The sequence below is a fragment of the Nuphar pumila genome, chromosome 8, assembly GCF_984573655.1.
Source record: "Nuphar pumila chromosome 8, dmNupPumi1.hap1.1, whole genome shotgun sequence".
Taxonomy (NCBI): Eukaryota; Viridiplantae; Streptophyta; class Magnoliopsida; order Nymphaeales; family Nymphaeaceae; genus Nuphar; species Nuphar pumila.
In genome coordinates, this window is record NC_143256.1 from 128,124,551 (window position 1) to 128,196,639 (window position 72,089).

The 72,089-nt window shown below is 37.3% G+C and overlaps 3 protein-coding genes and 1 pseudogene across 4 annotated transcripts; 1 reads left to right on the plus strand and 3 right to left on the minus strand.

The window, feature by feature from the left end:
- The first annotated feature begins 11,508 nt into the window (after positions 1-11,508).
- LOC149830740 (uncharacterized) lies at positions 11,509-23,176 on the plus strand. Its single transcript, XM_090015919.1, has 3 exons — positions 11,509-11,786; positions 22,056-22,203; positions 22,307-23,176. The coding sequence occupies exons 1-3, from the start codon at positions 11,667-11,669 to the stop codon at positions 22,852-22,854; spliced, it is 816 nt and encodes a 271-aa protein (XP_089872045.1). The 5' UTR covers positions 11,509-11,666; the 3' UTR covers positions 22,855-23,176.
- Positions 23,177-24,476: 1,300 nt separating this feature from the next.
- On the minus strand, positions 24,477-25,559 carry LOC149830741 (uncharacterized protein At3g28850-like). The gene has a single exon (XM_090015522.1). It carries the CDS (start codon positions 25,557-25,559, stop codon positions 24,477-24,479), a length of 1,083 nt encoding a protein of 360 aa, XP_089871648.1.
- A 9,592-nt stretch (positions 25,560-35,151) lies between these two features.
- On the minus strand, positions 35,152-36,302 carry LOC149830742 (putative RING-H2 finger protein ATL71). Its single transcript, XM_090015920.1, has one exon. The coding sequence runs from the start codon at positions 36,300-36,302 to the stop codon at positions 35,796-35,798; it is 507 nt and encodes a 168-aa protein (XP_089872046.1). The 3' UTR covers positions 35,152-35,795.
- Positions 36,303-47,660: 11,358 nt separating this feature from the next.
- On the minus strand, positions 47,661-48,288 carry LOC149830743 (uncharacterized; annotated as a pseudogene). Its single transcript, XR_016433700.1, has 2 exons — positions 48,196-48,288; positions 47,661-48,113 (listed from the first exon to the last, which is right to left on the minus strand). The product of XR_016433700.1 is annotated as an uncharacterized LOC149830743 (transcript).
- Between the last annotated feature and the right edge of the window lie 23,801 nt (positions 48,289-72,089).

Here is a 72,089-nt window from a genome sequence, read left to right on the forward strand (position 1 = left end):
CCACTTAATCTATTGCAGCGAAAAGTGATTGTTATTGAAAAAGAAATAACAACTTTTAAGTGACTGCTATTAACATTTTTTAGCAACCACAATGTAATGTTGTTGCTATTTACCTTTTCAATAGCAACCACAATGTAATGTCATTGCTATTAACATTATCAATAAATGTGATTTTTATTTTTGCATAATTAATAAAATTATGAGTCGTTGATTTTCAAGACTTAAAAGAGCATTTGTATACATCCTAATCGGATGATCTAAGAGCCTGCTTCTATAAAATCATGTATCTAGATCACATTTGTATGGTAAAATTTTAGAAAAAAAATATAAAAAATTATAAAAATCTTGATGCATACTAGTTTATATATTTTAGTTATTGTGGATCAAGAAAAATTGGAATATATAAACTAACAAAATATGTAAACTGGTATGAACTAAGACTTTCATAGCTTTTTTTGTAAATCTAACCCTGCAGATGCATTCGGCATGGTCTATTTGCTTGGAATTGACTATTGGATCACCGTAATCAGATCAAGAAATGTGATCTTTTATGCTTGCATATTTATGAAAATTATGAGTCATTGATTTTCAAGCCTTAAAAGATCCTTCTTAAATATTTTAATCGGATGATCAAAGAGTCTGTTTCTATAAAACCATGCATCTAGATAGCATCCGTATGATAAAATTTTAGAAAAAAAAAACTATGCACATCTCGGTGAATACAGATTACATATTTGATTGGTTTATACATTTTAGTTACCCTGAATCAAGGAACACTATGACATGTAAACTAACAAAATATGTAAACTAGTATGAACCAAGATTTTCATAGTTTTTTTTTCGCAAATCTAACCCTACAGATGCATTTGGCATGGTCCATTTGCTTGGAATCGACTATTGGATCATCGCAATCAGATCAAGAAATGTGTTTTTATGCATGCATATTTGCGAAAGTTCTAAGACATTGATTTTCAAGCCTTAAAAGATCATTCTTATCCATCATAATCGGATGATCCAAGAGTCTATTTTTATTAAACCATGCATCTAGATCGCATTCGTATGGTAAAATTTTAGAAAAAAAATAAAAAAACACTATAAAAATATCAGTTTACTTATTTGGTCGGTTTACATATTTTAGTTACCCAATATCAAGGAAAATTATAACTTGTAAACTCAAAATATGTAAACTGGTATGAACCAAGATTTTCATAGATTTTTTCGCAAATCCAACCCTGTAGATGCATTCAACGTGGTCCATTTGTTTGGAATCGACTATTGGGTCATCGTAATTGAATCGAGAAATGTATTTTTTATGCTTGTATATTTATGAAAATTCTTAGCCATTGATTTTCAAGCCTTAAAAGATCCTTATTATACATCGTAATCATATGATCCAAGAGTCTATTTCTATAAAATCATGCATCTAGATCGCATTTGTATGGTAAAATTTTAGAAAAAAAAACTATGCAAATCTCAGTGCATACCATTTTACATATTTGATTGGTTTACATATTTAGTTACCCAAAATCAAGAAAATTTTTAACATGTAAACTAGTATGAAGTAATATTTTTATAGTTTTTTTTTTCAAATCTAACCCTGCAGATGCATTCGGTGTGGTCCATTTGCTTGGAATTGACTATTGGATCATCATAATCTAATCAAGAAATGTATTTTTTATGCTTGCATATTTACAAAAATTTTGAGTCGTTAGATTTTTAAGCCTTAAAATATCCTTCTTATACATCATAATTGGATAATCCAAGAGTCTGTTTCTATCAAACCATGCATCTAGATCGTATCCATACTGTGAAATTTTAGAAAAAATAAAAAAATGTATAAAAATCTTGGTGTATACCAGTTTACATATTTGACTAGTTTACATATTTTAGTTATAGTAGATTAAGAAAAACTATAACATGTAAACTAACAAAATATATAAACTAGTATGATTCAAGATTTCCATAGGTTTTTTTTTTCAAATCTAACCCTGCATATACATTTGGCGTGGTCCATTTGCTTGGAATCGACTATTGGATCGTCATAATCAGATAAAACAAATGTGATTTTTTATGCTTGCATATTTATAAAATTTCTAAGCCATTAATTTTCAAGCCTTAAAATATCCTTCTTATATATTATAATTAGATAATCCAAGAGTGTGTTTCTATAAGATCATGCATCCAGATTGCATCCATAGGGTAAAATTTTAGAAAAAAATTAAAAAAAAACTATGAAAATCTCTGTGCATACCAGTTTACATATTTGACTAGTTTATATTTTTTTTACTAGTTTACTAGTATATATATATATATATATATATATATATATATATATATATATATATATATGTGTGTGTGTGTGTGTGTGTGTGTGTGTGTGTGTGTGTGTGTGTGTGTGTGTTGAGGAATAAGTAAATAAATAAATATATATATACAACTGTATTTATATATTTAGCTATATATAGCAAATATATTTAATTATATATTTAGCAAAACAATAAGAGGGTCACACTGATTGAGCGATGAGGGTCATGCGATCGGAGAAGCAAAACCCTCGACTCACTTTTTAAGCCAGTATGCCCGGTCAATACCATTTTGAAATCGCGCTATAAGTTCGCGCTATAAAAGCCAAAATCCTCTATGAGCGAGGGAGGGAACTAAGGACGAAATCATGAGAGGGAGCAGTCTAGTTGTGCTTCTCTTCTCAAAAAAATTAGGTTAAAGGATTTAAGGGGGCTAAAGGCATGGTGCAATAGTTGAACCTTGTGAGTATTGTGGCTTAGAGGAGGACATCAGCCAATGATCCAGCCACCTACCAGACGTGTCAGAGACTCATTTGTTATAAAGGTAAGGGCATTATATCTTTATGCAGGTGTTGGTTTCATGAAGCACACGTATAGTGCACACCCTCTGAATATATGTATGGAAATACATATATCCAGCCATGTGATTTTGCCATGGCGGATGTGGCATCTAATTGGTCCTTGGTATGTGAATAATGGGCCTGCATACATGACAGTTGGAACTCATGTCATGGGGTGTCAATCTGCCCTAAATGGGGAGATCGTAGGCAAAACTCAGATAGCCAGATCAAGCTAATAGACATGTATTATATCTGAAAAATAAATAAATAAGTACATATGCTCATGATGATATACCTGCATTTTTGTTGTTATTAATTGGATTGCCAAAGACTGATGAGGAATGTATGGATTTAAATTAACGACAACATAAAAATAAAAATAAATAGAAATGCAGGATCATGATGGGATGAATGTCAATATGCAGATTGGTCCCGTGTAACGGCGAGACCGATAGTATCTTGTACATAAACCAGATCACACCCATATGTGTGAAGACTGGACAAGTAGAAAACAAATAATAAACTGGTTTGTTAAGTAAGGAGCCGGTTTTTGTTTGATTTCATGAAATTCAAACATATTCGAGTATGCATTATTTTTTTTCTTATTTATTCTAAGAAAATCATGTCATGCATGAGATCTAGTATTATCTATTCCTTCATTTTTAGATGCAAACCATAACGGAATACGTGATTGTATATTTATAAAGTTCATTGTGATTCTTTTTATGTATTAGATTTTTGAAACAAAAGCCTTGCATGCTTACAACATAGCCAGCATTATTTAGTAAGACTATTCCTTGTGTTAGCCTTCCAAAATATATATATATATATATATATAAAGCATATAGGTCTGCACACCTCCAAGTGGTCCCTGGAAAATCACATATCAAGTTAAAATTTATGCTTATGCATCCAATGTGTTGTGGATTCACTTACAATCCCACCATAACGTTCAGCCCGGTTATATTTTTCCCCATTTGATAATGTGTTAAGATTAGTTAGCTATAGTCAAATTATGTGTAGGATTCCTTAGTAAAAGAAATGGTAGTGCCATGTAGGGTATTAATGTCATCAACAAAAGGGAAAAGAACGCTAGAGACACATGGTGCAGCATAAGCTTTAATTCATATCTTTGAATTCTTTCTTTTGTACCTGTAGTTATGCATGTATAAAGATACTTACCAAAGTTTTTAATCTTTGCATATCTAAGAAACAAGATATCTATGCCAACAAAACCTTAGGAGACATAACCAGATGAAGCTAAATCCAACTTTCCACAAATATCCAACATGCTAGAAACGTGATTTTCAAAATGGTTTAGAGTCTATGTCATCGTCCTCTTACCATGGTGAAAAGCTAGTAAAATTTTCTGTAATCAACTGCCAGGTATGCCACCGTGTGGTGGGACACGTTGTAGGTTAAAAACCAAGTGGTACTGATTGGTAGGCGTCTGCTTAAAGCCTTGCTTGTCCTGTACCAAGGTGACCAGCAAAGTACAAAATTTCGTCGATACTCAAATCTCATGGCTACAGCGGCCGCAAGGTCGCCACTGACTTGGAGCATCCCAACTTTCTGTCACAACAGGCTGGGATCAAACGATCCCAACCCCTCACTAACAGCCAGTAACCAAAAGGGGTATGTCACCCTGTCAACATTCTCAGTTGTGGCTGCCATGGATTATCGGCTCGTCTATGGCTCAGAGCAGCCCAAATACAATCTAAAGAGTATATACATACATAAAGATATACATATATGAGAAAACAAAAAAGTTTGTTACGATCTTATAAATGATAAAAGCTTGAAGTTGAGAAATCTCAATTGTATACATATTCTTGTCTATTTGTTAGTCTTAAAGAAGTATAGAAATTTGAATGGTTGGCCAACATGGTGTACGCAGACACACTTTTGCAAAAGTTGCATTTTTGTACTGTTTGTTCTTGAAATGAATGTTTATCTCATTCTCGAGTTGTGCAATGCCAAGTGTACTTGTTATTTTCCCTACAATAAAATGTGTGTTACATTTGAATTTCACCATTATGCACATATTCAAAGTAGGTCTGAAACACACAGATACACACATACATTGGTAATGGCAAAAAGCTCACTTTAGTGCACATGTTTAAATAGCACGATTATTTATCATATGCTTATGAAAAGAAAGTTATGTGTCGATAAATGTAGCGAATAAATGAGATAACCACGATATATTCTTGTTGTACATGGTTTTTGTAAGTGATTGACATACGAAGGTTGCGACCAATGTTTCAATGCATAAACCGCCTATTGCTAAATGCATATTTTTGTTATAATTGCACAAATAAGAAAAAAACTTCAAAGACATGATAGTACAAATTGAAACTGGGCATGCCAAATCCTTGTGGTGCCATATGGGCACATATGATGCTAAGTGAATTGCATATAATTGAATCATGATTGCATGTAAATGTTATGACATGTTGTTGTGCTAGTTGATATATGCTTGTTTTGCAAAAGTTTGCATAATAAAGGATAATTTTTATGCCATAATCATGTGAAAGCTCAAAACTGAGCTTGCGGTCTTGCGGGACCAATGTTGTGTCATACAAGCACTTATGAAAAGTTATACTTGAGGCATGCCATATGAGTGCATGTCAGTGGGGTACGAAACATACACCCTAACTCAGAAATAAAGTTTTAAAATACTGCAAGTATAAGTACTCGACTTAGAGTTGAGCCAAAATTTTTGAGAAAATATTGTTAGTGCCTATTGGGCATTCGATAGGTAATGTGCATAGACTGAGATCACCCCGAGTGTGGGTTGGGATTTTGGAAATCCCTTGTGGTACAATGACTTGCACACAAAAAAACAAATAAGAATGAAAACTATGCACACATAATATAACTGTGGGATTCTGGGTATACCTGAAAGACGGTGTATGTTACTGGTTTCTCGGGATATTGGGTATACCTGAAAACGATATATGTTACTGGTTTTTCAGGGCTCTGGGTACACCTGAAAGATGGTGTATGTTATTGGACCCAAGGTCTACCTTGGAGATGGTAGATGGTACAAACTCCATGGGACATTCTAGTTTTGTGAGAGCGAGGCATCTCACTCGGTCCCCAATCCTCGAAGTTAGGGGGCAGGACTACCAATGTGTCCTAGGTAGTAGATCCAAGTCTTCTACAGAATTTACAGGGTGCGTCCTAATTCTAGTTTTAGCCATTGGGGAGTACTCTCTCTGTCGTGAACCGTCCCTTTTGGACCTCCGTATGGCTAGTCATACGAGGTATTAATTAAAAAAGCACAACAAACCCCCGTATGGTCTCAGTCCGCTACGATGTCGAATGTCTGTGCGTACCCACAGAGTAATTAACAAGATAAAACATAAAGTTGGTGTATTTCTGAAAATCTTCAAGTAGTTGCATAATGTTTGATGTTACAATTGTTATAATATATTTGTGATTCATTCATGTGGTGCTTAGCTCATATATGTTTTCCTTTACATAAAAAGAATGTGATAGCTTAGATCTGAGCCATAAATATGATGTGTTGTACATTGATGTTTATATTTTATGTCAAATATCATGAAATACTTTAATTAAGTGAATTGTAAACCGACACTTGTTTAAAAGTTTGTTACTGCTTATATAAATGTGTAGCATGTATACTTGTACACATGACACTGAGAACATTCATATAAATATTATGCTTCTTACTCAGACGAGGTAGTCTCGACCCTTTTGAATTAATATTTTTAGGAAACAGATAAAGGCGAGCAATTGCGGTCGTCGCTGCGGATAGTGCCATGTGACCACATCTTCTTCGAATGTTCTGAGGAACTCTGACTTGTAATAATTTATTTAAATGTAATTTCTGACTTATAATATTTCAATGTAAGAGGTTACTATTATTGCTTCTGTATTATTATTTGTAACCCGCCCAAATAAATTGACTAAGGATTTAATAAAAACATCTCTGCTGTTGTTAGAAAAAAAATCCAAAATTTTTAGGTTAATTATTTGAGGTGTTACACCTATCATATATATATATATATATATATATATATATATATATATATATATATATATATTCAAATGGGTTTGTGCTAAACTCATTTGATGCTAAACTTAAGCTAAAGCACATTGACTATCCATCGTCGGCGTTGATGGACGGTCAATGATGGACGGTCAGCGTACAAAAAAATTTGTGTCCCAATAAAGGTTTGAGACCTTACTGTCGCTTTTAATGCGCTAGTAAAGGTCGTTTTGCCCAAAAATTGCATTTTTGATGTAATTTTTGTGTGTTGGCTGTCCATCAATGCGCGCGATGGACGGTAAACACACTTTATCTCCAATTTAACACCAATGTGGTTTAACACATATACCCATATATATATATATATATATATATATATATATATATATATATATATATATATATATATATATATATATATATATATATAGGAGAATGAAAACCTCCCTAATGGAAAACCACCCCAATAGAATTTTTTTTTTGAATTCTGACCGTACATATGTGTTCAGCAAGATTGATTTACTATAAATAGACACTTGGATCATGAATTTTGGATAGAAAATGTAAGACCTGCAAATTTTGCAAATTATTAATTGAGGAATTATTCAAATTTTGAATTATCATCTTTTTTAAAATCATTAGCTCACGTGAAACTAATGATTTCAAGGAATTTAAAACTTAAAATTGAATTCCACAATTAAAAATCTATTTAGATTTGGAGTTTTGATCTGTACCTTGGGTAGATCCGGAATGAAATATTGAAGGTGGTTGGATCTAGTATTTTGATCTGGATCTCAGGTAGATCTGAAATCCGTTAGTGAAAGTGGCTAGATTTGGTATTTGGGCCTAGACCTTGGAAGGATCTGAAATCTACTTTAAAATTGGATATGGTTTGGGTTTTTTCCAAGTAGAATTGGATCCAATCTAGATCCATAATCAAATAGGAAACTTAGATCAAGGTTTTAATTAATCATTTAAAATTTAATATTAAATAGTATATCTATTTAATACATTACTTGACAAAAAAACTAAATGTTTTCCTAAAATTTAGTCTAAGGCATTAAATAGATAATTAAACTAAATAATATATATAAAGGGATAATCGGGGTTGCCCCTCTCTAGAGGGCCTCTCCTACATTAAATGAGAGAACACCTTTGGTTGTCTCGTTTCTTGGCTTTTGTAATAAAGAGGGGAAGTGGAAAGGGTGAACCCCTCTCCCTTAAGAAATTAATAATAATAATAAGTAACTATTAAATCCACTTAATGCTTTGGAAGGGGAAGAGACACAACCAAGGATGGTGTGTATCTCCCTCTCCTTTTCATATTAATGAGATCCTTATAAATAGAGAGTCTTACAGCATCTCTCTCCGTCAGTCACACGGTTTAAGGAACTGTCATTGGAGAGAGGGGTGTTGTTGAACCTACCTTGATGCAGCCTTGATTGTGAAGGAGGGAGCTTCGATTCCATCCACTACAAGAAAAACACTAATTAGCGACGGACATATGTGATGTACAAAATCTGTCGCAAATTGACGACGGATTAGCGAGAGAAAGATATTTGTCGCTAAAATAGCGTTTATTTATGATTTTAGCGACGACAAATATTATGTCGATAATCTGTCACTACTTTGCGATGGATTAGCGATGGATTTTATTCTGTCTTCATATTCGTCACAACTTAGTGACGGATCAGCGGCAAAACTATTATGTCGCTAAGTCGTCGTCAAATAGCGACTTCTTCATCCCACGTATTAGAGACTTCTTCATCCAACCAGTTTCTAAGGTAAGGATTTTTTTTTACTTGGTGTATATGCATGGCGCTAGGGTGCACATACCTACATCTAGGTACCCATATCAGTCCTGCATATGATAAGACTGATATGGTGTGGGTGGTGGGTGTTCAAAACCCCACCAAAATGGGTTTCGGAGAATATATATATTAGTTGACCTTGGACCATTTGATCTAAATGTATTTCAACAAATCATATCACATAGCACATACATAAATCATAAAAATCATCTCTTGCTCTCATTGATGTTTCAGCAAATCTACATCACGACACTTTGTTCAGAGTGTATTGAGTCAGGCATCTAACATGACATGAAACTTGATGGTCAAGAGTTAAACCTGCGTCACACAAGCAACATGTCTATGACACACACACTCAGAGGTATGGGTGGCAAAACCTGACATGACCCGCCAACCCGCCTCTTAGGCGGGTTCGGGTTGGGCAAAAATGAACCTGTTTAATAAACGGGTCGACCCACCTAACCCGTTTATTAAACGGGTTGGGTTCGTGTTAGGGGTATGCCAACCCGGCTGACCCGTTTAATAAACGGGTTAGGTGGGCGGGCCAACCCGTCCGCCAACCCGCCGACCCACCAACCCGACCCGTCAACCCGACCCGCTAACCTGCCAACCCATTTACCCGACCCAACCAGTTTATTAAGCGGGTTGGCGGGTCGTGTCGGGTTACCCGTTTAATAAATGGGTCGGGTTCGTGTTTGCCACAGCTGAACCGTTTAATAAACGGGTCGGGTTCGAGTTGAGGTATGCTGACCCACCAACCCGCCAACCCGACCCGATTGCCACCCCTACTCAGTGGCATGTTGATGACTTTGTGAAGTATATAACTTCATGTTTTTTTTATTTGATACTCAAGAAAATAATTCTGGAACCTGATACTACCATTCTATTGATTTTTAATCTTATAGAATGCATTACTAGTTTCACTCCTCTCTTTTCAGTCTGATGTTCAAACATGCTCTATCCTATCATAAAAGTTTGAAGTTGAAACCTGTCATACTCATGCATGTGTGTCTCCGTCTGTATGTACATATTTATTTATATAGTTCTCATATCTTGTTTTTCAAGCCTCAACATGTCCAATACAAATGCCCAACACCAATCTGTCTCTAGATAACATAGTTGTGATGCAAATTAGTCAAACTTTAGTATGAAGTATGAAATAAAACACCCTCAAATTTTAAACATCTGAACTTGTTCGTACCAATATCTGGTGTGCATAGATGATTCAATAGAAGACAAAAATCCTGTGGGAATTTACCACCCATGTATGTATCCACTTATACATTTAAAAATAAATAAATAAGTGAAGAGAAGATTTGCCATTTCCTATTTATGCAAGAACGGCGGGAATCATGAAACAATACATCATTGCATTGTAGCATGCCAGTTATACGGCCTTATCCAACTGTCTATCTCAATAGAAGGGAAGAAGCATTTTCTCGTGACCCCGTGCCACCCTGCTGGTACGTTGCAGGCTAGACCCCGAGGCATGTTGTACAACTGATGGGGGTAGGCCTCAGCCCAGATTGCTTTAAAAAAAAGGTTAAAGGAGGCACACCTGGTAATTGAACACCACTGATCGGGCCTCGGCATAGCCTTTTTCGTTAGTGCGTAGGATCATAAGGATCTATATGGGCCTTAGTGTTTTAGTCATGGTTTTCACATTTTAATATAATTCTTTGTTCACGTAGTTTTACTATTTATTTCTAAAACCAGAAAAATGAACAAATTTGGTTGCCACACAAATCTGAAGTTTGGACCAAATGAGAACAGTCGTGGGTCATTCAAATCATATTCTTTAGAGAAAAACTCTCATAAGAAAAGAAAGTTTTGCCGTGAAAAAAATTGAAAAAAACGAAAGAGAGGAGGAGGTGGGTGGTGAGGAGTGTAAAAATAAATTTTCTCCACCTCTGCCATATAAGTATTTTTTTTTTTAAACTCTCACTGAAAAAGTCTCTCGTTTGGAAAGGTCGGATTGCATCACTTTTCATGCATCTTTCTCGCTTCCAAATGTGCCCTTAAAGATGTACAAAAGAGAAAAAAAAAAAAAACACATCTTTGAGATCATCATCCAGTTTATCTTGAACTGATGGTTAGGGCTCAAATTTCTTTCTTGCTTGATCGTCCAATTTTTAAGGTAGGTGTTATAGGTTGTCAAGTGCCACTATTATTGCTTGCTTAGGTATGTTATTGAATATACTATCTAAACTTTCATGAGAATGTATGATCATGTCAAGGGTAGGGACCGCCGAATGGTAAGTGCATATTTTTGGTAGATTGCATGCTAATAAAAGAAAAGTGTCATAATTACGTGAAAGCTTGAAAACGGGCCTGCGGCTCCCAAGAGCCCTTAAATAACTGAGCAGAAGCGGTTTCGGATGCTTCTATTGGTGCTACGAATTGGGGGCATTGTTTTATTATTTTTAAATTATTTTTAGTTTCAATTTGATAAAACTCCGTTAATATTTATTTTAAATGTACTTTGAATGACATTTAATTTAATGATTATTTTGGACGCTAATACCTACAACTCAGTCAAGATTTTCACCAATCTAATTTAATTATCTCTGTATAACTTATTTCAGAAAAAAATCTTGGAATTTTTGAGTAAAATTTTAGGCTGTTAGAGCCTCAAAAATTTTACGAAAATTATATGCCCTTTATTTTTTTAAAACTTATAAAAACTTATTCATGCGTTAGAATCAAATATTTCAAGAAGTCACATTTGTACGGTCGAAATATATAGAGAGAAAGAGAGGGGGGACCCGCATGCGAGGCCACGGGTACATACCGTGCTGCGTGTCCGTCTTTCACCCAATCTCTCTCTGGCCCAGAGAGACTTGAGTGTGGGCGGAGGGAGGGAGTGTGGGAAACGCTCAAAAGTAAAGCCAGAAGAAGGAGGAAGAAGAAAGAAATTATAAGGGGGACAAAATAACAGTAAAAAGAAGGAACGCACGAGCGGGTTCTTCTGAAAATGACGAGCTCACCGGATAAGGGGGAACCTGTCGACCCTGTGAAGCAAATTCCGTTGGTAAAGGACGCCGATGTCGTCGTCTCCGTGGTGCTGCCCGCTCCCCCTGGATGGCTCAAAAAGGTCGTCGAACCTTTTCTTCTTCTTCTTCTATACTCCTCCTTGCATTTCTTTCATTTTCTCACTTCTTCCCTCTTTCTCCCAATTCGTTTATGCTTTTGTTTCTTCGACCCTTTTTTTTTTTGTTTAAATCTTCCTTGCTCATTTTACAATTCGTTGAGCTAGGGTTTCTTCACCCCCCCCCCCCCTTCTGTGTTGGTGGAATCGCGTGCCCGGTGGAATCTGTGATTGCTCCTTTGTGTTTTCTTTTCTTTTTTTCCTTTTGGGGCTGCTAAGTATCTGAGTGCTATCCATATTGAATTTGTGATTGCGTGTAGGTTCGTTAAGATTTTTGCTTTCCTTTCTTGAGCTTCACTTGCCGCCTGGTGACCCTGTCACTACTCACTACACTCATTGCGTAGACAGTTGGCTGCTGCAGCAACAGTTCTGATGTTGGATGATCCCTTGTTTGAAGTCCGTTTCAACACGATCGGACGTCCCTTTAAGTTTGACCCAATGAAATGGCTTGTATTCACACGAATCCGCTTTCTTTACCTTCTCCACATACTGATAAAGTTTCATGCTTCTTGTTTCCTCGCATCTGACCTCAGTTGTTGCATATGCATCTGAACCAGTTTCCTTTTTTCCTTTTATTTTCCTTTTCTTTTTATTTTTCTTATCCATGTCTGATGCATAGGTGCTGGTAAACATTCTTAAGCTACAATGCATAGAATATGCCATAGCTATCTGTTACCTATCAAACCTAGGCGTTTCTTTTCAAGTCCAAGCGTATAACTCTCTTGTATTTTCAGCTCCAATGAGTCATCGTGCACGCTAAATTTTTGTATTAGTTGTTAGCAAGAGCCCTTGTATAATTTAGACGTTTCCAATGCCCAAAGCACAGTTATGGTCATCTAATCTTCTTCTTTTTGTTGTTGGTGTTTTTCTTTTTATTAATTTTTATCCATGTTAGAAATCTTAAGTGTGTCGTCATAATGGATAAGTTCTATGTCTGGTAATTGCTCAAATAAAAAAAGAAAATTGAATACAAAATACATAAGGTGCTTTGTTTATATGGGACAATTGTGCATTAATGTACGGCGACCTCTGAGGTTACATAATGAAACATAGAGATCCTGGAGACGTTATTTAAAAACAAAAGTTTTTTGTTTTGAAGTGTGAAAAATATGTAAGAAGATACCAAAAATATCCAAGGGGAAGCATGTACATTTTTGTTAAAAAAACTCATCTCAAGTGTGTGATATCTTTTGGATAGACATCAGAAGTTTTAATGCAAAATTTAATAGCTCTTTCATTTGGAAAGCGTACATAAGTTTTGGGATTACAGTGAAAATTGCAATGTTAGGGGTGGAAAGAAACAATAATATGATAATATATAGCATTCTAGAAAATCTCAAAAATTATGTGATATTGATGATGATAATACTAATTCATTTGGTAATTAAATATTGGAACTTGTGTCAATTACGTTTGTCATGCTCCTCATGGTAGAGGTGTCATAGAAATTGTGTTGCAGGCTTACAGCCTAGATGTTGAACTGTGGCTCCTACTTGTTTGCTCACCAAGCTAAATGATGACGATGTATGGGTAATAGCATATTCATATCACTATGCTATATCAAGGCGATATACCCATAATAGGATAGTATAGCTTGAAGAGTTAAATTTTGGTTACCATAAGTAGGATGAAAAAATCTGGGGGCAGAATCAAAGTTAAGAATAAAATACTAAATTTTTTGTCATAAAACATTTTGAAAGTAAGATTGGAAGGTTAGATATTCTTGGTGGTAGATGCTTGAAGTTGCAACAGATTAAAACAACTTATCTGTTCCAAAATCACATTTGGAGAGAAAAAAGAAGGAAATAGATGTGTGTTTTCTAAAATTCCATTTTTCATATATATAGAATGATGCAAACAAGCTAAATGAAATATGCTAAATGGGGTTTTTTATTTTCAGTTTCTGACTGTACAGATGTGATTTACCCTATTTGATTTTATAGGGATCAGCTCTTTGAGCTTTCAGTTACGACACATGGGTGGGTTTTTATAAGGTTCAAAAAATCAATGGTCCAAAATCTTTCAAAAATCAACGATCCACAATGTACCGAAATTTCATGATTAAAAATTATTATTTTATGTCAAAAAACATGATCCAAAGCATGATTCCTATCAAATAAACTATATTGAACACATCTATGAAACCTGATTGAGACATGGAACATACATCTATGATTTCTACTAGTTAGGAGCAGGTACTCCTAGAGCACCCTAGTATTACTCATACATGTATACATATATATATATATATCCTAGTCACCTGTATCGTTAAAGGTAATTTCTTGGAGAGGGTATTTCTTGGAGAGATTTTCAAAAGTTGATAAATCTCAGGAGTTTATAAAATTGAAAAAATATAAATAACAACAAAAAACCTAAGAAAATAATAATTTTTGTATTATTTTTCTTTCAAAAATATAAAAAAACATGTTTTAAAGTTTTAAAATATAAAAGAAACAAAAAAATAGCTGCAATCTTTTATATGTAATGTTGTTAGGATCTGACGATGCAAGTTGTTTTTACTCAAATATGATGTCACAGATGTGTCGAGTATGCTTGATTTAGTGGGAATTGACCCTTTTTTTATATTTACACGGAGAAACCACCCCCAGGATCAGTGACCTAGCCTCGCTAGCTTTGCCTGCCATACTTACGGTTGTTGTCCTAACAGTGTAAAACTCTAGGGGCTTAACCCTTGCCCCCAGGGACTCGCCATGCTTCGGCTTGCGCAAGGGGTGACACCCATAGGATTTGAACCTAGACCATCTGCCTAGCAGCCTAGGTCCCATCCCACTATGCCAAACCCCTTTGGGAATTGATGCTTTGGATTGTGTTTTTTCGATGCAAAACCATGTTTTTCTGATTTGGAAAATTTTGATGCATCTAACGCTACTGATTTTTCTTAACTGTAAAATTTGCTCTGGAATCCCATTACCATCATTTTATAGGTGGTAAGAATGTTTCTCACTTTAGGAGGGAACTCGGAGCCCTTAAAGTTCAATGCATTATGAGTATTCCAAGTTTTAGATATCCTCATTAATGAAAATACCTACTTACATTCTCTTCTTGAGAATGCCTACTTAAATTCTCAATTTGCAAATGAAGTTTTTTGGTTTGAGCTGTTACCATAATGAAGTTTTTTGTTTTGAGCTGTTACCATAATCGCCTTAGTTTTTATTTGAAAATCTTTGTAAAACATTTTGTTCTTTTATTATTAAAACATTTTTTTCTCTTTCTTTAGTGTTTTACAAATGATTTCAGATTTTTTTTTTCTGGTTTTTAGGAGACACAGGACAGTTTTTCTTCCATTCCCCATATCATTGAAAACCATATTTTTTTCCCTTAGATCCTTATCATAGGATTGTATCTTGACATCTATGCCAAGATGTCAAAAGAAACAGGATAAATATGTAATTAGGTCAATGTTCCACTTTCCTATATGATGCTCAACATGTGATAATTTATTGTGGATGCTAGTATACTGCCTGACTTGGGCGAGTTAATTGGTTGTTGTAATTAATGATCCATGTCAATAGAGAAGTATTTTGAGGTCAAGTATCAGGAAGGACAGGCCATCAGTGCATGGCTTTCAGAAAGAAAACTCTTGACCTCATTCATATGCATACCCATTTATCTATGTGCTTGCCCAGTTATTGTTATGTTAAGGTGTAAAAATGTGGCCATCAAGTGATCTTTTGCATAGAATCTTTTGTATTTCATTCAGATAGTTGAAGTCATTTGATCACCTGTTCAGACCTCGATTCAAACACAAGGCAGGGGCATTTAATGTACCAATTTAGCAAAGTGCATGAACATCTGGAACATCATGTAAATGCTGCCATCCAAGTGTATTTTTCTGCAATGATAAAGTTCGTGCTTTATTTTCTGTCACATGCATATTCACAGATACATTTTATGCATATCCTTTCAAGCTAAGAATAGGTGAATCTGTTTCCTTGTTTTTGAATCCATGAGATAAGCCAAGCCTGACATTGAGGAGAAAGCGAATGATAGGAAAAAAGGATAGTTGAGAGGAATTGAAGAAATAAAAAAGGGTGCCTGGTTAATGAGAAAGGCAAGAGATGCATGCCACATCTTATAGAATCTTGCTAAAATAACATTTTACTTACCATGACTGGTCATAACTAAAGATATTATTGAAGTGAGAAATACACAAATTAGGCAAGTTGGCAAGAGAAGGAGAAATAAATTTCAGATACATGTGGTGCCTCAGCTGAAAGAAGGGGGTACCTCACTAAGAAGACATTATGTTGAAAACGGCAAATGTGAGCACTGCAACATCTATGTCCTTTTTGATGCACTAGATAACTTGAAAAGACACATTACTTTACTTTTCTGCAAAACCCAAGTGCTACAACCACCTTATGGTGAAGATGCTCATGAAGCTTAGATCATAACTTGTGGAAAATTTGACCCGAACTGGCAGAAAATTGAAATAATTGATTATGACATCATTTATGGAACCTGTTTGATGTATGAAACAAGACATAGATTATGTTCCTTGTATGATGCTTTCTTTTAGCTACTCTATATTTCTAACATTGTATGGATGTGAATTTTGATGATCTTGTGTTTCTGGAAGTGAGAAATTCCCCAAAAAGAACAAAAAATTGTAACTTTTCACTCATATCTGATTGTGGAATGTCAATTCTAAGTGGTAGTTGAGTTAAAAACATAATAATAGAAAACAATAATATTAATGTAGGGCTGCTTATTAAAATATCTCATAGTGAAGTTGTAAAGTTTTTGGCAAATATGACACTATAAGAGAATTTCCAGTATGTAGAAACTGTGGTTCTCGCTTACTGTACATGAAGAGTGTCTCTTTGAAGTAGTTGCATCAAATTGGGATGTGTTTGTTTGTGGATGGAGCTAATGGATGTGTGGGGAAAAGAGAAAAAGAATTCAGTCCAATTCTCTCTCATCATTCATCAGTTAATCTTCTTTCTCTATACCAAGTTGCACTATTCGTTCCTCCAATCATAATCCTTCTCTGCCTGTCCCTATTTTTGCCTTGTGAACTTGTAATACACCCATGTAATTGGTTTTGCAGTACCAGTGATAATACTCATCTCCTGCTTGTGCATATAGTTGAACAGCCTCATCCACCTGAATTTCAAGTTAGGCAATGATAGTGATGCCTGCCTTTTGGTACTTCTTTATACTTGCCTGATCATCTTCAATGAACCTCTATCCCATATCATCTATATTAAACCGTTGAATCTTCCTCCTTTCTCCTTGCAGTTGGTTCAAAGAAAGGTTGTAAATATTGTATCGTTATCTGTATCGGTCGTGCCATATTAAGACTGTATCATAAATTTTTAATAAAAAATTCTCAAAAATCCAAAAAAATAAGAAAAATCTGAAAAAAATAGAAAATTTTCTTAAAAAATTATATCACATGAAACAATGATGAATTTTACAAAATATAACTATAAAACCATATATGAAGCATTTAGGTCTCTATGAGTTGCATAAGACATCATCAAACATCAACTAATATAGAATTATGGATAATATTGCATGCATATCTCACAAAAACAATGCAAAATGTTAATTATATTGCAATTAAGAACATGCCACAATACTCATACTTTCAAATTACGTAAACAAAAATATTGTGGCAATAGTTGCACTCGATTTTTAATCGGTTTTCACTCATTACTTGAGTGTCTTATTGCCATGCCGGATCATCAGATGTCATCTTTATTGGAGTGCGGAGCCTAATTTCTACCTTGATATAAATCTCTAGTTTTCACGAATCCAACTTGGTGGGGGGTTGTATGGGCAACGCCCTTGAAGCAATTTTTTTTTAGAGGGTAGCTTTGTAATTTTACTGAGAATAAAGATTTTTTTTATCTTAAGCCACTTGAGAGGAAAAATGATGGAAATGCACTTTACTTTAGCAAACTGCAAAATCCCTCTCCCTTGTGCATGGATCGACCCCCAACGGTATGTATTGTATTGTATCGTACAATACATATAACATTGGTTCAAAGCATTTGTACTCTGACCGGAACCAATTCTAGTTGCGGTGATTCAAAGATTCTTTTAAACATTGTAATGGATATCATTATTTTGTTGTGATATTCATTTATTACTTCAATAATTAGTTCATTTTTTTTTTTGTTATTTTAGTTTTTACTTGTGGAAGAGGGAATGCAAATCAATTGTTTTTCATGATTGAAGCCTCTGCTTAGAAACAAAAAAAAAAGCACTTTTTCTTTTAATTTTTTGGCTTAGAATTTAAATTTGTAATGGCCATAAAAGAGTCCTTATTTGGCAAGTAGAGCAGTGCAGGTTGAATTCAATAAATTGGTGCTTCTCTTGACTCAGTTGATTGGATGAATGGACCCATTCTTATCAACCTAGAAACTCCATGTTTGGCCTGGTGTCATCATGACCACCAAATTTAGTTGTGCTAATGAATCCTTGTTTTCCATGTTGGAGCCCTACATTACTTCTTAGTTCTTACATCTAGAACATTCAATGTTTTCTTGTTATTGTTTATGTCATATTTTTCTTCAAAAAACCTTGCATTCAGTTCAGTGAAGGCCTGTATTACCTAATGTCTTAGGGTGTGAGAGGGGAACTTGGTAAAGTTCATTAAAAGTAGTGCAGACTAACATCAGTTTATATATATATATATATATATATATATATATATATATATATATATATATAGAGAGAGAGAGAGAGAGAGAGAGAGAGAGAGAGAGAGTGGTAGCTACCTACCCATTTTCTGGTTAGATGCTAATGGATGCACGCCGAGCATCCATTGCGCGTGTGATGGGTGCTCAGCACACCTCCTGTGTATAAAGGGCTTTTAACAGTGCTTCAAAAGCACCGCTAAAGGCCTTTTGCCTTTAAGCGTGTGGGGGACGCACACACATCATCCATCGTGTGTGCAATGGACGATGTGTGTGGGTCCACTAGCATCTAGCCAAGTGAGTGGTACGCGTGTGGGTCCACTGTCATCGTCCCAATATGTGGGAAGAAGCACACTTCAAATTTACCAAAGTTTGAGGGGGGGTGTTAAATTATGTAATCAACCATGTAATCTAATATATATATATATATATATATATATATATATATTTGATATATATAAGGTAATACATATACATATATTAATATGTATGTATATGTATCTACTTATTATATATATCAAATATATATTTTTTCGTATTGTCTAGCCGTAGGGGTAGTTTAGTCTTTTTACACATTCTTTTTGGAATATGTTTTGTTATTTTTTCTTTTTCTTTTTAATTTTTTTATTATTTCTTTTTGTAAAAGGTAGGATGTACCTTGGAGGGGCCCACCATCTAGTCATTGGGCCCCTTCCAACAGTCACATTTGTGACCGTTGGACGGGCTCCAACGACTAGAAGTGGAGCCCCTCCAAGGCCTCCACCTCCTCTATTTAAAGGGGCTCTCCCCTTGTGTATTCTCAAGGCTTTGGGAATATTGTCCAAGCTTATTTTCTTAATGCTTATGATTCTTGTGTATGCATTTGCGCATTTGTGAGTTTGTATTGTGCTTGTGTGCACAAGTGTCTCAAGTGTTTTTGTTGTGCTTTTGTGCACGTATTTATTTCCAAGAATATTGTAATCTTGATCCTCGTATCTTGTTGGAGATACTTTTACAGTATATAGATCACATCTGTATGGTCAGAATTTTGAAAAAACACCAAAAATCCAATAAAACATCCATTGGTGAGGTTTGGGAGGGTTTTTCGTTGGGAAAACATTTTCTCAGGGCGATATGAGGTACAAACACTTCTTTTTTATCCACTTTTTTAGTATTTTTCAAGAAACTAACCTTACATATGTGACCTACATGCTTTTCTTAGTCGGAATCAGCTTTTGAAACTCCTGATTATGACAGGTAAGCGTGTTTTTATAAGGCTCAAAAATCAATGGCTTATAATGTGCAATACTTTCTCAGGTTATAAAATTGTGTTTTCTCATTGAAAAAATATGATTCAAAAGCCGGTTCCTACTATTTAGGGTATGCTCAACACATCTATGAAGTCTAATTTTATCAAAACAACCTGCCCTATGACTTTATGAAGCGACATTACCAAATATATATATATATATATATATAAAGTCGCCGCTAAAGGTTCGGCGGAACCACGCGTGCAATGGACGCTCCACGCGAGTTCGTTTTGGCCATGTTCGAAAGTGATCATGCACCTATGAGTTTCTCTCTCTCTCTCTCTCTCTCTCTCTCTCTCTATATATATATATATATATATATATATATATATATATATAATGTATTTGGAAGCCCCCTCCCCTTAGCTCTACCAAACATTGGACATGGGTGTGTAGTGTGGCCTAGTAGGGACTTCTAGGCCCCTTCCCATATATATATATATATCGGTAACATTAAATTAGTTGTGTTTAATATTAGATGGATTCAACTTTATTAAAATAACTATAATACCCTAAAAATGGTATTTTTGAAAATGCATTGTTACTTTTTGAGGTCAAGAAGGTAACTTTGATACATTCATAAAGTTTATCTTTTGAAAAAGTTGTATGACTTCAATTCCCTCCAAGCTCAAAAGACCGGTAATGCCCAAAAAAGTAACCATTATTTTAAACAATGGCATTCTTTTCAGGGTATTATAATCATTTTAATATGTTTGAATCCATCTAATATACACAACTAGTTTAATGTTAGATTAACCCTATATATACATGAGAGAGAGAGAGGGTGCTCCATGTACATCTATTTCCACCCAGTAGAAACCGTTCTGTTTTATAATTTTTTATTCTTTTTGTCATCAATCTAAACCTTCAAAGATAAACGACGTAGTGTACCAATTGTATTTTTGTCCAAAAAACTCAAAAGTATGATTTTTATCATTGAACTATATTGAATACATCTGAGGTCTGATTGAGAAGATGCAGCATAATAAACGTGGTTTTTACCATGGTTACCAGTTGAGGAAGCGGGAAGCGAGGCACTTTCAAATTTTTAGGAAGCTTGGGATAACTTAGGAGCGAATCAAGAATCGTCTCGGAAGCGACGGGGAAGCGAAAAAAGAGAAAAATATACATAAAAACAAATACAAAAAAAATTGAAAAAAATGAGGGAAGCGAGGAGGGAAGTGCTGGGAAGCGTGATGGGAAAGAGAAGCGTGCTTCCCATTAAACCATGGCACTTCCCCGTGCGTTTAGGAAGCGCGACGTTTCATGCTTCCCCACTTACCTACGTTCACCCAGAGCACTCCATCACTTGTATGTGTAGTGATTGATATCATTGTGCTACTATTTTGTCAATGCTTTTGAAGGCTTTTCTCTGGAAGTCATCTATTAATATTATCAACCAGCTTTCAATATATAGTCTGGCAAAATGTGATTTAGGTATGTTATATTTCTGCTCAATGGCCCTGCATTCAGTTCAATGAAGGTCCGTAATACTTGGGAGTCGGACTGGGGATGGACTGTGATTGAGAAAACAGTGAAAAAGACCTTTATAATGTTTTGGTCTTTCTAAAGTTTTAGCGTGAATTTCAATATTTACCTCATGGAGCATGTATTTAACTTGAAGCCACAAGCATTAGCAACTATAATTGAATCAGAGTTTCCTTTTTTCTTAAATTCTTTTTAGATAGCCAAGCTAGGGAATAGCCCTGGTTTCCTCAACTTCAAAGTTTGGATTCAGGTTGATACTTATGTTGGAAAGGCCACATAAAGCCATATTGCACCCTTCTCTAATCGGCACTCGGTAGTCCTGTAGGTGCTGCTTGTAATCTTTCTCCCTTTCTCTCAAACCATTGAGTCGTCTAGCATTGTTTTACTAGATTTCAGGATTTTGAACCCTTGAAAATAATAAAAATAAACTGTCACGCACTCCATTTTTGCTTCCATTCCTTATCCCTCTTATATGTATTTTTTAATTAAATACTTCACCAATCTCCTTATTTACAGCCATATCGTTGAGATAGGAAATAAAAAAACAGGAAACCTCCCACATGTAACATATTATCTCCTCATCTATGGCCATATCAATGTGACATAGGAAGGAAAAGAGCTGGAAAACTCACATATGCTACATATCCCTGCGCATCAACCGATTCATTTTTCTTTTCTTTTTTTTTTCTTGAATTCTGTTCACTGTTCAATTTTCTTTTATTTGCCTTTTCTCAAGTTATGTTTATTTTAATTTCTGCTGTTATTCACAGTTCACTCCTAAGAAGGGAGGAACGCCAAGGAGGAATGAGATTGTTTTTGTTTCACCAACTGGTCAGGAGATCAGGAACAAGACGCAACTGGACAAGTACCTCAAAGCGCATCCTGGGGGTCCTTCCTCGCAATTTGATTGGGGAACTGGTCTCTCTCTCTCTCTCTCTCTCTCTCTCTCTCTCTCTCTCTGTATGGGGGGGGGGGAGGTTGCTGACGCTTTACAGTAACCTGTCATCTGTTTGACAAACAGGTGATACACCTAGGCGGTCTGCAAGAATAAGTGAGAAAGCAAAGGCGGCTGAAACACCAGAACATGAGCCTCCTAAAAAGCGTGGGAGAAATTCATCAAGCTCAAAGAAGGGTACTGAGAAAAAGGAGGGTGATGGAGAAATAGAAACTCCTGACGAAGACACTGCAGTTGCTGAAGCAGACAATGAAGCTAGGAACGAAGTTGAAATGCCAGATGCAGCAGAAGGTGAGTGTGAGACTGAGAAACATGCTGATCAAGAAACTGCAACAGACAGAAATCGCATCAAGAAGGTTGATGAGGAGGAGCCAGTTGAAGGCAGTAAGGTTGATGTTGAAGAGAAGGAAGACGAGGAGAACAAGCTGCCCTCCCAGCAGGAGGAAAAAACTGATGAAAAGGTAGAGGAGTCGACAGCTAAAAAGGAAGCCAATAACAAAGTTCGACCTTCATTAACTGACCTGAATGCGGAACAGTCATCTGTGGAGAATAAGAGTGTTGTTTGTCCTGCGGCGCCTGGAGGCCACAAAGGTCATTTCACACAAAAAAGATGAAAAGACAGTCGAGAATCTGCAGGAGGACCGAGAAGTTCGTTCCTTCAGCCACGAGGACGGCCAACATACCCCAGAGGCTTTAACAGTTAGCTGCTGAAATAAATAGACCTTTTTCTTTCCAGTCTACATGTGTATTTTCTCCTTGTAATTCCCGTAGAACTTTAGTTGGTTGCATGGTTCAGGCACGCACAACCTTTGCTAGTCCTGAACCGTGCGACTGGAAGCATCTAGGTTGTAGATTTATGAAAGCATGTACTGTTATTTGGAAGCCTGGCATTTCTCATCTCTAACCTTAAAAAAATTGTGTTAACTCTTTTCCACATTTAGTTCTTCTGGGGCTTTTGAGTTGGATCTTAAGCCTCTTGGCTGCTTCAGTAAGTGATTGATCATAAGGCCGATTTGTAAAACTTTGGTAATTTGGCATACCATTGTAACTTTGTGCTATTACTCGTTTGCGTCCGTATTGCTTTAAACATCGAACTTGAAAGATGTACATCACGAACGCTGCTTGTACGGTACACCATTCGTTGCCATCGAGAAGATCAATTTGGGTTGTGTTATTCTGCACCAGAAAACGGTTGCTTAACATCCAGATTGTGTTTTTTGACTAGGCAGAACATTGTACAGAATTCTCTCTCTCTCTCCTTCAGAGATCAAATTGGGGATGCAGGTAATTATGATCAGTGGTTACATTGGGCTATTGCACCAAATGGTGCGTTTCACACTCACAAAGTGTATAGATCGTTGCTCCCCCCAGGGGCAGATTGGTTCTCTGAGTGTGCGTTATGGAGTAAGGGCTCTACCCCAAGATCTCGGGTCTTGGCTTGGTTAATTTTGTATGATAGGATTCAGACTCACAGTTATTTAAAGAAGTTGGGCTTTCAGTTTTCAAGTTGGTGTATGTTGTGTCAAGATGCTGAAAAAACTACTTTTCATTTATTCTGGTCCTGCCCAATCTTCGTGGCCCTATTTAATAGCACGTGGAGATCTCCGAACGTAATTGTCAAAGAGGAGTCTTTTGCGCTTGATCTGCTTCTAGGTCCTATTGAAATTAGATGTTGCAAGCGGTGGACACTGATTTGGAAGACATGGTTGCTTACTACTTGGTGATTTGTTTGGATGGCACGCAATGATGCTACTTTCCGTCAAATTTCGGTCGTCCTTAATAATCTTGTCCATAAAATCTTGGTTGATGTATACGCGATTCTACGAATGCATCTTAGAGACCTCTCCTTCCGTCTGAACAAGTTCACTCATCAGTGGTTCCTTCTTATCCACAGGATCCTTGTTTGTTGCTAGCTGGCTGTAGTTTCTTTTTCTTTTCTTTTGCTTTTGTTTTTCTATATTTTAGTTTTGTTTTTCTATTTTGTTCGTTCATGGGTTCAACATTTTGTTGATCTTCACGAGTGATAATGTTGATCCTCTCTCTCTCTCGCACACACGCACACATCCTTATTTTGACAGGGTACATTCTGGAAAATGACTTTCACAAACTGCCCAGCATTGTTTACGGTATTTTACACACTCAATGCCAACAGCTTAATAATAAACCGGGATAAACTCGATTATGAAAACCCCAAAAACAAATGAAAAAAAGAATGAAACCAGCAGACAGAAACAGTTCAAAGACAAATTGGACACCGAATCAGTCCATTCTCGTTACAATGTGGGCACCTCATCATCGTCATGCCCGTCTTCTCAGAGCTTGCGAGCTTGCGACTGCCGCTGCAATCTAAGCACAGGACGAAGCGGATACCACCACATCCATCGCACGCTCTATAGATGTCGGGAACACCTTGCAACAGGGCTACCAGTTTCCCCTGTTCGTGGAGTCCCAGCACCTCTTGTGCCCCACCGATGAGCCTCCCCTTGATGAACAGCCTCGGGGGCACAACCGCAGCGGCCATGCCCATCAGGCCTTTCAGTTCCTCTTTGAATTGCATGTGCATGGAAACATCCCTCTCGTCAAACGCTACTCGCAGGCTGCCGAGAACATGCCTCACTGTGTAACACTCCTCGAACGTCTTCCTGATGGCCCTTATTGTGGTTGTGTAGAGCACCACCGATTCCCTTCCCCCCGGCGGACATCTCTCTTCGAATTCCACTAGGGAGGGGTTCGCGGCGGCATGGTCTTCTTGTTCTGCTCTCCCTGTCTCGGCCGCCTCTCCTTTCTTTTCCGACTCATGACTAAGGATATGGTCCATCACCGCCCTCTCAAAGGCTTCAAGGAGCTCAGGATCAAACAGGTTACCTGAACCAGGACGCGTTCGTCGCACTGGTACGACATTCAACTCCGAAAGAGGGACGTTGCCATTTTGGGTAGCAGCATACATCATCGTTTTTGAACCATTGAATTCTTTCTCAGGGAACAACCATTGCTTAGTGAATCTCGGTGTGATGTTTTCTTTGTTATCAGACGCATGGGAACACGTCAATTTTTCTTCTTCTTCGAGGTCCCTCATAAGCTCGGAAATGTCTATGATCTCCGGTTCTGCTTCGGCTTCTGAGAGAGGCGTGCAGCAGCGGGCGGCATCCTGGATTCTTTCTTCCTCTTCTTCTTCTTTGCCGGCCGAGAAATTCTGCGTGGCATCCGCGGAGAGGTCGAACCCGTATTCAGCTTTCACATGTAACACGCGATCTTGCTTGAGAGAAAGGGGTCGCATGGTTTTGAGCCTCTTGAGAAACCTTCCCTTCACTCCCCTCATCTTTTAGTAGCGTGTGCTTGTCTCGGACGGCAGGAGAGTGGTCGGATTCCGGTCCAAGAAACCGGCACCGAGAGAGATTCCTTTTATTCTTCAGTCAGTGAGATAACGTCCACCAGGCCGCCGCTCTATCCTCGCTGTGCTGCACAGTGAGATTATCATAACGGCTATATAGTGAAAGGGGGTTTCGAATTTTAAAGTCGCTAGGGACCAAAATTTTCTGCACAGACCACAGGGGCAGGGCCTCCTGGGGGGACCCATTGGGCCGAAAGAACAACGGTCATAATTCTTATTTTGGGTGGTAGCAATGATGCAACAAGTGTAATATGGCCCTTTGTGTTATCCCCATCCCACATCCGTCCCAATTAGAAAACGACCTTGCTCCAAAGGATGAAAAAAATCAGATGGTAAATAATGTGGTTTTCCCGATTTACCGAATCTAATCTTATCACATCCGACCAAGGACTAGAAGTGGAACCAACCAACCATTTTTTTTTTTGAAAGGCAACATGGGGTTAGGCAGACCTCCACCAGTTATTCAACGTACCACTGGGCTTTGAACCTGCAACGTCCCACCACAAGGAGACGTTCACTGACAGCTCCTACCAACCATGCGAAGCCCTCCCCCTCCCCCTCCCGTTGGTTGAACCAACCAATCTTACACTGCTTGTTCATGCTACGCTATAGAAGTTCGTTAAAAAACGAGAAAATGGGATGCCTTGGATTTTCGACCGGGACATTGCCCATCCGCGTTTATAGAGTGCAAACTGGATGAGCTTCCACTGGGGTAGTTGGTACCTATGCAACTCGCACATCTAACTGGGTTTCCTAATTTATATTGAGGTTTTTTTTATGCAGCATCCCCGCAGGCATAAAATGCATGTTCGCTGACCATCATCACCCAACCCATCTCAAAAACTAATTAGATGAATGTGTCACGGGCTAAAATTCCAAGGCCAACTTTCGTGCCTTTTAAGTTAAGGAACGCTCGTGCAGCACTAACCCTTGCAGCCTAGTCAGCCTCACCGCACATGTTTTCCACACGTAATCGAAACTTCAACTTAGCGAACTTTTTTTTCTTTTAAGAGATCCTTCCGACATGATTGTCGTGCATCCAATAGTCACTTACGTGCATAACCATCACATACCGGCTAGCACCTTCAACCCAAATAACCAAATACATCTCGTCGCTCACACATGCAAGTGTATATTGTCAACAGCCAAAATGTACCTATACGGCACTACCGACTTAAACAATATTCAACACGGGTCATGAGGAGCATGGCGCATCCCCAAAGCCTTTACCGATGCATGTCAAGCCCTCAAGTGTCATTGCGAGTCACATTTCCTTAATTCCAGTCACCCAAGCCAACAACGCACGAATGCCTTAGCCTCGCGTGCCATGAAGCATATTGCGACTCCATGCACACAACACCGCAAAACCTCATGTAAAACCCGAAAATTTTTAGAAAATTTAGAAATAAATAAAAGAAAAATTTTCTTCAAAATGAAGGATAATATTATATTATATTAAATATCTTGGATCCGAATATGAGCATATCGAATCCAATATGAGGATTTAGATATAGCAAGTGGGTTTGGATTCTGGACGGATCTGAAACCCAGTTGGGGTTGGATTGAACTTTTAATAGATCCAATATGGTGTAACCTCAATCAAGATTTGGAGTCCAGTTGGAAAGTCTCGGAGGATCCAAAATTTTAGGAAGATCTAACCTGGATCCAAGATCCATTAGAAAACCCGTTTATATATAAATAAATTAATGTAGACAAAAATACAACAAGATATGAAGTGGTATTATGGTGAGGTTTGTTGCTTTCTTGTGAGGCAACCTTAGTTCAAATCCCCCCCCCCCCACACACACACACACATACAATTTTAGTAAGATGATACTACCTTTCTTTTTTACAAAAACACCTAACGTCTATATGTGTTTAAGTAAATTAAAGAAGACTTAATTTGCAACAAAACAAAGCATGGTACACTGGAGATGTTGGTTGCCTCTTTGGGGAATGAATTGAGTTTGAATCCCCCCACGTACATGCTTCTTTTTGACATACGTTTCTAATTAGGCAAGAGATGGATCCACCTAAAATCTCAAAATAGGAAACTTAATTAGGGTTTGAAATTGAAATCTTGAATTTTTAAGACATGAAAGACCTTTCCTATATAACACGTTTTTCTTTCCTATAGGTTTAATATAACATTTTTTAAGAATGAAAGGTTGAAAAAACTCAATTGGGGAAAGTCATCAATTTTTCTTCCATTACCACAAATTTCATTGGTGGATTCATGATGGTGGCCATATATATGTAACTAAAAATTGGGAAGAATAAATATGGGATGGTATAGCCCATGTTTTATACAACCTCACCTTTCCTCTAGGCAATGTTAATTGCTCTTAATACCCACATGTTCTTTTTGAAGATGACACAAAATAAGAAATGGGGTGAGGGGCAAAATGGTGATTATCATTTTTTATAACTTTATCAAAAACGATAATCTCAAGTTATTGTTATCATCATTATCCTCATCAAGAGGGAGGACGGTTTCTAGAATCCAAAATCTTGGCATTTAACCAAGAAAGATAAAAAAGGGAAGTGCAGAGTTGCCAAAAAAAAAAAAGGTACACGATATTTTTTTTGTGTTGCTCTCTATCTTTGTCTTTCTCTCTCATCTCACATGTCTCTCTCTCACCTTTCATTTTCCCCATTCTTCTCTCCCACATTGGGAGAGGCTCCATTGGTGACCATATTGGAGGAGGAAGGTTAGATAGTGCTAAAAACTACCAACCGGTGTTGAAGGGGAGCACCGGGACTGACGATGCCTCAAGACCAGCCTATCGGTTTTATGAAATTTTTTATTTATTGAGATGTAAGAGCATTTTATCTTTATTTGTATGCTTAGTGACATGGAGTACATGTATCCATCATATTGTTTGAAAGTATATATGAAAATATATATTTACTCAGCCATGGTATTTAACCATGACGGATCGAACATCCAACCAATCCCTTCTATTAAAAAAATATGTGCAGCATATGGAACTTGTGTTGGAACATGGCTCGGTATGTGTATCGGACTACCCTAGATTGTAGGATCGATATCATAAGTCCAATAGCTGTTTCACTTACATATGCATGAAATACAATTAAAAAATTTTATTGGGTGAGTATACATCTTAGCCTGGCATACACCCTCGTTATTGGTATCCTAGAATGATGCTGGGATGGTCTATTAGATTAAGTTTCCCCTAAAGAAAATAAAGTATATATATACTGGTTTATCAAACAAGGTGCATACATTCATATTGATGAATGCGGCATGCATGATACCGTAGGGTGATTATTGAAATTAAGTTCTAAGAATATATGTTGTGCATACCATGCATTGTTTAGAAAGTCTTTTCCTTATGTTAGTTTTCAAAAAAAAAAGAGTATATAGTCATGATTCTAGATTCATGCTTAAATTAGATTTAAATCATTTGTACCCATGTTGTATGTAAGTATGATATGGTGTCATGACATGCATGATTGTGTTTTGATTCCTCCCATACAAGTTATGAAATTATATGAATACGGTTTTGTTTATGTGGTGTGCTTGTGGTTCAATCACATAAACATAGACTCACGGCTGGCACTATCATCTCTCTTGATATCTCCCATTTGAGTTATATATATATATATATATATATATATATATATATATATATATATATATATATATATATATATACACGATGTACAACTTTGTCTATGTGGTATGCTGGTTGGTTAATCATTTAACATATTTCGACTTGCAATCACGTGTTTTGATTCCTTTCATTTAGGTTAACAAAATGTATATATATTAACAATAAGTACAATCGGGGTAGGTGTTAAATATGTATGAACAGAAAATAAATTTGTGGTATTAAATCATATAGTGATTATCAAGTGCCGATGTGATTTTTGGTTTAGATCTGTATAAAAGAAAATTTATAAACATGCATTTCATACTGTAGTGTGATAAGCGTTTCATTCTCTAGGTTATTTTGAGTCTGGACACATTTTGAAATAAATTTGTAATTTCTGATCATATGGGATTTGTCATATTATCAAGAAATTCATTCTAGATCTATATACAAACAGAAAGTAAATATGTATGACCAAAGCATATGGTGATTCGACATGTGGTTCATCATGTATTTTATGATATAGTTCATATATGGAAAGGATAGAATAAATTTTTTTATATATCATGCTATCGGTAAATTCCTTTAGATCTGTATAAAAATTGTATATACAACTATACATAATCGGATAGCATTGGGATCGAGCACATACACTATGGTGTTAACGTTTGGTTTTAGTTTGAGCCAGTGCAAATAGGCATGATTGAATTATATCAAAGTTGCCATGTAATTGATGCCCAGGCAGTGTTGAGCGAACTATTGGGTGTTGCAGACCTGAACCTTGTTCCAATGGGTCTTGTCGTAGGCCCAGTTCACCTTTCAAAAAAAAAAGACACTGGGTTATGTTGGGTGTAGCAGAACTAAATGACTAGGATCGGATGCAGTCCGACTGGAGTTTGCAAACCCCCAATCAGTTGTCTCTCCCTTATTGCTAAGCAGGTGTGACACCCTGCTGAGCACAACCATTATGGTAGGTTGGTACGCGTCCGCATAAACTCGGCCTGACCCTAACGCACCATCCTATTGGTGCGCCTATTTTGTGGGTGCAGCAAGTCTACCACTGGCTATCGCAACTCAGCTTGTTTTTCAAAAAATATATATAAATAATAAACTATTAACATTTATTATTGGTTGTCAACATAATACGCATATCCATGACGAGCATGCGATAGGACTAATGGTGGTTCGCTACAGCCTAGTCGATATATATATGTATATGAGAAGTACATACATATATATTTCACCTATTTGAATAACAAGGTTTTGGAAGAAAAAATAGAATAATATATTTGAAATAAAATATTCATTTCTTGTATGGACTGGTTGTTTGTTTAAATCCTCAAAAGTATTGTCGTGTACTCAACTGGATGGTTGTTCCATTTGAAAACCCGATAAAATGATACAAGAATGTTATGTTATTATTCTGGCCATTTTGTTATTGAAATGAGTGTGCTGGTGTATGCTTTTACAAATACAATTTTTATCACATGCACATAAAAAAAATATTATGCTATAACTGAGCTTTGGGAAAGAATAAGATATCAATAATACTATTTGTTTCACTTATAAATTTGGATGTCATGATCATGCTCAAGGTATAAACTGCCTATTGTTAAATGCATGTATTTGATATTTGCATAGTATAAAAATTTCAGGGTCATGAGTATACTAAAGTTCAAAACTAAGCATGTGGTTCCACCAAACCTTTATAGTGTCACACAAACACTTATGAGATTTATATGTGGCCATAGCTCTATATTCTGCTTCAGCACTGAATCTAGATACAGTATTTTGCTTCTTGCTTTTCCATGAAACCAAGTTACCTCCAACAAACACACAGTAGCCAGTAGTTGATTTTTTGTCTTCACTTTCAGCCCAATCTGCATCAGAATATCCTTCAACACTAATATGTTCATTCCTAGTATAAACCAATCCCTGACCTGGATTTTTCTTTATATATCTAAGAATACGTTCAACAACTTTTACATGGCATGATTTTGGAGAATGCATATGTTGGCTTGTGGAACTGACTGTATATGAGATATCTGACCTGGTGGCAGTGAGGTATATAAGGTGTCCCACTAACCTTTGGAATTTTTCAATCTCTTTAGGAGGAAGAACTTCTTTCATTAAAATCCAATTTGTTATATGCTTCTATGGGGGTGTCAATAGGTTTAGCTCCAAGTTTGCCTGAATCTTTAAGGCGGTCTAAGGCATACTTTCTTTGACTTAGAAAAAATCCCTTTTGTGAGTGAGCAACTTCAATTCTCAAAAAATATCAAAGCTGCCCGAGATCCTTGATATCGAAAGTTTTATATAGATGTGCTTTGATCTTAGAGATTTCAAGATCATCATTGCTAGTAATGATAATATCATCTACATAAATAAGGACGATAGTAATTTTTCCATGGGAATGAAGCACAAATAAGGAATTATCAACTATGTATTTCTTAAAACTTTTTCCTTTTAAGGCATGACTTAGCTTTAAGTACCATGCTCTGGGCGATTGTTTTAGGCCATAAAGGGATTTTCGGAGACGGCAAACTAAATTAGGATTACCTTCTTGAGGATGGTCAAGTGCATGTAAACTTCTTCTTTGAGGTCTCCTTGAAGAAATGCATTTTTGGCATCCACATGATATAATTTCCAATTGAAATTGCTAGCAAGAGAAAGAATAATTCTGACTATAATTATCTTTGCCACAGGGCAAATATTTCTTCATAATCTATCCCATATGTTTGTGTGAAACCTTTGGCAACAAGGCAAGCTTTAAATCTATCAAGAGTCTCATCACTCTGAGATTTTACCTTATAGATCCAACAACATCCAACTGTCTTTTTTCCTTTTGGGAGTAAACATATCTCTCACATTTTATTCTTGTGAAGGGCATCTAATTCTTCATTCATAGCTAGAACCCAAGTGGACTCCTTTTTTGCTTCTTGATATGATGTAGGTTCCTTGTATTTGTCAATGGCACTGAGACAGGCTAAATATCCTTTGGACAAGCAGTTGTATCCAATGTAATTTTCTATAGGATGATTCGTGGAGATGTAGGTGACAAAATCATTGAGTTGGCTAGGGGGTCAAGTGAGTCTCCTCGACTTTCTGACATGTGGTGGAGAGGAACTTTCTTCTTCATCTTGCCTCATGATTTCTTCTCTCGTATTTCTCCCATTGGGACCAGTTTGATGTTGTTCAGACAAAATGATATCACTTAACCAGTCAATGCTAGGAAGAACAGGTTGATTCTCCCTCTGAAAATCATTATCAATCAGCTTAGAAGTAAAGTAAAGTATATCTTCATCAAAATGCACATCACGAGAAACATATAAGCGTTTATTATGAACATCGTAGCACTTATATCCTTTTTTAGAACTAGAGTATCCAAGAAATAAACATTTAATGGCATGAGGACTGAGCTTATCCTTCTTGCTAGAGACAAAAATGGTACAACCGAAGGTTCTTAAGTGAGAAATCTCAATTTTCCTTCCTTTCAAAATTTTCAGGGGAGATTTATTTTTCAAACCTTTGCTAGGAAGTCTATTAATAAGATAACATGAAACAAGAACTGCATCACTCTAAAATCTTTTTGGTATATTCATTTGGAAGAGTAAAGCTCTGATCATTTCCAAAAGATGTATGTTTTTTTGTTCCGCGATACCATTTTGTTGAGGTGCACCAACACACATGAACTGATGGTCAATACAAGTCCATTTTTTAAATTCTTTAAAAATTTGATTATTAAATTATGATCCATTGTCGGTTCTAAGAGCTTTGATTTTGGATTCATATTGAGTTTCAACCATAGTGTGAAACTCGATAAAAATTTTGGAACTTCATCTTTGGTTCTAAGAAGATATATCCAACAATATTTGGAGTAATCATCAATGAAAGAAATATAATATCTGTACCCAGAATAAGCATCTACAGGAGCATGTCCCTACACATCATAATGAATTAATTCAAACATATGAGTCGTCATGCTTTCAGACTGAGAAAAAGGAGCAAAAGGAGCACGAGCTAACTTAGAAAATTTGCAAGTATCACAACTACTACAATCAAACTGAATATCTGGAAACAAAATTTTAAGAGCATGATCTGAAGGATGTCCTAATATGTAGTGCCATGAACGACTGTGTTCTTTATTTTCTGCTACTGATGCATAACTGCTGAGATCAATTTTGTAAAGCCTTTCTGATTTTTGGCCTTCACCAATCGTCTTTCCTGTTTTTTCGATTCTGAAAAATAACATTAGTGGGAGAAAAGATAACATTGCAGTCAATGTTTTATGTGATCTGACTTACAGATAGGAGATTCGACACAAGATTTGGAATATACAAAGCTTTAGAAATATGATCTTTAAAAAAGAATTCACCAATTCCTTGGACCCGAATCATATGTTCATTGGCAATGACCACCGGCCCTTTGTTATGAGTCGAGCTCAACTTATTGAGGGTAGTTTGAGAACATGACATGTGATCTGAAGCTCCATTATCCACTATCCAAATTGAGTTAGAATGGGAGATAGATTTACCTGAGTCGGTGATGTTTGGAACTGTGTGAGTATTTGTAGCAAATGTCATTCCCGCCTTACTGTATGTATCAAAAAATTTGGCAAGCTTTTCCATGGTAACTGGAGTGCCTGTAAAATCTGGATGGTTAACGATGTTGGCCGACTCTTTAGAGACATGAGTCAACTCTTTTGATTTGTATTTATCGATTCTGTTTGGTTTGCCATGGAGAATCCAACATTTTTCCCTAATATGACCTTCTTTACGACAGTAAGTACAATACGATCGTCTACTTTTATTTTTTTCAATAGGATCGCCCCCCTCGTTCTTGGTGTTAACATGAAGAACCACTCGATCAGGAGTCTCGATGTTTGTGATGGATGGATCAGCAGGATTCATAACATGTTTCCTGGCTTCCCCCTTTAGGATAGTGGAGCAAACAATGTTTATAGGAGGCAGGTCTTGGGTCATCAAGATTTGGTTTCGAAGACTCTTAAAATCTGGTCCAAGATCAGCGAGGAATTGAAAAAAAAAATCTTGCTCTTTAAGCTTTTGAAGAGTTACTGGATCAGTCACCGTGGGTTTATATGAATCAAGTTCATCCCACATGCTGCGCATAGTACCCAAATACTCACTGACGAACTGATTTTGTTTTCTGAGATTGTTGATTTCTTGAGAAAGCTGATACATGCGGGCAACATTATATTGTTGTCCATACAGTTCCTTTGCGGTTCTCCAAACCTCTTCAGCCATGTTTAAGAAAAGGAAGCATTCAGCGATCTTGGGCTCCATAGAATTCAGAAGCCAAGATATAACAAGATCGTTGTTGGATTGCCATTCATCGAACTTGATATATGTGGTTTCAGGTCGTTGTAATTTTTCGGTGATAAATCTGGATTTTCCCTTGCCACTTAGAGACAAGGCGGCAGATTTAGACCAGGACAAGTAATTTTGCCCATTTAACAGAATAGATATAATTTTCAGAATGGGACTTGTCTGATCTTGAACGAAGATACGTGAGTTGGTGATATTGTCGTCAGCCATGACGAATGAGGATATGCAACGGAAGCCAAACACGCTAGAGCTCCGATACCATGTAGCGATTTACGAGTTAACTCTTTAGCGACTGTAGCGATTTATGAGTTAACTCTGTAGCGATTTATGAGTTAACTCTTCAGCGACTGTAGCGATTTAAGAGTTAACGCTACAGCGATTTACAAGTTAACTCTGTAGCGATTCACAGATAATGAGAGACAGAAATTTAACATGGTTTGGCTATGAAAGCCTATATCCACGAGACAACCCACACCTTCATATATTTCTCATATAATTTTATGGCTGAAGCCACATATAAATACATGATGATCACCAATAGGATAACCATAAGCGGTAAAGATGCCAACTCCATATCTGCATCATAAGATGCGGAAACTGATTTTAAATGATCCTTATCTCTAACACCAGCAATTCCATTTCAAATTAGAGTTTGCACCACAAAACCGTTTGATGCACACCCATTATTACACCACATATTGGTAACTGCAATTGCAGAAGCTGTCAGCAAAGGGAAAACGGACAAAGGAGAGAGAAAGAGTGTGACCACCGCCCAAATTCGGATGTTCATTATGCAATATTGCTCCTGATACCTACCAGGCAAACTTTGTTCTGGTTTCGAATCATACCTTTGAAAAATTCCATGGAACCCTTTTGTCGGTTTGGACGTATGCCAATCCGTCAATTCTTGCTTGCTGGTCATTGAGATGCAGGTGCAGCCGTTTGAACATGGATTGATGAGTTTAATCATTCTCATCTTTTAGTATCGTGTGCAAAGACGGACAAAAGAAGAGGGAAGAAAGAAAAATAAGGAAAGGAAAAAGAGGGTGACACGGCGTGGAATTGAATGATGGGAGTGATCCGTGCGTATCTACAGGAGCGGGCACAACGGGTTGCGTGGAAGAAATTGAGGAATGAGGAGGGGATCCTTTTGCAAAGCTAAGCGGATGGATCGCTTCCTGCAGCCTGCAGACAGTCCTACACTACACCAGCTGTCGTGCCAAGGGAACCACCTCTGCCAGAGGCGTAGGCATCGGGGAGGGCAGAGGAGACGTTCGACATATGGGGCAGGTTGGGTGCAGCTTTAACCAGGGGTCCACACATTTGAGGTGGAAGAGGTGGCCACAGTCCGGGAGTAGCCGCAGCATATCGGAGTCCTTGTAGTCCGCCAAGCAGATGGAGCAGCTGTTGGAGATGGAGTTGTCCCTTTGGAGTCTGGCCTGAGCGTATGTGAGCTTGGGACAAGTGAGCAAGGTGGCGTCGTCCAAGCCTCCTCGCACGACCACCACTCGGTTGGTGTTGAGGCTATCATTGGACTCTCGCGGTGGTGACTGTTGTGTGGAGGTGGTGTGGGCGCGCGCACAGAAGTAGGAGGCAACCGTGATGGTGGTAATGAGGAAGAGCACGCCGACGGCCACGCCTATGCCATAAGCAAACCCGCTCATAGGGCTACTGTTGGGATAACCATAATCGTCGGTGCCGTTGTTCATCCTTTGGCTCTCACCCGAGTTGAGGCGTCCGTTTACAGCGTGGATGCCGGTGCAGAAGGCCACAGCCTTGCAACTTGCAAGCGTGCAACAATCGTAAGGAGAGAAGGATCGTTGGTTTGTGTGTGTATATGCTCTCTCTCTCTCTCTCTCTCTCTCTCTCGGTCAAATGATCGGAGATGTCAACGCTTTGGGGGGAGTTGGGAACTCGACAGGCAGGAGAGATGCAGCTCCACCGGAGCAGCATGTGCAAGAGAGAGAAAGAGGATGAAAGCGTATGGTTAAGCCTTCTGTACCGTAAAACCCAGGTTTGTAAGAGCCATTTCTCAAGGTCAACGGTTAGTTTTCTTGAATTGACGTTGCTCTCCCTCTCTCTCGTGCTGTTGTCACCTTGGATGTTTCTCTTGGCGTGCGGTTGACGGTTCACTCGATGACGCACATGAAAATAAAAAATATAAAACCCAGCCAATCTTAGCGTTGGAAAGAAACAACCAAAATATATAAAACCCAGCCAATCTTTACTTGCAATATTCAATTCTCATACACAAAATATATACATATATATATAGAGAGAGAGGGATAATTTTTTTATGCAGCTCACCATTCTTAACATTTCTCGAGATGCACACCACACATCTCTAAAAATGCCAAGATGGATGGCTGTCAACAGGTTGCTACAAACACACAATGCAGTACACTGCATATAATGTGAAGCGATATATAAGAGAAAATAATGGCTACCTTCGATTGGACCATACCATCTAGTATAAATAGCTCATTCCATAACATGTTCTTGATTTTTTTGTGGATCTCCCGTGGATGTTGTCAAAAAACATGTTCTACATTGTGAAATTGCATTGTATAAGTAGATTTTTTAAAGGCTTCAAAATTCAACGGTTTATAATGTGTAAAAATGTTACAAGTGGAAAATTCATGTTTTTACATCAAAATTATTCAATGAAAACTGTGTTTCCTAGTAAATTGACCATGTTTTACACATATGTGAGGTCACATCAAACAAATAAAACACACCTATGAGTTTTAGCTAAAGAGTACAGTACTCTAGCGTGGAACCAATATATATTTATTTATTTGCTACTTGCTATTTATGTATAATTTAGTTAGAAAATCATAGGTGCAAGTTGTATCTACTCAATTTGTCCGCATGGATGTTTTATGCATAGTTTGTTTGCTAAGATGAATCCACTTTAGATCAGTCTTTTTTGCAAAATAAAATATAAATTTTTGAGTCATGAAATTTTAGTATATTGTGGGTGGTTGATTTTTGAAGCCCTTGGAAAACATGATAAAAAACCTGTTTATATTAAAGAAACTATATATATCACATCTATAAGTAAGGGTGGGCATCGGGCCAGGCCAGCCTGGCCTGGCCCGTTTAATAACAGGCCGGGTTTTGGACCTATTCTAAACTGGCTTGGGTTTGAAAAGAAGCCCATTGCCGGCGTGACCCAATCCTAAAATGCATAAATGCTTGACTGAAATTATGGGTCAATGAGAGAATAGCAAGTTTCATGCAACTAATTCCTAATTAGTGCAACTAATTAAGTAAACAATAATAATTAACAAATAGCAAATTTTTGTGCAACTAATTAGGTAAAGAATAAGTTATTCAAATTATTATGTAATAGTTAATTTTTAAAAAATTTATATTATTAAAAAAATAATAAATAAGGTCCATCGGGCCAGCCCGAGCCCAGCCCATGTATATAACAGGCTGGGTTTTGGCCAGGTACCTAACGGATCCGAGCCTAAAATCATGGTCCAAACCCAGCCCATGGCGGGCCAGGCCGGTTGCCCACCCTTATCTATAAGGTTAGATTTTAAAAAGATGTGAAAATTAGTGTTTTCTATTAGATTACATGTGAAAACAATTATACATATATATATGAGTTAATCTAACATTAAACTAGTTATATTTAAGTGATGAATTCAACCTTATTAAAACAACTAAAACACCTTTAAAATAATGATTTTTTTTAAATACAAGGTTACTTTTTATGGTAAAAAAATGTAACTTTGATAGCTTACATTTTTTAAAAAGGTGTTTGACTCAATTTTCTCCAAGTTTAAAAGACTTATAATGCTTAAAAAAATAATCATAGATTTTAAAAATACTGTTTTTTAAAACTATTTTGGTTATTTTAATAAAGTTAAATCAATATAATGTTAAACACAACTAGTTTAATGTTATATATATATATATATATATATATATATATATGAAAACCTACCCACCAAAAACCATGCCGAACATATTCACTACAATATTTTTTCAACTTCTGGCAAAGATTTTGGCCAAATTTGATGAAATTCAAGCGAGCTAAGTACTTTTAGACATACTACACATCAAGATCTTTTCAATGATGGTCTCAAATTGACGATTAGAGATACTTCACAATGTAACTTGTTTTATTGACTTTTTTATTATGTTGGAGCCATAGTTATAGAGATCTAGTTTTTCGGCTGACTTTGTTGTTATTTTCAGTATCGTTCAACAACCTCTGGTAACGCGATAACTATCATCAGCATCCTACCAAATCCAGGGCCTAGAACCTTTGACCGCTTGTCCAATCAACCGATGGACCCGTGCAAAATGGTGCATTTGACCACAGGTACGTCCAGATGTGGGGTGGGTAGGTTTGACATGTTTTGTAGTGAGCAGGCATTCACACACACACACACACACACACACACACATATATATATATATATATATATATATATATATATATATATATATATATATATATATATATAGAGAGAGAGAGAGAGAGAGAGAAAGCAACCAAAACGAGGCTTTTTTAGTGGAGGGAGTTTAGCATTTCATGTCTGTCATGCTTGAAAGTACAACCTTGCAATATCATTCATTTTTACTTTCTTTCCTTTAGAAAAAGGGTAGTGAGTGTCACAGGCATAGAATTTTTTGCAAATCTGCAACACGCTAGACTGCCCAATCTGGCCAGCCCAACAGTCAAAGGCCACGTACCAACATTTTTTCATATACTGAATCATTTTCATTGGCCTTGCGCACAACCTCATACACAACTGTCTAGCGAAAGCTAATCAAACGCATCTTCAAATGTGAATTTCATCTAATCCATGTTGCTTAGTGCATAGTTGTCTCATACCAACTATCACTGTCAAAATGGCACAAACTTGCATTATCCTTGTGTGTCATGAAACGTATTGCGACTCCATGCACATGACACAACAAAACATTGCCACTGAAGGAACAAGACCTTACGGCCCTCAATCCGAAGACCAGTTGATGATTGAACACCATAGCGAAGAGCACCACCCAGACTCATTCGCCAACGCCTAGGCATTCACTCGCCTAGCCCCGAGTCACCATACTCGGTTGGAACCACCTAAGGTGATCCCTGTGAGAATTAGCCCTAACCCACATGCACTGTCGTGTGTCCAACCGCTACGCGTGAAAACTCTTACAAGCTGAGAGGTCCTTAACTAAATCTCCAAAGGCAACATCCTCTATTCTGCTGGCACTACTTAATCAAACAACACTCCATGTTTGTGCCGCCACACAGATATGCACTAAAGATGATATCGTTGCTTATCGCGTGTCGTGTTATCATTACACGTCACCGATCAAGCCAATGCCGCATGTTCCTGTACTCTATGCATTTTTCATTCGGTAGAGCTCAGCACTGCTCATGCCTCATTCCAAAAGCTTGAACTGAGACAGTGAGAGTCGTGTGACGTGGTGTCTGATGTGATGCTCATGGTGTTGTGGAGGGCGTTTGAGAGCATGTGATTATACGGGATGGAATCTTAGATCAATGGTGACGATGGGGTCATTAATTATGTTATGTGGATTTTTCTGGTGTCTGTAATATACAAATCGGTGAAGCTGCTATGCAGTTCCTCAGTTGTAGGTTGCCTTAGTTTCGCCCTCGTGTGCAGAGAGAGAGAGAGAGAGCATTGACTTGAAGAAAATGGTCACTAAACAAGCTTGCGAAGATTCCATCTGTTTGTGACGTGCTTGTGCGCGTTTGGAAGTTGGCGTTATTCGTCGCTTGTGACGACCCCAAATCCGTGCGCCCCTCGTAAAAAAATCATATCACTTGTGAGGGCTCAGAAATATCTCAGTTCTCATCTGACGCGGAATTGCCAGGAGCTTTTCCACTTTCTCGTGGAATCTCGCTTAAATCAATCAGACGGAGAAACGACTTAGAGCCTCAACGCTGCCAGCATTCACCGCCTTTGACTGAAAAAATGGAGCATCTATACATTTGGGGACTCGTAAACTTCTCAGAAAGTCCTGCCCAACAAATTACTTTTTCGATAGGCATTTTTTTTTTCCGATACGCAACAAATTAGTTAATCTTGAACACTAGCAGTATGTTTCCTTATCCAATTTGCCCGGTGCTGGCAATAGCCTCTTCTTTTTATGTGCAAGAGGAAACCCAGTGGTAGGTAGGTCACCCATCGGTGGACTTATTACACCTACACAAGGCCAACTTGATCCCTGCTGCTAAAGACCGCTGTTGGTTGTGGAATTTTGGCCACTCGATTATTATTGGCTATTAGCTCCCAACGACAGAGCAGCCAACTGAATTCTAACCAATAAACCTCCGCCCGATACCCTAATTGCATACATTCTAACCTCCCTCCGGAAGTCTGATTTCCAATTCCCAACCGTCAACGCGATGCTTTCTAATTCTACATCTCAAAAAAAAAAAACGGGAGAACCCTAAACGAAAACTTTGTAATATAAACAAATCCAGATGGTGACCAATAATTTGATCATCTTAACCTCTTGAGTTTCAATGTGCATGATCTGTCGTTCAAAATAAAAATAAGAAATTAAAAGGTGTTGCCGGCTAAATAAATTTTAAATATTTCTCCATAGGCAATCAACTTTCATGTTTGGCAACAAACAAGATCTCCTAACTAAAGTTTGCTCTCAAAACGCTTCGATCTTGCCCCGAGGGGTTTGGTGCTGAAAATTTATGAATTGTCCAGAGTTTGTTTTTTACGATAGGAATCTGCTGGAGGATAGGGCTCCTCCCTTTTATTACTCTGTAAACATGAATAATACAAAAAAAAACAGCAAAAGCTATACACCCAATGCAGCCTGTACAACGCCTAAGCATTTTATAGCTAAAATTACTTTCAGCCTAGGCATCCCAGCCAACAGGTGTTTTCTGCCATAACTTCTCATCTGTTGCCCCCATTGGCCATGACAGGATTCTTCCCACTTTGGAAATGTAACCTCAAATCAGAGATATGTTTTGCAAGTAGCTTGCCAACCCTGTCATATCAGGTGGACAGTCCCTCTTACCTTCAATAATTGAGTGGATCTAGTTCAGCCATTTGACATTAGGGGATACAAGGGATATACTTTTCTCTACAATTTCATATAACTCAAAAGCTCTTCCAAAAATGTGTTTTCCACAAAAATCATGTCATTGGTAATCCTCCTTACTCATATTCTAAGGAACTTACTGTCCTCTTCCTGCATGCTGAAAGCTATCCTACGTTGATTCCCCCACCTGCACTGAACAAGTTGTAAGTGCCTTGTTTGGAATTTTAGGGTAATCCATGAGCTGCTAAAATGCCTGTTTGCACCCAAACTTAAAAAAACTTCCACTCCTCTTCATTCTGAGGTAGCTTCCACATATTCTTCATGCACGCATGCCAAAAATAATTGCTTGGTTTTACTGATGGAGAAGCTCATATCCTTAATGTCCAGATCTTCCATATAATAATATGAAAGATCTGGTCCCAACGTCTATCAAGCCACTTGCTGCTAAACCTTCTTGAGAACCACCATTCTAATTCACTTATCACCGATCTGCTTGAGGACATTTTGCAACGGAATTTAGCTACAATGAACCGCCATATAGCAGTTGCAACAGGGCAACATAATAATAACTGCTATAGGGACTCTTCTTCCCTCATGCACAATAAACAACTAGCAAGGGAGATCCCAAATCTTTTCAATCGTTCGTGTTAATAACTTACCTTCGCAAGTCAAATATAGAGTATCAGCTGCTCTTGGTAATCTGTTGTGTCCCCAAATGAGCGTTCGTCAACTCTGAACAGGTCTTTTGAACCTCACCTCATTCCAAATGAGCTCCCGAGTAATCTGCTCTCTATCCTCGGGGAATGGCCAGACCTTACAAGTTAAAACGTTTGGCTTATTTCGGCTTTTCCCATGGAGGAAAGATACAAGTGCCCATTTTTCCTCAAAAGGGCTTGTTTTTCCTTTTTTTTTTCAGAGGAACCAAGAGAGCGTTCGAATGCGCCGATACTCCGCAGAGAAAAAATCAGGTTTCAGTATACTATTCAAAAGTTAACGATTGCTTGGAATTAGTTGAATACTACCCTGCAAAGATAAGAAAAATGATTCTTGCAACTCTAAATGCCCAACAATTTGACGAAATTCACCGCATATCCAAAATCTTAAATTCTCTAACTTTTGTAGGATATTTTTGCCTTCTATCATGCGAACCTGCTGAGGTTTGTGCCGTCTATAGATACATTGTAAGAAATTAGAAACCTTTAATAAAAAGGATATCGCCAGCGGACCATCCTAAATATGGTACTACATTCGTAACTTTTGCACGACTTTCCCAAAAATGCCATGTGAACCTCCCTTGAGTAAATATTAGTCAAGGAGCTCTACAAATGTGTGTTGATGTTCGGAGGCAGTGAATGTCTCTAACATTTACACTATGATTCGACTTCCAAAAATATGACCGCAAATATAAAACGACCTTCGCGAAAAAAATATGTGAACTTTCTTCAACTAAATACTCTTCACGTACGTCCACAAATGTCTACTGACATTCACAAATACTTGTTGTGAATGTCCCAAATGTTCACACTTTGATTAGAGATCTACAAATATAATAATACCTTCGCAAATATAGTGCAACCCTCGCAAACCCCCTTTAACTAATATTACACATGTAGTTCATAAATATGTGCTGACATTCACAAATACCTATTGTGAATGTCATACCTTCACATACTTATTGATTCATATATAAAGCCATTACGGTCTTTTTTTATTTTTTTGTTTGTTTTTCGTTAGAACCCTAACCCTTTTCTCTCTACAACCTTAACCATGTTTACTCTTCCTTTTGCAGAGATCCCTGTGAAATTATCTTACAATATTTTGGTGAGGTTGTGGCATCCATTTGGTCAAGTTTTATGTCTTCCGCTTAGGTCAAAAAGTGTGTTCCATATATATATATATATATATATATATATATATATATATATAAAGTAAAATATGTAAACCAACAAAATATATAAACTAGCATAAACTGATATTTTTATAGGTTTTTCGTAAATTTAACCTTAAAATTGTATTCAGTGTGATCCATTTGCTTGGAATCAACTATTGAATCGTCGTAATTGGATCAAGAAATGTGATTATGTACTCTTGAATATTTTAAAAAAATTTGAGTCGTTGATTTTCAATCCTTAAAAGATCCTTCTTATACATCATAATTGGATGATCTGTGAGTCTGTTTTTATAAAACCAAATATCTAGATTGCATCCGTATGGTAAATTTTAGAAAATATAAAAAAAACTATGAAAATCTCGGTGCATATCAGTTTACATATTTTGTTGGTTTACATATTCTAGTTATCCTATATATATATATATATATATACAACTTTTTAGTATTTATGTTTGGTTGTTGTCATGGATTATTTATGTATATTTATATTTGTCTGTGTTTTATATAATATTTGGTACCAGATTTTTCATTTACGATTTAATATGTTTAGGATTTTTAATATATATATATATATATATATACATACATATACATATTTGTTAGTATTGTAGATTATTTATATTTATTTTCTTGTCCTTTATTTAATATTTAGTGGTTTTATCTTGAGGTAATAGGGTTAGGGTTGACTGTACACAAGCATTCAATTAGTGTGATGGGATTGAAGTTGACTTTGCACAAACATTCAATAGGAGTTAGGGTTTCTATAGGTAGTTATTGTAGATAGTTTTGTTAATTGAATGTATGAAGGATATATGGATGACATATTTGTTTATTTTTATTAGATGAAGGATATGTTGTGTGGTAGCATGAGCAGTTAATGATGTCCTCTAAAAGGATTAAAGTATACTACCATAACATTGATCACCTTAATTGAAGATCTATAGTAATATCTAAAAATAATAGCTTTAAAGAATTTATGGTTTTGATGTCTCATAAAACTGAACATGCGAAAGAGTTATTGAGCCTCCAGTATAGTTATTCTTCAAACACATATATCCAACAAATATGGATAGATATTTTAGATGATAATGATATAGAAACAATGTTATTTAGTAGTGATATTTACTTGAATACTCGTAAAGTTAAACAATAAATACTTGCTTTGGCATCATCTATTGAGCTTAGCCAATTGGTGAACATCCAACTATCTCAAACAATGAGCGGTATTGATGTTCTTAACATGCATGTGAAGGGCATGCACTTTCTCGAACCAATTAGGGATATAAATGTTCAGTGTGCAGGCAATGAAGAACTTTCACAACAACTGATATTCTACATGATCAGAAGATTACATCAACAAACTAGTGTTATTGATCTTCACCACAGTAATTTGCATAACATCCAACATTCTAGGGCATGTAACATAACTATATATAAGTTATTGGACTTTATAATTTGTGCTTAAGATATAGGTGTAATTTTTATGGTTAATCATAAAATTTGAAAATGCATGAATTTGAATGCATGGAAGCAAATGAAGTGATAAATATAATGGATTTTTATTTAGTTTGTGCATCTAAGGAGTTACTTAGTTATGGCAGTGATCACATTAACAATGAATAATTAGATGATGTTGATGACTATAGCATATCAAATGAAGATGACTCAAAAATAATATGAAATGACCAAAATATTGATGACATGAGATAATTAATGGCGGATGTGAATGATGCACAAATAAAAATTGAGAAGTCGAACCCTCGATATGTTATACAAGCTATATGAGCATTTATTTGATAGTAGAATTTTTTTTGTTTTTATACTAATGAGACATGGTTGAATATGTTCTCCTTTAATAAATTTTCATACAATAAAAAGTAATTGAAGATCATTGAAGTGGAGGCATCGCAGTTGACTCATAAGTTGCATAACGAAAAACTTAATGATCAAGAATCTTTTCAGTGGCTAACAACAAACTCAAATAATGAAGACATTGTTGTTGACTAAAGATTTAATGATCTAAATCACTATCGTGAGTTTTTGAAAGATCATGTAATCAAGAATAACTATAAAACAAAATTCTTGATGAGTTGTAGTAATAGTGACTGTCGTATGCACTAGAAATAACTCATAAACTATGAGTGATTGCCCTTGAAAGATCCATTGCACAAAGGTTCCCGAAATAATTTCCTTTCAAGTGAAGAAGTATGAAAGAGAGCATATATTTGATGGACCAATATCGTGGATATCTAATTAAATGAAGTATGTTATCATTGATGTGACATGTATTAGCTTTGTACATATCATCATGTGTTCTAGTGTAGACCTACCAAACTTTCATGAGTCTGACCCTACTTACAGGTTTTTTGAGGTATAGCTATGGAGCAGATTAGGGATGTTGCGGTGTTGTCGATGCACCAATCAATTTCCTTTCCTGGACACTAAATTTGGATAAAATGTATTACTATGTTTATTTGAATCAAATTGTTTTAAATGAGTAAAGTTATCTGCTTTTAAAATCATATGATCATTTTTGTATAGAATATAACTCGCCTGAGGTTTTGAACCCTAGTTTAAAAAGGTTTTCGCTAACGATTTGAATATTAAAAGAAAAGTTTTAATTTTCATGTATTTTTTAAGAGTTGAAAATCTCGGGGCGTTACATTTTTGGTTTTGACTCAAATCATGAAAGTTATACGACTATGTCTAATGATTGTAAAAACAGAAGTTTTTGACATCTAATTAGAGAGATATAGATACGAGAACAGAAATTGTTTTGCAAAAAAGTCATATTTTGGGAGGAAGTTCGCATATATAGCTGCTCCTACCATACAAGCATAGCATAGAGAATGGGTTAGTTCTATGATCAGTGGAGTAAGGAGAATCAATGCCCAAATGCCGGCATTCCTGAAGGCCATGCACAGGTAGAGTGTTCTCAACTGCATTCCCAATGCAATTTTGTGGCATCTGTTGGGTCAGGGGTGTGCTATAAGAGAGTGGCTTGTATGGAAGAACAAGCCGCCAGATTGGGAGGGCTACTCTGAATCTAAGATTCCCTTTTTTGTATTATACATGTTTACAGGATAATAAAAGGGAGGAGGCCTGTCCCCCATCAGATTCCTATCTTAAAAAACAAACGCTGGGGACAATTAATAAATGTTCATATTGCTTTCTCATTACGTGAAAGGCTGGGGGTAATTCCTAGAGAAATAAGGGAAAAGGAAGCTACCAAGATACCCAATTTAAGACCAAAGGGGGCTCCGCTTGTTTGGTAGGAGCTGTTAGTGCACGTAACCTTGTGTTGGGACGTTGTAAGTTCAAATTCCAATGGTATTATGTATAACTGGTGGGGTCGGTCTTGGTCTAAAAGAAAAAGACGCCCAATTTAAGGCAGTAAGGGTTGGGATATAGTTTTTTTATTCTTTTTTTCTCTGAAGGGTCAGGTTATAGTTCGCTGCGCGACAAAAATAGCATAAGGTAACCATGCACCGTACACGAATCAAAATATATTTAAATCCTATCAACATGGACGTTCAAAAGTAGACAAGGACTGGCTTCATCCATCGCGAATCCTTTTGAACTACACAATTCCAACGTTAAAAAAAAATTACAAAAGAACACAATCTACTGACACTGCCTACTCAACGATTATACCTCGAGTGCAAATCATGTAATTTACCGGGCAAGGTTTTCGTTTTACAATCTTAATCTTGCCTTCCTAGTGCTAAACCATTGACGGTCGTTCGCATATGTTGAAGACTTCAATGTGAGATACCAGGAGCAGTAACTGTTAGACCCACGTCTTGTTTTAAGAAATATGATGGAAGCCGGCCGCTGCCACGTTCAGTGTAATAAAAATTTGCTTCCTAAACATCTTTTTAGCTAATATCAAAAGCATATCTGTAGTTTGCAGTTTGTAGTACTGGCAACATGAAATGATGGGAACACGGTCTGAATTTTGTATGGATCACACTACTTGAGCCGACTAGCACGCTGGACTGTCAGGCAACACAGACCAACTTCAAAGTAAATGAGACGCAAGGAGAAATTCTCATAAAAAACATACTGAAAAACTCAAACCAGTTTCGAAATGAATTAGCAAGAAAAGAAAGATTACAAGTGAAAGTCGTCCCTGGAGACCAATAACCACACCACATACACGAAACAGAAAGAACATGTGGAGACCAATAACCACACCACATAAATGAAACAGAAGAAAGAACACCATCATCAATGGCTGCCGAGCTGAGAAGCTGCATTGGCTATCTAAAAGAAATTGTTGTACTGGCTGGTGAGAGAGTTCTTCAGGTTGGAGTATAAGCCGTATAGAGTACTGTTGTAGATTTTTTACTTCATACCATGAGTTCAGAGCAGTATAATGCTTGTCCGTACCAGAAAAGGTCAGCTGTATTCCAAGACTGCAATCGACCGTCCCCCCTTGGTTTTTACAGTTCGAGTATTTGATAGCACAGTCTTGCCCATTCAAGCAAACAAAATTTGACTTTCCTGAACACGATGCACACCCATCCCTTTTCCAATACAAGTTTTGAAGCCTGCCCTTCTGAAATTCAAGCACCTACAAATATGCATACTCATCAGATGCAAATAACCATATTAAGCTGAGACATTACAGTCCTCCATCAACACCCAAACCATACCAGTGTAAAGCTGGTAACGACGTAGCTGCTGTTTGCAACAAATGCAGGGGCAGAGCGTGCTGCATATTTTCGGCCAGAAAATGCCACCATATAACCCCCAACGCCATCCTACAACAATGGCAAATTAGTCATGGAAGTCAAATTACAAATACAGGCAGATAGATAACAAAACACCACCGAAGCAGTTTTATAATCTATAAACATTCCCAAAGACTGCACAGAAGTTGTGTATGTTCCAGCACCCCACAGATGAGCATCAAAGCGAGACTGGCTGAAAAGAGGCAAGGTCAATCTATTTGAGACACACACACATGAAACAAAGATAATATGCACTTGGATAAAATGACTAGGAGGAAAGTTCCCTACCAAAAGAGCAAGTAGCAATTTTTCTACCTAATTCATGAACTCGATGTAACCCAAATTGGCAGGTGACTGAAGAATGTAAGATCCTTAAGATGTAAGGATATAGAAGAAAGGAGTAAAACCAAATAGCCTACCGACTCAATAGCAGTTAGACCAGGCCTACTTAGCCTTGCATCACTTGCCAAAATTTTAAAAGAACAATAGAATACTCAGATTTTTATGAAAATTTCATGACAATCACAACAATTTGTGACTGACATACGCACATGTGTTGAGCCCTTAAGAGAAAGACAGTGGTCTTGCGCAACGTGTACTCTTAAGCCTCAAGCCAACTACAAGGCTCGGCCAACTCAAGGTAGGGATGTTCGGGTGAAACCGTAACAATGGCAGCTCAGGTGAAGTTGTGCCTCTTTACACGTGATATTGGGGATCTTGGGTCCTCTGTAGACCTGGGTACTTGAGTGGAAAAGGCCCAGATTGTTCGCGAGGCTCCCAATAAGATGACCAACACTCAACTATGCGCTAGGTGCTACGGGAGTAGCCAGTGATGATCTCAGGCCTTGGGAGACTTCCAGAGGAAGACCCCAGCCAAGTGAACGTATCAGGGATGTTGGATGAACTGTAGAGGACCCTGACACATGTCGAAAGTGGCTGGATTGGGGTTGGGATCGCCAGCAAAGAAGTTGGAGTCTACCAGCTGTGATAGGCCTGGGAACAAGAATGTTGTAGCTTGGGGTGACTTCCAAGCATTACACACAACACCTTGGCCTTCCTCAGAGGTTAGAGAAGGTCATCAAGGGTGGCACAGTCACTGGAAAAGCCTCCAGTCACCGGCAGCTGCCCAAAGTTGTCCCTTTGCTTGGGCATGAGGTGCTTCAAACACCTTCACAGCAGCTCCCACATTGTTGCCCAAGCTAGGAGGCCTCTGCAACAGAAATGGAGGATGGTGGAGGGGTAGAAGATGAGCTGGGAGTGAGAAGAGAAGAGGATGATGAGAGATCTAGGGTCACCCCTAGTCGAAGTCCCAATTGGAACCCAATTCAACGGGTCGCCCCTAGCTGAAGTCCCAATTAGAACCCAATTCAACATGTTGAATTATTACTCAAGCTTGGAATTGCATGAGATACTACAATTCGATTTTATAGCACCCAAAATTTGATTTTCCACTTACGCCCTCATGAAATAAGAAAAAGACTCATAAACCTCTAGCCACCTTAGCCTATGTGGGAACCTACCCAACCAATTGTGCTTACTTGGCACAACATTTAACAAACCCTCTAACAACTTTAGCTTATTTGGCACTAACCTCCCAAGAACCCTTGCTTGGCAATTCTCTAACTTCTTCAACTAACAACATATGCCAAGTGGCATATTAGTCTAACCACTTAAGCTTATTTGTCAAAACCAAGGTTGCCAGACCACGAAGTAGAAGCGAGAAACAATACGAGAAGCAAAAGCAAGAAGCAATGCACTTTAAAATGTATAGGAAGCGGGAAGCGAGGAATAAAAAAAGCAATATAAGAATAGAATGAGAATCGAAATGAAACACAAATAAAAACTAAAATAAAAGTGATTATTCTTAAATTTCATGATTTTTAGTGTAAGAATTAATTTTTTTTTACAAAACTAAAAATGATGACTGCCAATTTAGAGAAAGCACATGGAAGTGAGTGAGAAGCATGAGACAACACAAAAAATATGAAAAGTAGAGTGAGAGAACATATAAAAAGAATAGATGAAGCGTGTGCAAAACATAGGAGAAGAGTGGGGAAATCGAGATTCTCATCAAATTTCGGAAGCGAGTATCGCGCTTTCGAAGCGAGTTTCCAGGAAGCGGGATTCCCATTATCTAAGAAGCTTTTGGTAACTCTGGTCAAAACCAGAGTTACCGGAAGCGCCTAGGCAAAAGGGGAAGCGCGCTTCCCCGAAGCGCGCTTCGGAAGCGCGAAACGTCGCGCTTCGGAAGCGCGAAACGTCGCGCTTCGGAAGCGCGAAACGTCGCGCTTCGGAAGCGCGAAACGTCGCGCTTCCGAAGCGTGAGGGGAAGCGTCCCCCTTTTTTGGGAAGCGTCCCCCTTTTTTGGGAAGCGTGTTTCCCTTTTATGGGAAGCGCGTCCCCCTTTTATGGGAAGCGCGCTTCCCCCACGCTTCCCCCTCGCTTCCCCCATTTTTTCATTTTTTTCGCTTCCCCTCGCTTCCGGTTCGCTTCCTAGGTCGTTTCCGAGACGGTTCGGAATTTTCTTCTAAGTGGTCCCACGCTTCCCCGCTTCCTAAATTTTTGAAAGTGCCTCGCTTCCCGCTCCCGCTTCCCGTATCGCTTCCCGCTCCCGCTTCCTCGACTGGTAACTCTGGTCAAAACAGCCTAACAAACCCCCTAGCTGACTTATCCACCACCTCCCAAATCACCTTAGACTGACTAGAATAACCTCCCTAACAGCCTCATGCTGACAAAGATAAGGCTCCAATAGCTGGGTCCACATGGCCTTTAACTTTTCCTTGTTAGATGCTACTTGTGGCTTGAGCATTGGGCATAACATAGTGCACAACTGGGCCTGGGTTGCATGTGAATGTGCATCTCCAAGTAGGTTCACAACACATGCACATGTGATACGGCCCTGCTAGGGATCGCTACCGCCTACCTCACAGAATCAGTGCACACAGGCACTCCACTCCTCTCTTGTCAATAGTGCACACAGGCGCGAGAGTGTAGCTGTGCACGCAAGCGCAGATAGTGCTAAGCGTGCACAGACGCAGGGGATGCGGCACACACACAGGTGTACAAAAGTGTTGTGTCGCACGTGCAGGTGAGCGAAGGTGAGATGGAGCACGCAGGAGCACGTTGCGGAGTTGCTCTCAAGCACAGATCACTCGTCGCTCCCGCGGAATGTATTAGCACCCGAGCTCTCTATTCGGTACTGAAGTTCGATGGCTAAGCCTGAAACCTGCTAATAGGCCTGCAATCAAGGAAGTAGTATCAAATGCAGGTTTAATAGTCCTTAGCATTGAAGTGTTAATGCACTCAGCTGATCTCACTGTTTCGACGCTAAGAGTCTGGACTCAGAGACGCTGGTTGCTTTGCGCATTTGATCTTAAGTGTGCTAAAGCAAATCGAAAGTGTTCACTGGTTTGATCGAAATCCAGGAGTGTCGCTGCAGCTATAGAGCAACAGTTATACATAGGTAATGAATGAAACTAAGTTGATCGTCGTTCTTGCACTTATTTGAAAGTCAGGTTAGACGAGCATGAGCTTCGATGCTCATAGATCGTCTTGAGTGATGCACAGTCTTGCCTGTGCAGCCATCAGCTTGCTCAATCCAGTTGCGATAGGGAAACGGAAGCTTCGGTAATTATGTGTTGCTGCCAGAAGACATTCCGAACAGTGTTTTGATTATCCGTTCTTAATCAAGAAGCTTCACTAAAAAAATAGAAATTGATGATGAAGAAGAAGAATATTGTTCTAGTCAATTACTGATCTAGAAAGGCCGATCCTCAAATGAGGCCATCTCCTATGGGAGCCAAAGAAAACTAATGCTTTATTTCTCAAAATTTCTGATTACATGATGATATCTATTACAAAAGAACATTTATTTATAATGTTGAACTGCATAATGGGGCCAAACATTTGGGCGGCCCTTGATTCAAATCCCAAGGCTGTTGTCCCTAACTTGGCTGATAAAACCATATTGCCATGGCCATGCTACTGCTGTCCACTCTGTACCATGCTGGGCTGGCTCAGCTGTCCACTTGGTTGCACCTAAACTAACTCAATGCTATGCTGCTTGCTGATCCTGTAAACCGCCTGAATGCCCTGTCTGCTGTGCTCATCCTCTCAACCGAACCCATCCTACCCTCTTCTTACCTACTTCCATATTAGAATTTTTATGGAGGTCCGTTTCACATGTGCATGTAGAGTCCCCTACCACATGCCCAGGATAGGTTTTTGCTAATGGTAAAAGGGGAACTCTGGATGTAGGGGCTTCTCTCTGCTAAAGATGGGAAATCCTGTATTTTACACATTGACATGACAGAGTCCTTGGGGTTTCGAAATAGCATATAAAAAGTGTTATGAATGATTGTGATTTGATTTAGACAGCAGGAATGGAATCTGCATCTTCTCCTTGGCAAAGAGAAACTTAAAAATTAAACCATATCCACATTTTCGTTCCTTGGATTCGCTTTGGACCTATCTTGGGCTCCTCACAGTAATTGTCATCGCCAAAGGCATTTTAATAACTTTATAATAATATACATTAAGTGTCATTACACTGCTGAATCGATCATACCAAGCCTTAGGGGCTTGTTTTAGGCCATACAAAGCCTTGCCCAACCGAATGACTTTTCTATGTTCCAACCTTAATCATGGTGGGGGTTCCATGTAAACTTCTTCAATAAGGTTACCATTCAAAAAGACATTTTTAACGTCCATTTAGAAAACAGGTCATTTTTTAATCGATGCTATAGAAACAAAAGTTCTAACAGTGGTCATTCGAGCAATGAGAGCAAAAGTTTCATCATAGTTTATTTCATGCTCTTGACTATATTTTTTGGCTACAAGTCTAGCTTTATACATCTCTAATGTCACGTCACTTTTGGTTTTAATTTTATAAACTCATCTACACCCTATTGTTTTTTTTTCTTTAGGTAATGTTTGAATTTCTCAAGTTTTTGCCTTTTCTAAAGCCTCTAATTCATCATTCATGGCTCTAATTCATTCTTGATAATTTTTAGCATCATTATAAAAAGATGGTTCAACATATGAGTGGATGGCCATTAGACATGCTCTATACTTGGGTTCAAACGAGTTATATGCCACAAATTTGCTTGAAGCTCTGAAAATCCTCATGGCTTTTCTAATACTGGATGAATTTTCTTGATTTTGAGAATATCTTTCTAGGTCACATGGAGGATGATCTTCAGTGCATCAAGTACAAGTTTGAACTTCATTATGTGAATAGTCTATACCATCAAGATCTTTATTCTCATTCTCATTCTCATTCTCATTGTGTCCTCATTGTCACTCTCATGCACATCATGAATGTCATTACTATCATAATTGATAACTTTATCATACTCATTAGCAAGGTCAAAAGGAAATGAATAATTTTAGTGTTCTTTGGTTTTGTCTTTATCAAACTTATTTTCATTTTCAAGAAACGTGACATTTTTTGAAACACAACTTATTTTTTTTAATTTCATAACATCTACATATTATTTTTGGTTCTCGGCATATCCCAATAAAACACAAGGTATAACTTTAGTGGAAAGTTTGTCATTCTTGTTGGTTAGGATAAAACATTTACAATAAAAAAAACTCTTAACCTTTTATAATCGAAAGATATTTAAAATAAATTTTCAATAAGAAAAAATTTCCAATAGTTTTTGAAGGCATTCGATTTACTAAATAGACCTCTGTAAGGACGGCTTCAGCCCAAAAAAATTTAGGAACTCTCTTGATATAAGTGTTCTACTAGTCTCAACAATATGTCTATGTTTCCTTTCGGCTAATCCATTTTGTTGAGGAGTACACGGACAATATTTTTTATGAATAATCTCATGTAAATCAAGATAATTTTGAAGTCATTTGATAAAAATTCTCCTCCAAAATCGGATCTAAAAATCTTAATGTTGGCTTTAAATTGAGTTTTTGCATAATGATGAAATTTTTGGAAGCAATCAAATACTTCGGATTTGTGCTTAAGGAAATATATTCAAGTGTGTCTACTAAAATCATCCACAAAAATAACATAGTATGATACTCCTCCTTTGGACACAATCAGAGCCGGTCCCCGTACATCTGAATACACTAATTCAAATGACATTATGTTAGAGAGGAATATCTGAAGAAATCCCCATACATCCGAATACACTAATTCAAATGCCATTATGTTAGAGAGGAATATCTGAAGAAAGTCATTGATCTTTCCTATGTAACATCAGAATATCAATCGTCTGACTTCTTTACTAAGGCACTATGTTCCCCTAGATTCAATTTTCTTCTTGGCAAACTTTCAGTCATCACACCTTAAGTTTGAGAGGGGATTTTAAAATATAAAGTCTATATATATAGAGAGAGAGATACATATACATATATATTTTATATATATGTATATATAAGTAGATATATATATTTTTGTAATACCTGATAAGGGTAAATATGTCATTTCCATTTTTATGCTAATTCTACTTAAGAATATGATTGTAATTTATTTATTTTCTCTTTCTTTATTTTTCATTTTTTTTCTTCTTTTTAGCCTTTGGAAGGCCCACACAATAGAAGTTGGGCCCCTCCAACGGTCATAATTGTGATCGTTGGAGGGTATCCATGGTTAGATATTTGTGAAACAGATGAGAGATTTAAATTTAACTTAAGAATATATCTAACTTTTGGAATGGTAAATTTTTTGGAGTTTTATAAAAAAAATTAAAATTCCCTATTCATTTTATTTCAAGAGATATACTATCGGCTGTGAAAACATGTGACATGCTTGAGTTGGTATGACATTCATATACAATTTTACTATTAGGGGTAATATGAAATAAAGTACCAGAATTAAAAAGCCAAGGAGTTTTACCAGGATGGGAGAATGATGAAATTGTTGCTCCAGTTGAGGCTTCATTTGAAAAAGATACCCGTTTGAGAAGCGGTTGGAGGATTTTCATAAGTTGTGACATCGATACGGGTGCACCATGCATTTTGTTTTCATTAGTCGCTTGTAAAGAGCCAACTGAAGCCACCTTTTTTTCCTCGCTTGTAAACTTTGGGCATTGAGGTTTACTATGCCCGGGTTCATGACAGTTATAACAAATAATCTTTTTTCTGTCATGATCACTGCTTTGTTTCCAATAAGGTGTATTATTATGCTCATTTCCTTGTTTCCAATGAGGTGGCTTGTAGGGGTGCACGTAGTTTCCTGGTCTAGAGACGGCAAAAAAAAGTCGTCTTCATTTTTCAAAGAGTGCCCTTTTAGCCTATTCTCTTCCATACTCAACAATAGAGGGTACTTTTCCTCTATAAAGAAGAGTTGATTTGGTACTTTGAAACTCCGGTCTCAAGCCATTTATAAATTGATAGAAATGTTCCGCATCAAGTTGCTTTTGTCGGAGCTCTATATCTTTCGAGCAATGCCACTTAGGCTCAAGAATACATAATTCTTCGGACAATTCATTGTAGTATTCATTATCCGAACTTTATTTTAAAGATTGCACACATGTGCAATATCCTTAACAGAATACATATTCTTAAGGTATTTCCATGCTTTGTTGGCATGCTCAAATTTTGCGATACTAGAGTACTTTTTAATATTCACTCTATTGATTAACAATATATGATCTTGGTATGCCCCATTCTCCACTCTTCACCTAGTGCCTTAGTCTTCTCACCATCCGCAAGAGGCACCAATTTTTTGTTTTGTATCTTTGTGAGGACTAGTTTAGGCTCCGGATCGGAACCATCAATTAATCCTCATATGTAGTGCTTTATTATTGAAGACCATATTACAAAATTAGTATCCTTAAGTTTCATGGGTATGATAGTGACTTTTTCATTGTCATAAATACTTACAAAGTAGAAAAAAAGAAAACAAAATAATAGTTGAGAAAGGAGAGTAGTAGTAGTACGAGCACACCACCACGAAACATGAAAAACGAGGCAATACGCAATTCTCAAGAGTCGAGAGTAAACACGGCTCTGATACCATGTAAAGAAATGGAATCCTCCACCAAGATCCACCACAATGCCAAAGTGAACAAACCAAAAGCCACAAATGAGCTCACTCATAAAACCCGCACAAGGGGCAAGGAAAAGAAACTAAAATAAATAATATTGTATTACTGACCTTTATGCAAGAAGCATATAAAATGCGGTGGCTTTGCCCCATATTTATACATAGAGGACTCCATAGAGAGTCGTTGGAGTCCCAGCGGCTCAAAATAGAGTCGTTGACTAGTCATGTGTTGACTAGTTCAATTACAAATAAAAGAAAAGAAAAAAATATATATGCATAATATATATATAAATATATATGTACAATTTTAACTGTTGGCATAGAAAAGTTTTCCGTTTGTGAAAAACCTTGTATGGCTTAAAATAAGCTCCGAAGCCTTGGTATGATCGTTTTAGCAATGTGATTGTTCAACTAGGATTTAAATCTTTTTATATTGATATTGCATTGTTTGTTAAGTCTTTTGATGTAGGTATAGTCATTTTACTCCTCTATGTGGACGATATGATTATTATAAGAGGTAATATACATGGAGTTAGTCATATCAAAGATGTTCTAAAAAAAATCATTGATACGAGAGACCTTGGTTTTTTCAATATTATCTTAGAATTGAAGTTGATTGCTCACATCATGAGTATTTTTTGTCTCAAACTAAGTATCCAACCGAGATAATTGAGAATTTGTCACAACCAGCATAGTTATTATAAGCACCAAATCTGCCTCTACCGCAACCACAACTGTAATAATTGTGGAAACGACCGCTTCCTCCTTGGTTGCCATTATTATTATTTGTTGTCAGCAACACATTATATGCAGGAGCAGCAGCCACTGCTTTTATGCTAGTTCGGAAACATAGCTTCATGATACATCAGCATAGGACGCAAATCTGAACATTTAAGCAAAGGCTTTGTTGAAGAAACTACAGTTATGAACGATTCATATTCATCACCCACACCATGCAAAGCATACAAAACTTTGTCAACATTACTGACTAGCTGATGTATCAACTACAGCTGATCACATATATTTTTTATCTTTCCTAAATATTCTGATGTTGGCTGCTCCACATTTTACATTCAATCAATTCCTTCTTGAGATAAATAGCATTAGCTTGAGAATATTGGGCAAAGCAATTCTTCAACTCATCCCAAACTTCTTGTGTTGAAGGCAAGTCAATGACTTGAGCCAGGATATCCGCTGAAAGAGTTGAGTTGATCCATGCCAAGAGGCACTGATCCTTGGACAGCCAATCATCATAGGTTGGAGTTTGCATAACGACCTTCCTCTTATTTTCTCCATCGGTCTCTTTTGAGGTGATGAATTATGGAGGGACTACCATGGTACGATTGATGTGGCCTGTCAACTTCATATGCCGAATACAAGGTAAAACAACTCCTTTCCAAACAATGTAGTTGGAGGAAGTTAGTTTGATGGTTACCTTGGGAAACGAGAAATTTGAAGTCAAAGGAATAGAATTGGAAGAGACCATGGTTAGGTAAATGACCTTTTTGAAACAAGAGAAATAAATTGAAATAAACGAATTCAGCAGAATCAATCAGAGATCATGACCACCACCCCTTTTTAAGCTATAAGAGACAGGTGGATAGAAGTGATGGAGGAAATTGAGGCTATGTACCAAAATAACACATGGCCCATCGTGGAAAGGCCCAAAAATAAAAATGTGGTTGGTGGTAAATGGGTGTACAAGATTAAATATAAATCAATGGGAGCATAGATCAAAGCAAGGCTGGTCACTAAAAGATACAACCAACAGCATGGTATGAATTACGATCAGATGTTCAGCCTGATGGATAAAATAGCGAGTGTGAGGATTATCTTGTCGCTTGCCCCGTCTTTTGACTGACCTTATTTTCAGTTAGATGTCCAGAATGCTTTCCTACATGGAGAGTTGAAGGAAGAGGTGTATGGAGCAGCTTATGGGATTCTTCCAAGCATGTGAAAAGGTATGTGTAGATTGAATCATTCCATTTATGGCCGAAAGCAGGCGTAAGGACATAGTTTGAAAGTTTTTATAATGTTATTAAAGATAGTGGCTTTAGTAAAGTGCCTATAGATAATTCATTATTTTTACATCATGGGGTTGATGGTATTGTGAGCATTCTTCTTTATGTTGATTATATCATTGTGACAGGAAGTTTAAATTCATTAATTCAAAGCTTCCTAAGTGACAAGTTTAAGATGAAAGATCTTGGTGGACTTAAATTCTTCCTGGGTATTGAAGTTGATAGGAGTGTTGGCTGCAGGAGACTGTCCCAACAGAAATGTGTATGGTATGCTTATGAAGTTTAATATGCATGACTGTAAACCAATTGACGCGCCAGCTTCTATGAATAAGTTGCTGGCTAGTGAAGGGAATCTCATTAAAGATCCAGAATAATATCGTAGTATGGCAGGAGCAACCCAATACTTGACTATCACCAAACCAGACATTGCATACGCAGTGAATCAAAATTATCAATTTATGCATTCTCCATCTGATGTTCACGCGGAGGCATTAAAGTGTATTATGAGGTATGTGAAAGGAACCTTGAGTCATGGGCTGATATATTATAAAAAATGCAACCACGAAGGTTTTTGCTCATCATATTGTTGGTTACTCTGATGCTGATTTTGTTCATCATATTGTTGGTTACTTTGATGTTGATTGGGCTGGTGACCCAGATCAAGTACAAAACAAAAGACCATAGCAAGAACAAACAAAGGGGCAGAGTATAGAGTCTTGGGAAGTCTAGTTGTTGAAATCTCTTGGGTCAGTAACTCCCTTAAAATTTTGAAGTTGAAGATTTCAAGATCTATACATTATTGTGATAATAAGAGTGTCATAGCCCTTGCTACAAATCCTGTGTTGCATATTATCATTTTATCAGGGTCAAGGTTGAATCAGAGGAGATGGAGACAAAGTTCATAGATTCAGATAATCAGGTGGCTGATATATTTACAAAGGGGTTGTTAAGAGATACATTCTTGAAGGCCAAGTTATATATGTCAGATAACATATATAACTTGAGGGGTAGTGTTAGAAGTATAGAAGTTAAAATATATATATAATGTATTTGTAATATATATATATATAGAGAGAGAGAGAGAGAGTAATGGGTAAGTGCTAAATGAACTATGTTAAATCATACATGCTAAATGGGTTTTTCAGATTTTTTTGTTTTATTTTTAAATTCTGACCTAACAGATGTGATCTATGTACTTGATTTTATAAGGATCAGCTCTTTAGGTGTTCGATTCCGACACATGGGTGGGTTTTTATAAGGTTCGAGGAGTCAACGGTCCAAAATCTTTGTAAATTTTCAAGGCTCCAAATATCATTTTTTTCATCGAAAACAAATGATCCGAGTATGGATTCCTCGTCAATCGACCATGCCAAACAGGTTTATGGGGTTGAAACTGCAAAGAAAACACCGGAAGAGCAGAAAAACCCATTTAGCATGTATCATTTAGCATATTTCATTTAGCACCCACCTATTTAGCATATATATTTATGTATAGTTTAGACATCCACTAGGGACGATTTTGGGTCTATTTATTTTTTTATTTTCTTCTTTTTCTTTTTTTATTTGACCATGGGTATAAGAGTCACCCCTTAGAGTCGTTGGGACCCTCCCTAATGGTCATAAATATGACCGTTGGAGAGCTCCCAACGACTCTATGGGAGCTCCCCTTGGTCCCCATGAGTTGTATAAATAGGGGTCAAAACCCTCTTTATTTTTAATGCTTTTTCAAGCATTTCTCAATATATTGTTTCTTATATTTTAGTTCTCGCTTCTCACTTTTTGTGTATTTGGTGATTTCCCTTTGTGGCCCATTGTATTTTGCTCATTAATGACATCTTATTTATATATTTGTGTCTTCTTTATAGTCGACATTGTTCTTGGCACTTCTATTTTATTACATGGTATCAGAGCCCCTAGATGTTTGAACACTCTTGGGACTCCTTTCTTTTGTCTTTAAGTTTCACTCTTGTTCTTCTTCAAGTCTTCTGCAATGTCTGATAAAGATGTAAAGATTTATCTCTCATTCAAATTGAACGGGACCAACTATAGAATGTGGGCGATCTTTATAGAAAACAACCTCAAAAGCAAAAACTTTGAGGATATGCATATGGCACCATTCCGGAATCACAATTAAAACTCATCAAGAAGGAAATGAAGAAAAAAACTTCAATGATGAAGAACAAGCCAAGGTCATTCAAGAATACCAATCTAAAGTTGAAAAGTGGGAAAGTGACATGCCAAAATATTGGCATGATTCATGAACAACATTGATCTCAAAATTTGTGTTAATCTAGCCAAATTTAAGAAGGCAAATAAAGCATGGTTCTTTATGAAAGGTAATGTATACTCAAAAAGACCTTGCTAGGCATTTCTTTTTACAAGAAAAAAATAGGAGGAACCAAGCAAGAGGATACGAGTATTAGATCATTATACTATTTTATCCTCACTATGGGATGAGCATGCTCTCCACAAGGCAAGAGCAAATGGAGAGAGAGAGAGAAAGAGGTTTTTTCAATTCATCCATGGGCTTCGACCCAAATTTGAGCAACTAAGAGGATCCCTTTTTTATAGGGCTTCTACTCCTCTTAGTGAAGTTCTTTCCGATATATGCCAAGAAGAAACTCGCTTGGCTCTTAGAAAGGATATTGATGAAGTTGATGTGGTATCTAAACAGGGGAATAATACGAGGACATATAAACCTCCTCATTTTTGGAAAAATAACTATAGCAATGGTGGAGGAAGAAAAATTGTTTATCATTGTAATGAACCGGGAAACTCCGCCTGTGTATAACTGTTTAGTTATACACTGCCGGTCCCAAGCCCGGATAAAGGAGGAGGGTTGTGATAGGCCTGTGACAGCCAGCATAAAAACTTAGTCATACCCTATGAATATGAACCAATATGAGAATTTCGTTGGGCCGTTCCCTACTGAGCGACGCGTTGTACTCTATAGGCCCGGAGGCAGTGATAAATAGGCAAGGGTTGCTAGGTCGTCGCCCGGAAGCGACCCGTCACACCGGCGCCCAGGTGTGGTGTCAAATAGGCAAGGGTTCCCTCACTTTGTTGGACAGGTGGGGGTAAAGAAGTTAGTCCAAGACCATAAAATTAGGTTAGCCACTTGGAACATAGGGTCTTTAACTGGTAAGTTGGTAGAATTAGTAGATGTTATGTGTAGGAGAAAGATTGATATTTTATGTCTACAAGAGACCAAATGGGTAGGTGAGAAAGCAAAAGTGATAGAACCTTGGGGATATAAGATTTGGTATACAGGAATAAATAGGAATAGGAATGGAGTAGGGATTGTTATGAGTCGTGAGTTTATAGATAATGTAGTTGAGGTCCGTAGGAAGGGTGATAGGATTTTACTTATTAAATTAGTATTAGGTACATATATTATTAATATTATTAGTGTTTATGCACCTCAAGTAGGTTTAGATGATTCCACTAAGCGTCAATTTTGGGAAGATTTAGATGGAGTAGTACAAGGGATATCTTATGGAGAAAGACTTTTCATCGGCGGTGACCTTAATGGGCATATAGGCATTAGTAGGGATGGATTTGAGAGTATCCATGGAGGCTATGGTATAGGAGAAAGAAACGATAGTGGAGAAAGGATTTTAGATTTTTGTTTGTCCTATGATATGATCTTAGCAAACACTTGGTTTAGGAAGAGGGAGTCTCACCTAGTAACATTTAAAAGTGGGGTTAATACGAGTCAGATAGATTTTTTCCTACTTAGAAAGAGAGATAGGGGTTGTTGCATCGATTGTAAGGTTATACCGGGAGAAAGTGTAGCTACACAACATAGAGTCTTAATTTTAGATCTTAGAATTAGACAATGCCGCAAAAGGGATAGACATAGGATAGATCCTAGAATTAAGTGGTGGGCAATGAAATGAGCTAAACAAGGAATGTTTGTAGAGCGGGTAGTTAAGGAAGTTAATTGGTGTCTCGAGGAGGATTCAGAATCTATGTGGAATAAGATAGCGGGTGGCATGAGAAAGGTGGCTAAGGAGGTATTGGGTGAGTCTAAAGGCGGTGCACCGCTAGGTAAGGATACATCGTGGTGGAACGAGGATGTCAAATTAGCTATTAAGGTTAAAAGAGAGTGTTATAGAAATCTAAGTAAAAGTCGTGATAATGAGAATTTGGAGAAGTATATGATAGCAAAGAAGGAAGCTAAAATGATTCTTTCAAATATTTGGGATCTATCATTCAAAAGTATGGAGAAATTGATGGAGATGTAAATCATAGGATAAAGGTTGGGTGGATGAAATGGAAGAGTGCAACTGGAGTGTTGTGCGATCGTAGAATGCCATTGCGGTTGAAGAGAAAGTTTTATAGGACGACTATTAGGCCTGCTTTACTATATGGTACGGAATGTTGGGCTGCCAAGAGACGTCATATTCAAAAAATGAGTGTAGCTGAGATGCGTATGCTGAGATGGATGTGTGGAAATACAATAAAAGATAAGACTCGGAACGAGGAGATACGTAAGAAGGTAGGCGTTGCACCCATTGAAAATAAGATGAGAGAGAATCGTTTACGGTGGTTTGGACATATTCGGCGAAGGCCTAATGATGCTCCAATTAGAAGGATGGAGAAATGGGAAAATATATTAGTTAAAAGAGGTCGGGGTAGGCCTAGGAAGACATGGATGGAGGTGATAGGAAAGGATATGAATGCTTTGAACCTCACCGAGGACATGACATTGGATAGAAATGAATGGAGGAGAAGGATTCATGTGGAAGACCCAGAATGATTTTCTTTGTTGGTTCATATCGCTGACCCCAATTGTTTTGGGATGAAGGCGTAGTTGTTGTTGTTTGTTGTTGTAATGAACCGGGACATCTTAGACCTGATTGTCTTAACTCCTAAGCTTAAAAAGAATGTGGCTTCCGTTGGAGAGAACCCAAGCAATTCAAGTAAAGAATCAAAAAGGGATAGAGACATTAAAGACTCCATTGCTCAACTTAGGAAAGCTCTCCAACAATTTATGAAAAACAACTATTCCACACCTTCTACTTCTGGTGTCACGGTTTCATCAACTCCCAGTATGTCTTATTGGATTCTTGATTCGGGTGCTTCCTTCCATATGACACCAAATGCATCTTTTTTGTCCAAACCAAACCTTAATTCTTTTAAATCATTTGTTTCTACAGCCAATGGTACATCCTTAGATGTTAAAGAAATAGGAAACCTTGAAAAGATTTTACGCAAAGATAAATAATTTTATATTCCAAAAATTAAAATTATTTTAAAACTCAATTTAAATCTTTTTTTTGGTTTCTCAAATAACTGATCTTGGTTGTAGTGTCTCTTTTTCATCAATAGATTGCTATGTGCAGGATCTCTGGTCCGAGAAGCGGATTGGGCAAGGCCATACAAGAGGAAACCTATATTATATAGATTTTTTATCTTTAGCATGTAAATTATTTTGTAATCATGTTCAATCTAAAGATGTTATCATTGGCACGAAAGGCATGATCAACCTAGTGTCTCTAAGTTGTATCTTTTTCCTTGCTTAGAAAAAATTTATAATGAAAAGGAATTTACATGCAATGATTGCATTCTTGGAAAAATGCATTCTCTTCTTTTTCAACAATAGCAACTTCATTTATGAAAGACCTTTTGAGTTAGTGCATTTGGATGTATGGGGACCAGCACCCATCATCTCTAAAGGAAGATATTCATATTACGTTGTTTTTATTGATGGTTTCACTAGATACACTTGGGTTTATTTTCTTAAATACAAATCCGATGTTTTTCTATTTTTAAAGAATTTCATATCCTTACTCAAAATCAATTTCAAAATAATATAGTATCTTTAGATCCAATTCCGAAGGAGAATACATGTCAAGTGAATTCCAAAATTACCTTAAACAAAATAGCATTATTCATCAAAGATCTTGTCCCAAAACTCTCAAACAAAATGACCTTACAGAAAGAAAGCACAGGCATCTTATTAAAATCACAAGAACTCTTCTTATTTCTAAAAATGTTCCAAAAGAATTTTTGGGTCGAAGCCGCTCTTTCTGCAATATATCTTATAAATAGGATGTCATCCTCATCTTTAAAAAATGTTTTTCCCTTTGAAAATATATTCAAAATATCTTCAGATTTCAAAAAATTAAGAATTTTTTATTGCAAATGCTTTGTTCTTTTTCAAAGACAAGATATAAACATTCACCAAAATCTCTTGAATGTGCTTTTATTGGCTATGGTGAAAATCAAAAAGGATATAGCTATTATGCTATTAAAAATAACAAACATTATATTTCAAGAAATGTGACTTTTGTTGAGGACCACAATGGATTTGAACATCAAAAACCCAAGGAAGATGTTGATTATTCTTTTCAATTTGACTTACTACCTAGAAATGAGTTTAAAATTTCTAATGATACTATTTGTGATAATGAAACTGTTTATGATAACAATTCCCATCAAAATGATGATTCTCCTAATGAGAATCCTAATGATATTTATATGTATACTCAGCGTGTCAAAATGCTTTTAACATGTATTCACAAAATCTTTCCTTAGAAGACCAAGTAGAGGAATCCTACCTATACGATCCTCTAGGAGTAGTAGACCTCCAAAAAAATTGTGCCATATGATTCTTTTTTCCCAAATTATAGAACTTGTCTAATGATGATTCATTGACATCACGAGCCTTACAACTTTAAAGACGCTAAGCAACATTCACATTGGATAGATGCTATGAAACTATAATTAGAAATACTCAGCCAAGCTAACACCTAAAAAATCGTAAGTCTCCCTTTGGGAAAAAAGGCTATTGGGTGTAAATGAGTTTATAAAGTCAAAACTAAAAGTGATAGGTCATTAAAAAGATATAAAGTTAGGTTAGTTGCTAAGGGGTACGCACAAGAATATGGAATTGATTATGAGAAAACTTTTGCTCTGGTTGCTAGGAAGACTAGTGTAAGAACTTTAGTAGCCTTAGCATCTATTAAACAATGGTCTATCTACCAATTAGATGTCAAAAATGTTTTTTTAAATGGAGATCTTTGTGAAGAAGTCTATATTGATCCTCTGTCAGATCTTGAGATAGATAAAGGGAAAATCCTTAAGCTTAATAAAGTTCTTTATGGTCTTAAACAAACTCTCAAAGCTTGGTATGACAGCTTTAGTAAAATTATTCTTGATAGTGGATTTACTTCTTATATTGATACTGCGCTTTTTGTTAAGAATGCATATGATCACATAACTATTTTGTTGAATGATAAAAGGGGCATTGAGTTTATTAAAAATGTTCTTAAAAATAATTTTGATATGTCTGACCTTGGATTTCTAAGGTCGTTTGCATCATATATTATTGTCAAGTTTGGCTTAATTGACGAAAAAAAAGTAGACTCCATAAATATCAATGCTAAAATAAGAGTTGATGATGAAACTCCTTTCGAAGATCACACTTCTTATCGTCAATTGATTGTCACTAACATATTTGTCTATTACCAGACCAGATATTTCCCATGACATTCATAGTGTAAGTCAATTTCAAATTTTCCCTACTACTAATCACATGGTTGGTGTTACGAGAATTATCAAATATCTAAAGGAAATAATAACAAAAGAACTATTCGTATCCTCTTCTTTATCTCCCAGTTTAATTGTTTATACTGACTCTGATTGGGGTGGTAACCCCAATGATTGTATTTCTACCACAGGTTATTGTGTTTATCTTGGAGAATCATTAATTTCTTGGAGATGTAAAAACAACAAAAGGTGTATTTGTCTTCCACGGAAGCTGAGCATAAGGCGATGGCCACAACTACAATTGAACTTGTCTGGTTAAGAAGTCTATTAAAAAATATGAGAGTTATCAGCTTTATACAACAAGAATGTCATCTACATTGCTAGCATGCAACCACACCTTCCATGAATGAACAAAACACATCGAGATGAATTGTCATTATGTTCGAAATGAATTTTTGTGGGGGCACCATTCAACTGTCATATGTCACTTCAGAGTATCAGCTTGCAGATTTTTTTACCAAAGCTTTATCATCTCCCTGGTTCAAATTTCCCCTAAGCAAACTCTCAGTGATCGCACTGTAAATTTGAGGGAGGGTGTTTATATGTATATATATATATATATATATATATATATATATATATATATATATTGTCAGTTTACACATATATATTTTGTATTTGTAATATATATCTACACACATATATGTATATATTTATGTATATCTTTTGTAATGCCCACTAGGGGCAACTTAGTCTTTTTGCTCATATGTAAATAGACATGTCCACTAGGAACATTTTTGGGTTTCTTTATTTTTTTTATTTTTTTTTATTTTTCTATTTGACCAAGGGCATAAGAGTCGCCCCTTAGAGTCGTTGGGGAGCTCCCAATGAGTCTATGGGAGATCCCCTTGGTTCCCATGAGTTGTATAAATAGGGGTCAAAACTACCTTCATTCTTAATGCTTTTTCAAGCATTTTTCAATATATTGTTTCTTATATTCTAGTTTTCTCTTCTCACTTTGTGTGTATTTGGTGATTGCCCTTTGTGGTCCATTGTATTCTGTCCATTAATGGCATCTTGTTTATGTTGTATTTCATCACAGAAGTCTCATAGGGGTATAATTGTCATTCAAGTTAGATTATATTGTGTTGTGTATATGAGACATCCCATATGTGGTATATGATGTCATTTTATTTGTTATCAAGCCTGTTACTGTATTCAGCCCTAATAGGGCATCCATATATTAATAGAATTTCAGAGGTGCCACCCCTCACCTGAGAAAGAAATCAAGGGCTAAGTGCTGTGTCTTCTCCATTGTTCTATCTTCTCTATTGTGTGTGTGTGTGATTCAGGCTCAGGTTTACAACTATGAATAAAACTAAACCAACATAAAAACCAAAAAAGAAAAAAAAGGTGTAGCTATCTACACTTGCTCTGCATGAGAACGGCATTGCTGGGAGGAACACAATTTGTTTAAAAATACAAAATGGATAGGGAAGCGATACATGAAGCAGAAAGTGAGGAGCCAAGTAGTTTAAGCATGTGTGAAGGTGTGAAGCTTGAAACATTTAGGAAGCAAGAATGGAAGCAAATGAGGAACGGAATTGAAGAAAGCAACATTGAAGCAAATAAATCCATAACATTTACCCAAAAAAAAAGGCTGTCATTGTATATGTTTTAGCAAATTAGCATTAACTCATTTACTAACTCATCTTATGGATTATGAACATGCAAAATCAATCACCAAAAAATGAGAACAGATTGTTCTACAATTCCTTTCATCCAATACTTTTTTCATGTAAAAAAAATTAAATGAAAATATTAGGATATTAAAAGTAAAAATTAGCAGCTAGCAATGAATTTTGGCAACAAAGAGCACATAGTCAACAATACATAGAACCTAGTTGAATTCAATATGACATGTATGCCCTTCTCATTCAGAATGAAAAATTGTAATCACCAAGGTCTAGAATTAATGATGCATGCTATATACGCTTCCTTCACCAAGATCTAGAACTCATGATGCTCCATACTACAAATAAAAAAAAATTAATCACCAAACTCTAGAAGACTAGAATTCATAATGCCAGCTAATTATGGTTCCTAAGGAGCTAGCCAGGTTAAATGAGCTATCAAACTAGGCTTAGTGAAATGGTGGGGTTTGGCATAGGCTTCACCACTCAAGCAGTGAATGAGGTTAGTCCTAAGCTTACTTTTTTTCAAGTCTATGAAAATAAATAACCCATTGGCTGCAGACATCCACCAAAAAGGATGATAGGTACACACACACACACACAAATGACAACAACAGCATTGCCATTGGCTTTCTCATTAGCTAGACACCAACTTCCCTAGACCACAGAAGAAGCATTTCCCAAACCCTCCCCCTCCTGCTCCCCTCTGTGGACACCCTCTCCACTGCTGCAAGTTCAATTCACCTGTCTGCCTACAGGCCCGCAGCCTCAACTTGAGCACGCAGTAAGCACATGAGTTCCCTCCCGACTGTCATTGATCAAACACTGGAGAAGCTCGACGTGTGTGCGTGTGTGTGTGTGTGCGAGAGAGAGAGAGGTGAATGTTTGAAAGAGAAACCAAGAGAGGTACTCGAGTTGAAAACACTTGAGAAACCCTAATTTGGGGTTTTGCACAAAAATGCACCTTTAATTTAACATTCTACCAAAATAAGCAAGGGAAACACATTGCTATAACCATTGCTCATTCTCGAACGGGTTTAGGAGGATATTGTCATGGACTTCATTGATGGGCTGCCTTTGGGGCAAGAGAAGTCAGTCATCTTAGAAGTGGTGGACCGGCTCACCAAATACGGGGCACTTCCTAACATTGGCACACCCTTACACCGCCAATATTGTCGATCTTTTCGTCAGTGAGATTTTCTGTTTGCATGGGATGCCTCAAACCCAGAGTTACCAGCCGAGGGAGCGGGAAGCGGGAGCAGGAAGCGGGAGCGGGAAACGAAAGCGGGAAGCGAGGCACTTTCAAAATTTTAGGAAGCGGGAACCGTGGGATGACTTAGAAGAAAATTATGAACCGTCTCGGAAGCGAACCGAAAGTGACCTAGGAAGCGAACCGAAAGCGAGGGGGAAGCGAAAAAAATAAAATTACAAAAAAAAATAATAAATGAAAAAAATGGGGAAGCGAGGGGGAAGTGTGCTTCCCTGCACGTTTCGGAAGTGTGATGTTTCGCGCTTCGGGAAGCACGCTTCCCCCATGCGCCTGGGCACTTCCAGTAACTCTGCTCAAACCATAGTGAGTGACAAATATCTGGTATTCGTCAGCATCGTTTGGGCTGAATTTTTTAATAAAAAAGGGTTGAAGCTAGCCATGAGCACAACCTATCACCCGCAAATGGATAGACAAGACCGAAGTCCTTAACCGATGCCTTGAGGATTACCTACGAGCATTTGTCAGGGATAGACCCAAGTCTTTCCGTCTTCTCCCTTAGAGTGGTCGTACAATACCAGCCACCACTCCACCATACAAATGACACTGCTCCGAGTAGTTTACAGACAAGAACCTCCCACTATTACAGCCTATGTGGGTGGGGCTGTTAATGTAAACATATATGTATCTATATGTTTACATATGTATTTCTATACATATATAGTTTAGGGGTATATGTGTCTTTTCACATGTATATTCGAAATAAGTGTATTTTCACTTTTTCCTTTTTTGTTTTTATTATTTCTTTTATTGTAATTATTCCCCGCCTGGATGGGCTTTTGGAAATTAGGTAGGGAGTCGTTGGACCCTACCCAATGGCTAGAATTTTATCTCTTGTGTAGTTCCCAACGGCTCTATTTGAGCTTTCACATGTATATAAAGGGGTCTACCCCCTCTCCTTATGTATGTAATTCAAAAGGGTTGTTACCTAATAACAATGCATGTTTTTTATGAGTGTTCTCAACCCTTAAGTGGCTTATTCTTGTGTTGACCCATAAGAGGTCATATTCTCAAGTGTTCTCTTGCCCATAAGTGCCTCTCTAAAACATTATCAATCAGTTTGTGACATGGTATCAGAGCTAGATTGTTGCTTTGGTGATATTAAACTCTGCCTCAAGCATATTTGAAGTAGTGTGAAAATCAGGTCTTGCCTTGGAAAGCGTGCATACCAACTTTCTTGAAGATTGGTCATCGCATGGATGCATAGGGGCATTGGTTCTTCAAAAAGAGTTAAAATAGTAAAAAATATTTATTTCTCTTCCTTTCTATTCTCTTTTGCTTTATATTTTTTGGTTTCATGGCCGACAAGGAAGAAGTGATGGTAGTCTCAATCATTCGATGAGAAAAACTATAATTTATGGGCTACCGCCATTAAAAGAATTCTTATTGGTAAAGCTTTATGGGAGTATGTTGATGGTTCCACAATTGAACCACAACTCACTCTCACAAAATCAATTAAAGAAAATGATGGAACCATTAAGGAAGAAGATCTCAAAGGAGAAGAAAAGGAAAAGGCTCTTATGAGTTATAAGAAAGCTTTGAAAGAATGGAAAATAACCCATGCCAAGGTACTTTCCCTATTTATGCGAAGTATGAATGAAGATACATGCGAAACTATTTTGGAATTTGAAAGAGCCAATGAAGCATGAATCTTTATTAAACAAATGTATACTCAGTGATATTGCATTTAGATGGGAGCAGTGTTATTAAAAACGAGCCTCAAGGCGCAAAAAGCGTGCCTCGCCTCAAGGCGAAGGCCTTTTCGCCTTGAGGCGCACTTAAAAGGCGTAAAACCCTCAAGGTGTATCCCTCATGCGCCTTGAGGCGTACGCCTTGAGGCGAGGAGCGCCTCACCGTGAGGCGCGCAATTGAAAATCAGATGGGCCCGGACCCGGATGCTCGAAGGTTCGAGAGAACCTGTGTCTTTAAAAAAGACACAGGCGCCTCTCTCGAACCTTCTCTCTCCACTCTGTCCCCTCTTGTCCCCTGCCACCGCCAGCCACCACCCGCAGCCAGCCATCGCCTCTTCCACCTTCTTCTTTCCTCTGCTGAGAAGGCGTCGGCCACCACCGTCTTCTTTTCTCCAATCTTCCGGCAAGATTCATTGCTCCCACAAACAGAATCAATATCCTTCATTTCTTTTGGGGCGTTTATGAATTCAATTAAGTGAAGAGATATGGCGGTGTCTGAGGAAGAATTGGGAACTCAACCTAAGCCTGCGAAGCGCGTCCACTATCTCGCCAAGACCGTCCTCAAGGGCAACGCCATTCTTCACGCCGCTCACGGCCGCATTCGCTCCCCCAAAACCTTCGATATCGTCATCGGCAAGGTGCGTAGCGCGTTCTGGTTCATTTTCCGCAAAGTTTTTGGTGGTTTCAGATTCATAAATTATTTCTTTTTGATAAATCCTGAATTTTGGCGTGATTGTGCATCGAAATACGAGTTCCTGACAGGAACTTCCTGTGGTTGAATTGATCTAATTGACTGGTTCGTTTCGGAATTTTAGTGGTTGATCGACGTAACGATGATTTTATGATTTGTACTGGCTTCTTTGATCGTTGGTGAGCTTCTACACACTTGAATTTTTGAGAATTGATGTAGTTCGATAAACTCACGATCACAGTTGTTGATTGATACAGTTCTTTAATTTCTGTTCTATTGAAATTGGACAGTGATTTAGGAAGCTGAATCAAGTTCCTTTTGCGTCCTCCTTTTGTTCAAAAAATATTGCGTCTGTTGTGTAGGAACCTTGCTAGAAACAGCAAGAAATATGGTTCATGGGGCATGTGGCAAATGATTCTTAACTAAATGAAGCATCTCCGAATTTCCACTTGCACAAACAACATTACTATGAGTTTCATATACCCTTGAATTTTTGTTATCGATATTGAGAATGATGCTTTCACACCTTCGCTAAGCTCTGCAAATAGCTCCAAGTAGCAATGAATGAAGGAAATGGTGATTCTTAAATATTCAAACCTTCATCGGACGATCGCTCCAACTAGGTATGGGTTTAGTCTTACTGAATTCATGCAACAAGTAACAAAGTGCATCCACTCCATTGTTCAGTCCAGAGTATTGTTATCAATGCTCCGATTAATATGGTTATTTACACAATGCATTCGCCGTATGCATTTCTTAGCATTTCATAGGACCTTCATACGTACCTGTGTTTGTTACCTATATTGCAAACAGTACACACACACCTTCACTAAGCACGATTGTGCACATTGTTCTCCAAGTAGCACTTGATTAAGAAAATAGTGATATCTAAGTATTTCAAACCTTTACTGAACATCACTCCAACTAGGGTTGCGTTTAGTCTTACC

Coding starts and splice junctions, on each gene's coding strand:
- LOC149830740 (XM_090015919.1), top strand. CDS start 11,667: ATGACGAGCTCACCGGATAAGGGGGAACCTGTCGACCCTGTGAAGCAA. Junction 11,787..22,055: donor CCCCTGGATGGCTCAAAAAG/GTCGTCGAACCT, acceptor TGTTATTCACAG/TTCACTCCTAAGAAGGGAGG. Junction 22,204..22,306: donor GCAATTTGATTGGGGAACTG/GTCTCTCTCTCT, acceptor TTTGACAAACAG/GTGATACACCTAGGCGGTCT.
- LOC149830741 (XM_090015522.1), bottom strand. CDS start 25,559: ATGAGGGGAGTGAAGGGAAGGTTTCTCAAGAGGCTCAAAACCATGCGA.
- LOC149830742 (XM_090015920.1), bottom strand. CDS start 36,302: ATGAACAACGGCACCGACGATTATGGTTATCCCAACAGTAGCCCTATG.